At 37.3% G+C, this 72,089-nt stretch overlaps 2 protein-coding genes across 2 annotated transcripts; both read right to left on the bottom strand.

Annotated features, from left to right (window-relative positions):
- Positions 1–568: 568 nt before the first annotated feature.
- On the bottom strand, positions 569–6,228 carry LOC132151547 (protein FAM83A-like). The gene is made up of 4 exons (XM_059559733.1): positions 5,509–6,228; positions 4,650–4,817; positions 4,168–4,292; positions 569–1,562 (listed from the first exon to the last, which is right to left on the bottom strand). Exons 1-4 carry the CDS (start codon positions 6,010–6,012, stop codon positions 629–631), a joined length of 1,731 nt encoding a protein of 576 aa, XP_059415716.1. The 5' UTR covers positions 6,013–6,228; the 3' UTR covers positions 569–628.
- A 10,430-nt stretch (positions 6,229–16,658) lies between these two features.
- LOC132151230 (ubiquinol-cytochrome-c reductase complex assembly factor 1-like) lies at positions 16,659–37,274 on the bottom strand. The gene is made up of 9 exons (XM_059559342.1): positions 37,200–37,274; positions 36,589–36,705; positions 35,940–36,047; positions 35,028–35,100; positions 34,646–34,703; positions 33,256–33,364; positions 22,900–22,977; positions 22,645–22,758; positions 16,659–16,829 (listed from the first exon to the last, which is right to left on the bottom strand). The coding sequence occupies exons 1-9, from the start codon at positions 37,272–37,274 to the stop codon at positions 16,695–16,697; spliced, it is 867 nt and encodes a 288-aa protein (XP_059415325.1). The 3' UTR covers positions 16,659–16,694.
- Positions 37,275–72,089: the final 34,815 nt, after the last annotated feature.

Raw genomic sequence — 72,089 nt, 5'->3', positions numbered from 1 at the left:
CCTCCTCGATCATGCTATCCAAGGGTAATACTCAGTGGCAGACAGAGTGGCTACATTAAACTCAAAACCTTCAGCTTTGCCAGCTAAAGTGGCAGATAGAAAACAAAAACATCAAAAGTACAAAAATGCCCCATGAAGTTATGGGTTGTGCATACACTAGGTTTTACACACTACTAAAAGTACTATGTACTGGTAAAAAGCACTAATGCTGCCTTCAAATCATGTAAACATTATCATCATATTCACAACATGAGCCACAAAAATGTTGTAATCAGCAGTGGGGAAACATGGGATTTTCTATAAGCACAGACTTTTAGGGCAATGTAAATAAAAATAAATAAATATATTTATTAGAATTTTTCCCCCTTTATTTTTGTACTTTGTCTTGGTTATGGAAAATGTTGTTAGGAAAAATGAGAAGCTATGGTGATTTTGAAAATATGTTATGTACTGTTTTTTTTTATTTTATTTATTTATTATGATTTCCTAAACTTCCTGAAGGCAGCATTAGAACTAAGAATTTAGTTTTCATTAAAAATATAAATGCACAAAAGTAAAAACACTCCTCAGTCACAATAACAGCTGTGTACAAGAGTCGACCAGAAAGAATAATCAGTCTGGCCCAGCATTACTGAGGTATGTAGTTCTTTACCTCAAAGCGACTGTATACCTGTTTGGATTGATTTAACTTGTTGTACTGGTTGACAAGGTCCAATTTGCTGTGTCCCAGCGTCATGCGTTTCTCATCCCGCCGATGTATCCCTTTCTCCGGACCCATCCTGTCCAAAAGCATGGGTCCTGGTGAGGCAAGACCTTGCTTACTCTCTGGTTCATTCTGAGAAAGATCTGGCCCACCAAACGGAGAGGAATGAGTAGGCATCTTCTGGAACGAGTAGGAGTCCTTTTCCTTTGAGCTGAATAAATCAGTGAACTTACTGATGAAAGGCGTGGGAAGTCGATATTTGGAGGTGATCTTGTTGTCCGTTGGACTTAGTTGAGTGGGTGATGGACTGTAGAGACCTAAACCCTGGATTTTGGATGTCTGTCCGGGAATGTCTGAGCGTCCTATTTTGGACCATTCCACACCAGCGGTTTGACCGAAGGAAGTGCGCTCAACTGCCTGACTTTGGTGGGTGCCATTCGGAGAACCTCTTACAATGTGGGGTCCTGAAGGCTTTTGAAGCACCGGACTCGTGACTACCTTCCTGTCAGGAGGCTTTTGAAAGATTTCAGTGTTCTTCTTGTCAGGTGTGACTTTATTAGATTTCATGCCTGGAGGAGCTGCTTTGATGCTGGAAACGCTGCCACTGGATTGGCTACTGGAGTGCTCCGAATACACTCGCTCCCTGCTGCCGTAGTCTGCAAGAAAATCCAAGCCCAAGTTTGGTACTGGCATGTGGTAAGAGTAACCAGGCAGCCCGTCTTCATCTGGATTGTGGAAACGGTCTATTATTTGGGAGTCTGCATACATGCAGCGGAATTCACGATCAAAGCAGTCTGTAACACGGCCGGAGAAGTGCATAAGCATGTTGCTGTGAACCATGCCTGAGAGCCATGTAAAACTAGAGGAAAGAAGATCGAGAGAAACAAAAGGTTAAATCAGAACCTCAAATATTTATTGGAAAATGTAATTATTGACTACCTTTTAAAAATGGCCCATCAATATCTTGGAAAAACTGCATAATTTACAGAAAATTATACATATAAGAGTCTATAAAAAAATGCACCATCAATACAAATGGATTCATTCATGAAACATGAGCAGAACAAGTTTCTGTGAAAACATTCAGAAAACCATTCTTGCATAAATTGTTGCACAGAAAATTGTTCTTTGCGTGTTTCATAAATGAGGTTAAAGATTCTGTCCAGACAGTTTTTATGGATGGTTCAGGTGACTTATGCTAACAAGTGATTAACTATGTTCAAGCTAACCATCTGTTTATGGCATTACTCAAATGTCATGCATAAAACAGAAGTAAAAGAGCATGTGATAAGCTTTACAATACATCACAGTATTTTCTGGTTTGTAGGTTAACCCTATAAAGTCTACTGTAACATTTGATAGATGAATTTCTAAGGCCTGTAAATGAACAATATGATCAAAACTTTTGCTGATCATGTTGCTCAAAACTTCTCTCGTCTGATTGATAGTTCATACTTTTAAGCAAGTAAAACTACCTAAATTGCTACCTTTTCCCTCTGAGATTTAATGATTTTTATAAACAAAACATGAATACATGTTATACGGTTTGGTTTACTTGAGAATCCATACACAATTTTTGGAAAAATCTGGCGAAATCGTGAGTATCGATTATGATGCATCAGGCCCACTGAAGAAAGTTTTTGTTCATCTCTCTCAATCATTGTATTGCTTTCCATGAAATGTTCTGAAACTACAGAACATTAAATATCACATTACCAAGACATATTATTGAAAGAGATAGAGTGACAACTAATATTTATATGTATTTTATGAATATCTGCTATACTGTTATAAAGGTCTCATTGATTTGCATTACAAGCTATCAAAATTTCATCTTACTTTTTGGTCATATAAATATCACTAACTGCATAAAATTGCATATTTTTGCTGAGTTTGGGCCTGCAAATAAAATTAAGTTTTTTTCCCTCTTAAAATATGAGCTCAATATCCTTTTTAAAGCCTGATGTATCAAATATGATACTTAACAAGAAACACATATGCAAACTTTTTCCCCAGACTTTTACAATTTTATCTAAAAGTTCAACAAACTGTTCGATAAAAAAAAAAAAAAAAAGATCTAAAAAGTTCAAATTGTTAGTAATAAGTTTCCAATTAATTCCCTTTGTACTGTATGGACTTCTAGTTAAACAAAACTCCCTGTTGTCTCATATATATGGGCAAAGCCTTCAACACATCTCTATGGCCTCACCCACTATCCACACACCTGTGTGCTAACACACATGAATTTATCCACGGGCTGCTATCAGTCGCACTAACCCTGAAATAACAAGACAACTCCTTCACTAACTAATTCCTAATCATCATAACGGAGAAGCAGATTAGCCAAGCCTTCAGTCATGCAAGATTGAGATCGCTTGTTGTGTCTAAACAGGCATAACTGTTAGAAATCAACATATTGTCTGTATAATTCATCAGTTTAACTACCCCCACCCCCAAACCAAATTAGCCGTTGAGGCTTGAAAGCTGACAGACACAATGGCACTGAGGTCTAATGCCAATGCTCGGGGCCTGAGAAATGCAGAATCATCATGTTTTCATTGCTAAGCTGCTCAAGTCTACAGATGTCTGCTGGAGCGCATGAGGTGCGCATGTCCTGTCATCTTCCTGCTACAACACTGTCACGCGCTAAAATGATTTACATAATACAGAGTGATATGACATGAGATAAGCCTGGACTGATGGGTATTTCAACGCAAATAACTGAAATGCAACTGAACTCCTGTGAAAAATCTGAGTTGCTTCTAGTGTAGTTGGCTTTGAAAAATCTTACTGTGATATACTACAAAAACATACTATTTAGCAGTGTCTTGATATTACTAACTAAAACTATTAAAAACAGAGTTTATTGAAATAAAGCTGAATTACATATAATTATTAGAAACATTTAAAGTAAGTAGAAATTGGAAATGTTGACTTAGAAAAAAGCACTCAATGTATATATATAAAAAAGATAAATCTGTAAAAATAGGGTCCAATGCACAATTTAGTATTGTGTTTCCTGCTTAACAGAAAAGTGAGTGAAATCATTGTATAATCAGCGTAGAATATACTGGAAATAAATAAACCATTAAAACTGAACTAAATCTGAAACTGAAATTAAAACAAAACCTAAATATATTTTTAAACTAATAAAAAAAGCACACTCAAATGAAAAATAAAACATTACTAAATTAAAATGGAAACTGAAAATATTACAAAAAACTATAATAGCATATAAATAAATAAATAAAAAATATATAAATCATTTCAACTCTGTGGCATAACTTGGTCATCATATAAACAAAATGATTCTTAAAGTACTATCATTTAAAGGATCTCATTACCAAGATTTACAGTTGTAAAATAACTTCAGTAATTATGTTTTTGGGGTAAAAAAAAAAAAGATACATAACAGGAATTTTTAAACTGAATTACACAATGCATCAACAACATGATTAACATACCTATATGATCCAGCTATGACTTCCTCGCAGTCAATGATCATGAATTTCTCTTGAACCTGACCTGTGAATTTCTTTCCACTTTTGGTGCAATACGTGTCTCCACATACACTTCTTACCCGCATATTCTGAAACAAAGCAGCATTAAATAAATGTTTAATAATTACTCAATAAAAAAATAAATAGTTCTTGTACACCAATATTAATAGCAGTAACAGGAAAAAAAAGTGTTGTTTTTTTTGTTGACAAAAATGCTTTTGAAATGTATACTCATTCAACTCGACATTTCCTTTTGATCTGAATGACCTAATAGACTTAAGGAAACTTACATAAGACTTATGTTTTGCTGTTGACTGACAGATACATTCATATATAAAACTCTGAACACCCTTCTTATTGAATGCTTGCTTAAAACTTATGTGCAAGGATAAGAACTCATGAGCTGGACCACACCACTTCTAAGAGAGCGTCAGCGTCTGACTTACACTTAAGTGTGAATTCTGGATGTCCAGTTCTGAGCACATGTTCAAAAAATAGCTGAGATTCTTCTCATCCAGTAGAATATAAACTGGAACCCGGCGCTTGTTGGAGGCCTCCATCAGGTCACAGAACAAGTCAACGTCTGTAAAAACATCCATGACTATAGCGATAACCTGTGGAATAAAGATAAAGATGCATTCAAATGAACCAGAATCTGTAAACATGCAACACTAATTACTTTATTGCTTCCAGGTGACCATCTCATGATAATAATCAAGTAATTTAGTTACTCATAATGACTAATGTAACAATTTTTATGCAATTTCAAATTCTTCAATAGTTATCTCACCTCGATTCATATTTAGTGATTGTGAAACATTTGGACATTTAAGTCACACGTATAAAATTTATGAACGTAAAAAAAAAAGTTTTTCTCAGAATAAACTTCATTTTTATACAGCATTTTTGCCAACTTCTTTCTCTTAGTTGGATTTATGGAGCGCATTTGAACGGCATTGTTTTAAAACAAGCTTTATTTTGTGAAAGGTTTTGTTTGGAGAGTCTCCTTGTGCTTGGTGTTTTGTGTATTTCAGAAACATTTAGACAGGTTTGTGTGTGACAAAATTACAGTTTGGGGGTCTGGTTATTTCTTAAGCACAATTTGTGGTAAATAAAAGTTACAGCTGATCAAAAGCACTGAAGCTGTCCAAAAGTAGCATGTTTACGTATGACGTCACACGTCACGCACGAAGCTGCCACACAGAGATGCAAGTTTCAAGCAAAGCACATTTGCAAACCACAAGGAAGCGGCGTTTGTATTTATTTATTCATTTTTGTATACGAGTGTGTTTCTGTTGTTCTTACCTTCTTGGCTTTACTAATAAGAGAACGAATGTGATCTTTGACGTTTTTTGACTTGTCTCTCTGGAAGTGTATCTGCGCTTCGGTGGGTCCAAATCGGTTGGAAGCCTCTGGCCAGCCCAGCTCCAACATTGGTGGCTCCTCGTCGGACATCATGGGGAAATAAGTGCCTGAAGTGAGCTCGGACACCGTGTCCCCTTCCTCCATGTCCACTCCATTAGTCCCGCTATCCGCGCCGCCACCTTTGGCCACATTCTCGGTGATATAGCGTATTTCCTGCGAGGACAGAAAGTTCAATTCTCTTTCGTCTTGCAATACTTTTTTGTACTCCTTCTCGCCGTGCTCCAGGAGCGCGTCGGTGGCGAGCCGAGCGGTTTCATTGTGGCTGAGCTCGAGCGCTGATCCTTGTCTCCAGGGGTTCTTCACCTCCTCCAGTCTGGTCGCGAGCTTTCCGAGCGCTTTACGCGCAGAGTTCGGGGTCGGACGCAAAATCTCTGAACTGATCATTTCCACGGCTGATAAAACGTTTGTCCAAGTTATCTGAGTTTTACAAAAGCTCAAGTAAGCATTCGGTTATTAATGCAGGTGTATTCCAAAGCTGACCTTGTTTTATGTCATGGTAGTTGGAGTGCGCTATTCCCAGAGGCCTCTCCGAGTATTGTTTTGAGCTGCTGGGAAACTCAACGCTGCGCTCCACCTGCGCGCTCACCTGCCTCGTTCATACAGCGGCTCCACCTCCTCTGACGTCATGTGGAAAGAACCCTATGGCAGGCCGAGTTAACATACATTTGATAGAAAAACGCAAAACAAAAATGTAAATAATTATTCATGTTTATCTATTTATGAAATATATAATATATGAACACTAATATTAATTTAATTATTATAAACATAATAATAGTTAGAAATAAAATAAATGATAAAACATGAACACAGCACAAAAAAGGAAATAAATAGATATTATAAGGTTTATTTATTAAATATTCAAACCAATTCAAAAACATGAACAATAATTATTATTATGAATATTTTATAAATAAAATAAAAGATCATTCTAAGGAAAACAGTACAAAACTAAAATAGAACAAAATAATATTATTCATGTTTATTTGACATAATTAGTCAAATAATTTACATTACAAATAACTATTATGTGTATTATCATAAATAACAATAAAAGCTAAAACAAAGGAAAACACCACCAGAAAAAATTATTAATGTTTTTTATTTGTCAAATCACAGATGAAACAAAATGATAATAGCACAAAACCTAATAGAATTAAATGAATACATTTTAGTTATGTTACACACTAATAAACATTAATAAAACAAATATTTTTATTATTATATAAAATAATGATCAATCGAAAATAAAATGCATGCATATGAAGATAAATATACAAATATTAGAAGCCTGTCTCAGTGTTAGGATTAAACAAGATAAAAAGGATACTTGTTAATAAATGTTACAATGGCTTGCCACACAAAACCAAGCAGAGGAACCAATGCTTTAAACAATTGTCAACAGATAAACACTCTAGTGTGCTCAATTTGGCACCCATCAAAATGTGGGGTGGATAAAAATATTAAGGCACAAATATAGATTAAAATTACAGTAGATTTTATTTTGTAGATAGTTAATCAATAACTTGGCCAAAGTCAAGAAGAAGTATCTTGTAAAAACACAAGTTTTACAAGATTTTGATTTGAATCTAATATTTCAGTAATAAAACTTTCGACTGCTTGATGAGTAACTGATGTTTGGGTCACTTTGTTTAGTTCTTTAATCTGGACAAGAGTAACTGGTGTTTAGGACAAAAACAACATCATGTGATCTCCCGATGTGGCGGTTCTGCTTTTGTGAAGCATGTCTGCCTTATTTTGAGGATGTCACTTGTATGATTCATTTACATGAGTGATGTGTGGAGATGATCACGGAGCAAAAAATGGCAGAGTAAGCAGATATACTCGAAGGGCAGGTTTTTGCAGGATCCTAGCTGTGCCAGTTTTATAGCAAACACTCAACAAACGTCATACAGAAACAGAACTGTGTTGTATTATACTTCTCAACTCTCTTATCACTGACACCACTGTTGATGTTTTTTTTTGGTCTCTATTGTCCAGCAGTGAGATATTTTCGGGTCTTCCTGTGTTTCTAAGGTAGCAGCTGCCCTGAGGCTCAGCTGGCTGTGTGATTCAGAACTTTTCCATGACATACAGTAAAAGGGAAACAGATGCAAGCCAACAACCAAACAGTTTTTTTTTCAAAGTACTGAATGGATATTTTAAAAGTCTCAGATGAAGCTGCTAAAGTTGCAGAAAACATCCACACAAACTTTATAGGCTATTAAATGCATCTCAGATGCTTGATGTAGACAGTGAATTTAGCTGTGGACTAAATGCATATGACACATACAGCACATTGTGGACACACTGCATGGCACAATCTTATGTTTGTGATGAGTCACATGGAGCTCTGAATAATGGTTTTACTACACTGCACTATCTGTCCATGCTTTCATGATGAAGGGCAAAATTATAATTTTTGTTCATGATTAAAACAGAGAGAAGTGTTCAGGCAGGGAAATATTGCCTTTTTGTCAGTTAAACAATTGGATCCAAAAGCCTGAGACCACTAGTGAGCTTTTCAAATCCAATACAAAATGTTTAATTAAATTATATCATCAAAATAACAATTTGAGTGAAATTTTTTAATTTGGTAATTTTTTTAATACATTTCATAATGTATTTAAATAGCTAACTGTTATTTTAAATTGAAATACTGTTTTAAAATATTTCTGTTTTTACTGTATTTTTGATCAAAGAAATGCAGCATTGGTGAGCATAAGAGACTCCTTTCAGAAACATTAAAATCTTACCAACCCCACATATATATATATATATATATATATATATATATATATATATATATATATATATATATATATATATATATATATATATAGTTTTTTCACCATGTAATTGTAAATGGTTAAAATCCACTGATTGCAATTGCAGAAACCCTTCTTAGTTTGGCCTGCAGGTGCAGGAACCAGATCCTGTTCGGTTTGTGGTCTTTCTCTGGAACAAATCTGTAAAACTCAACTGCCAACAAGATAGGTACTCAGAAAGTCAACAGCATACCATCATATGACAGCAAATCACACTGGTTAAATAGTGCCACTATTATTGGCATTCATGGTAGTGCTAATCAGTATTAATTTATTTATAGCTGTATCTGGGTAAACCCAGTTTAACAGCCATCATCTACTACACTACTTATCACTTCATCAAGAAATGAAAGCATTATATGTTAATGTGAGCAGCAATAACCACATCACCTCTTGAGAACTGACAAAGCCGGTTTGTCCAGATACTCATGTGTATTTCACATGATAAAGACTCCCAACTGTGTCAACAGGAAAACTGATACATCTCCAGATAGTTTTCATTACATTCCACAGAAGTCTGCAGTCAACAATACTGGCTTAAACATGCAATTTGATCATCAAGCATTACTATTACTGCCCATTTTTAGGATTAGGTTTGTTTTAAACCCCAGCAACCACATAGCAACACCCTAACAACCATCCTGAACATTGTTACTGTAGCTACATTGTGATGGACTTTTTTTGTGACTTTGAACCCCCTGTCCAGTTACTGTAAGTGGGTAGAATTCACCATCTTAAATATACTGTTGTAATTACAGTGGATAGCTGTATAAAAAAATCCAAAATCGCATACTGTCTGCATTTTTAATTTGGACATACTGTTAAAATTATATAGTATAAAAATTGATTATATTAATGAAATTCAGACAGAGTACATTTGCCATGTTGTTACAATTTTTTTTTTTGTTATAAAAATAGTTTCACCTTACTTGGTTAATCTTCTATATATATTTACACTATTAACATAATTTTAAAACAAGTATTGGTTATATAACACATTCAATCAATTCGTTCTGTTAAAGGTCTGCTAAATTTGATTGAATCCATTATGAAAGGTAAGGTTAGTGATTACACTTATCATGCTGAGGTTTTAATGTCATAAGGCAGTAAAGTGCCTTTAGCAAGAGCAATTCCTAAGCATTACTTGTTTTAGCAGGCCTCACAGGTCTGAGACGAGACGCACCTGCCCAAGTTCAAGATTATTTGCATATAACACTGTTCTAAAGTTTGGGGTGGATAAGATATTTTTGTTTTGTTTTTGAAAAAAGTCTCCTATGCTCACCAAGTTTCCATTTATTTGATCAAAATACAGCAATACAATTTAAAATAGCCATTTTCTATTTTAATATATTTTAAAATGTAATTTATTTCTGTGATATAACAGCTTTATTTTCAGCTGAAGTCTTCAGAAATCATCCTAATACACATTGAATCAAAACAATTAAAAACAGTTGTGGAGATTAATATTTTTGATTGTTTTTTCTATGCATTTTCTTCAGGATTCCTTGATGATACATAATTTATTTGAAATCTTCTGATCAACTTAATCTTTACTTAAAAAAAAAAAAAAAAACAATCTTAATATTTAGTCAACATTCTAAGCAGAGCTAAACTAAAAATTCCTTATGACATATAATTCTGCTGCTAGATTGTAACTCGTGTTAACAATTAATAAGTTGCTCATGTCTACCACTTCCCATAAGCAGCACTGAGGCAAGCAGTTTTTCCCCCGTGAGACCTTTGTTTCAGAGAAGTAACCATTCATTACTTCAAGGGCTGTGAGTAATCCACAATAAAGCAGATTCAAAGGTCCTTCATGTGTGATGCTGGAAAAGGTCACACAGGAAGAGAGTCTTCCTGCGACTGTTCACTGTGAGCGCTTTATCTCCGCAGATAACCTTTAAAGAAACCCCAGCCCAAAACAGAAGTCTTGCTCAACCGCAGAAATAACCTTCATTATCAGGCGAACAAAAGAAAATAAATATACAAGCAGACTGTTGCAAGAGGGACACAACTGTAAGATACAACAGTTTATCTTTTACTTCCACCCTTTGAAAATCACCACACATGCAGTGACCACAAAAGCATTTGGAAACTACTTAAAAAGCTACATTTAAAAAAGTGTAAATGTCATTGCATTAGACACAAAATATTAAATCAAGTCAAATCAAAAAACATTTTGTTGGTATTTTTGGGTTCTAAAATAATATTGTTCAAAAATGAAAAGCTATTATATTGATGAATATAAAACCTGTAAGATTATATTATGTCTTTAAATATATTTTTACTTAATATTTTGCTACAAAAAGATGTAAGTGATCTGTGATGTATCGAATCAGAATTGTTATTTTAATCAGAGAATCAGTTATTAACATTCAGCATGCTCAGCTATTAAGCTGAAGGCACAATAAAAGGTGGCAATAATGCAGCAATGAAACGTTTGTAACCCTAATCCGCTACTTGCTACAGTAAAAGCTATATGCTATTATGAAAGTAGCTGATGTTATCTAATACAATAATTTTTGTCATTTTTTAACAACGCTTACAAATACTTTGAAGCCATAGTACTGCATTCTGACATTATAACTGCATTATGATTTCCGATTCTCTTTAAATACATCATTATACAAGAAAACTTTAATACAATCACACATGAGCAACAAACACTAACAAATACCTAAATATTGTAAAATGATGGTCTGAATCGCCAGATTTCTGCTGTAACGCGACTCTGAAAAACATTCCTCAAATCAAATCTTTGCTAATAATCTTGTAAGACAGCACTGTTCACTTTGAAGATGGATGTTGGAGAGGGAGGCGTTAATTACAAAACTGCATTTGAAACAAAACAACATTTTGTTTGAATTCAAATCATCAGCAGCCAATTAGATTGCATCTGTAATAGGTCACTTATCCAAGACTGATTTTAGATGGGTGTAACCGCTTATTTTTGCTTGAGAAGCTTCAGAGTTCAAAGCTTCTCTTCCCACAGTGAGATGGCATTTTAGGGAATACACCTACAGCAGATCATTCATGTAAAAACAGGAATGCTTGCAAGCAGCGTCTTGCTGTTCTCACTTTTAGCCTTTCGGACCTGGATTTTCAGCTCTGTAAAATACATGTGAAAAACAAGAACATGCCTAGCGACTGCTGAGGGGATGAACAGGAAATGTGAATGACCCCATTGTTCATGTTGGCCCTGCAGAATACTGTGAAAGCAAAGTGTGACTTTTTGTTCTGGCTCATCAACAAATCAGTACAAATTTGAAATACGAAGCACAATAGTTCTCTTATGCTCACCAGTGCTAAATTTATTTGATTGAAAATGCAGTAAAAAAGCTGAATTTCAGCATCATTACTCCAGTGTCACATGATCCTTCAGAAATTATTATTATATGATGATTTGCAGCTCAAGAAATATTATAATCAATGTTGAAAACTATTTTGGGGAAACTGTGATGTTTGTTTTCAGGATTTATTTTTATGAATAGAAAGTTCAAAAGAATTTAACATTTAAAATAGGAATCTTGAGGTTTTAAAAAATGGGTTAGGTAAAATATTTTAGAATATATTTATTGATAAAATTAAATTTTCTCATGGACATTTTAAAAAGATCCATTTAAAAATGGTCTGAATAAAACCTTGACCTGGTGATATTAAAAGCAGAGCGATCCAGTAAAATATACTTTATATACAATGGAGTCTTACAGAAATTATATAAATGTGTGTAAACATCTTAACAAACACCATTAATGATACCAAGAAAACCCAATCTTAAAGGTATACTCCACCCCAAAATGAAAATGTTGTCAGTAATCACTTACCCCCATGTCGTTCCAAACCCATAGAAGATTCATTTGTCTTCAGAACACAATTTAAAATATTTTGGATGAAAACCGGGAGGCTTGTGACTATCCCATTGACTTTGGATAAATTTGACCATTTTCGAGAGTGTATGCTGAACGCTGTTTTCATTCAAATCATAGTGTAGAAAACGTGTGGCACAGCTGACACAGAACAACGTATGCTATATTCTGACAACGTCTTTCATACATTTCTGGACCTTGACAGTGTATTTTACTTGGCAGACAATGAGACAGTCTCAAGCCTCCCTGTTTTCCTCCAAAATATCCTAAATTGTGTTCCGAAGATGAACAAAGCTTTTACGGGTTTGGAGCGACATGGGGGTAAGTGATTAATGACAAAATGTTCTTTTTGGGGTGGAGTATCTCTTTAAGGCCTTCCAGGCAACAAGAAGGGGAATTTTTGTCATGTGCTAAGAAGAAAGATAAATACATATGGGAGTGTCTGAAATAAACTTCCTTAAACAAAACAAATGGCTGTGGGTGAAGTTAATTAGGGAATTCTGCAAGATGGGGAAGTTACAAAATAATTCAGTACACAGCAACTGGATGTTAAATGATTCAGAAAAGTCTTGCCAGGGAATGAGAGCACCGAGAACAATCCTGTTAAACTGCATGTGCATCTACCTGTCTTTGTCTGTCAAGCTCTAGATCACACAACAGCTGTGTGATTATCCAGGTCAGTTTTAAGAAATCAAAGAAGCCACAAGGAAGTCAGCAAGGCTATGGATCTAAGAACAGATTCCAACTAACAAATTAGAACTTATCACCTGTTAGCAATCACTAAAGGATCAGTACACAAAAGACTCTGAGCAACCATCAGGGTGACAGAAGCATCATGTGAGCAGGAAGACAGTATTAGATAGATAGATAGATAGATAGATAGATAGATAGATAGATAGATAGATAGATAGATAGATAGATAGAGGTATGTGGTTTGGTGGGTTTGGCAACAAAGCTTTAGCAAGAAATAGTTAGAAATTTTCACTGGAAATTTGAATTCTGAGAGTCTGAAACTGAATACTGTCAGAACAGGGTAATCGTCTGCGCTTACATTTGCTAGATGTTGCAATGTATGTACAATAAAAGTATGATGGATTTGTGAAGCACATGACACTTGATACATTCACCTGTCAACACTCCTGACCTACTGAAGATCTGCAAACACTGCACGAGGTTAACAAGCGAACAACACCGAACTGCTGAAGAGGGTTTTCTACACGGATCACTAAAGCACAGAAGCCTTTTTTAATCCTGGTAAATTCAAGTGCCCCTGTTGCTTCAAAAGATTAATTACCAATTACATGGCGAACACTTTTTAAAATAATATCCTGACAAGAAATTCTTGAGAGGAAACATGCATCTCATGTTTATTTAAATACTTAGACAAATTTCTCTATAGTGTACAAACATGAAAGACATTGGAGCTGTGAAGTGTCTTAATGACTCCTTTAGTGATGGGAATACGGTTAGGCATTATTGATGTAATTCTTGAGAGTAGCTCTACTAGTATGATATTGCATATATCATGCTAAAGTTTAACCATGTTTACTAGCTTTACATGACAGGAATTCTACTGTTGAACTGCATTACTGTAAATGCAGTGAAAAGCTGGTGTGTCATCATTTCAGTCAACGCTTCTCATTAATAAATCTTCAAAGAATTTTGGTGGTAATAAACAGCATGCCATTGTAATGAACCTGGAACATTCCTTTAAGCCGGGAATGTCTCTGTGCTGCCGTTTCCCTTCACGGGAACAGATTTAATCAAGTTGATGCAAACCTAGATTTATAAACACATTCACATCAGTGTTATAACAGTAACATGAGCACAATGATCTGCATTAGATTTTTGTAGTTGCTGTAAAGCAGAAGAAAGCCCTTCAGGTCGTAGCAGAACCCCTGCTGTTGCAATAACAACCACTGGCCTTCTGCCCCCTGCGGCTGACCCACAACAGAGAGAGAGGATAAGTTCAGAATAGCATTCTACTGCATACTGCAGAAATAGTATGCATACTGTGCACAATCAGAATTGTTCTGTATGAATAAATATATTACTATACACACAATGCAATATGCTCTACATGATCTTTCATTTACAGTGTCATTAAAGTAATCTTCTTCTAGACTTATTATTGATCAGCATACCAAAGACTTTTTTACGCAAAATAAAAAATGTAAAAACAATATTAGTTCTATTATAATGACTAAATTTCACCCCAAAATCTATAGATTTTTTTTTAAAGACTCTAATTTGTATAAAGAAAATGAAGACTAGTTTTGAAATCATTATAATTATTATTGCATTGTGACATTATATTCATTAATTAAATAATTAGGCATATTTTCCTCTTATTATCCTGATGCATAAAATCATTACTATAATGCATGTATATACACAGGTGCATCTCAATAAATTAGATATGTCGTGGAAAAGTTCATTTATTTCAGTAATTCAACTCAAATTGTAAAACTCGTGTATTAAATAAATTCAGTGCACACAGGCTGAAGTAGTTTAAGTCTTTGGTTCTTTTTATTGTGATGATTTTGGCTCACATTTAACAAAACCCACCAATTCACTGCCATCTCAACATATTAGAATACTTTCTTATTAAAAGACCAATTAAAAAAACATTTTTAGTGAATTGTTGGCCTTCTGGAATGTATGTTCATTTACTCTACGTGTACTCAATACTGCTCCAAAATTTCTTGGTAAAGGGGTGCAGTGACTTTGGTTTCCATAAAACACAATGGACCAACACCAGCAGATGACATTGCACCTCAAATCATCACAGACTGTGGAAACTCAACACTGGACTTCAATCAACTTGGGCTTTGAGCTTCTCCACCTTTCCTCCAGACTCTAGGACCTTTGTTTCCAAATGAAATACAAAACTTGCTCTCATCTGAAAAGAGGACTTTGGACCACTGGGAAACAGTCCAGTTCTTCTCCTTAGCCCAGGTGAGACACCTCTGACATTGTCTGTGGTTCAGCAAATTCCTTGACACGTCTGTGTGTGGTGGCTCTTGATGCCTTGACTCCAGCCTCAGTCCATTCCTTGAATTGATTTTGCTTGACAACCCTCATAAGGCTGTGGTTCTCTCGGTTGGTTGTGCATCGTTTTCTTCCACACTTTTTCCTTCCACTCAACTTTCTGTTAACATGCTTGGATACAGCACTCTGTGAACAGCCAGCTTCTTTGGCAATGAATGTTTGTGGCTTACCCTCCTTGTGAAGGGTGTCAATGATTGTCTTCTGGACAACTGTCAGATCAGTAGTCTTTCCCATGATTGTGTAGCCTACTGAACCAAACTGAGAGACCATTTTGAAGGCTCAGGAAACCTTTGCAGGTGTTTTGAGTTGATTAACTGATTGGCATGTCACCATATTCTAATTTGTTGAGATAGTGAATTGGTGGGTTTTTGTTAAATGTGAGCCAAATCATCACAATTAAAAGAACCAAAGACTTTAACTACTTCAGTCTGTGCATTGAATTTATTTACATGAGTTTCACAATTAGAGTTGAATTACTGAAATTAACTTTTCCACGACATTCTAATTTATTGAGATGCACCTGTATATTCAAATTGTATGGTATATTTTTTATTGCCATTAATTTATTCTAATTTAAATGTATTTTAAAAAAATAATGTTGCAGTTTTTAAAATGTGTTTTACCACAGTACAAAATTCTATTTATACTACAGTACAAAGAATTATAATTAAGAATAATAGGAATTAAAAATTAAAATGTTAGTTATGTAAACAAACCACAGAAATCCCATATCAAAAAAGGGTTCTAAATAGACTTAATTTTCATTTTACAAAATATTATTTCTAATTTTTTTTCACTCAGTAAGTATAATTAATTCTGAACACAGTCAGCAAGACAAATAAATTCTTGAGGTGTAAACAAAAAAAGCAAGAAATGGTTGTAATGAAACCGATATACACACAAAGAGTGAGATTCCTGAGAAGTCAGAAGAGGTCATTACTGGAGAAGCGCTTTTATTTGTGGATGACCCTGACAAACAAAAAATACACATTCACACACACTCGAAACACACTGAGAGAAATAATAATAAAAAACAACTATTTGCACTGTAAACGCTGAGGAGTGGTACAGTAAGAGCCAAGAGATATTGCAGCCTTATGGAAAGACATATAAATACAAGAATACTCAAGAATATTTAGAAAAGGAGAGTGTAAAACCATTCTGTTCAGAACTTAATACTCTCAATACACGTGAGAATACATCTATGTGCGTGTGTTTGTATACATCCCAACACTGTTTCGATGTAGGAAGCTAACAAACCAGCAGGGAAAGTGAGTCAGGAAAGTCAGGGAAAGACAGATAAAGGAGGGTGAGATGGCTCTCAGAGACCAGCATCATTGTAGGTCGGGCTGGGAACCTTCAGGATGCTCTGGGCGTGTTCCTCCACCAGGGGGCGCCATTTCACTTCTCCAGTTAATAGCAGGTCCTCCCCATCCAGAGCATCGATGAACTGCATCTGTGTGAAGTAAAGAATATCCTTATCATCTCCAGGCCAGACTGGGGCTGGCTGCTATATAATAAAAGTATATTCTGACCAAAAAGTTGAACTATGTTCTCTGGAAAAAGGCAATTTTTTTCTTCAGAAATGTCAGGTTGGAGCAAGTTTTCAAGTAGTATTTATTATAGTTAACACAAAAAATTAAAAAAAGAAAATTTAAATAGGAAAACATATATTAACTACTAAAATGTCAACAACAACAACAAAATTACAAATAAAAACAAAAATATTAATAAAAACTATAATAGTCTTTCAATTATACTAAAATAACTTGTTGGTAAAACAATGTTTTGAAGGTTTACATATTTCCCGTTTCATGGCCAATTTTGTTTTCCTTAATTGCTTTACGATTTAAATTGCATTGAAAACCCATTAAAAGATTTTAAAATGCATTCTAATACAGTTATGATTTGGAAGAGGACTTGTTGTACTTTATGTAATGTTAAAAATGTCTAAAAAGGATCAAATCTATGGCAATAAATAGCAGCTTTCCATCATGAAAACTTGCCACAAGTGTGCATGTGTATCTATTTACCTGGGAAATAACAATGAAAATGTTGTTTGTTGTTTGTTGCTAAGACTTTTAGATACAAAGTAATGCAGGAAAAACAACAACATTATTTTGTAGTGTTAAATTTTCTCCGTCAATCCTAAAACTATGAATTCATGAAATAAAAGTGTGATCCAAATGCAGAGGCTGAACATCACAGCAAGCCTGATCAAGCCCAGGCTCAATTTACAAAAGTGCTGTAAAAAGACAGACCTCAATGAACTCACCCCCTAGTGTTTAAAACAGGCAAACTAATTCAAACTGGACTACAATGAAGACAGCTGTGCTAATGAATGCAGGACCAGAGCAGTGTCCCGGGAACTAATTACAAACTGATGAACACTCGACAACAGATAGTTTCAGAGTGGACCCACACTTAAACCCAATGCTAAATGCAGAGATATACACTGCTGTTCAAAAGGTCAGAAAGTGACAGTAAAGACATTTAAAATGTTACCAAATATTTCGATTTTAAATAAATGCTCTGACCTTTCATCAAAGAATCCTGAAAAAAAGCAATGTATGGTTTTTACAAAAATATGAAGCAGCAAAACTGTTTTCAACACTGATAATAATCAGAAATGTTTCTTGAGCAGCAAATCAGCATATAAGAATGATTTCTGAAGGATCATGTGACACAGAAGACTGGAGGAATGATGCTGGAAATTCAGCTTTAAATCACAGGAATAAATTACATGCTAAATATATTTAAATAAAAGTTATTTTAAATTGCAACACTATTCCATAATATGACTGTTTTTATTGTATTTTCCATCAAATAAATGCAGCCTTGATGAGCAGAAGAGACTTGGACCAACTCCAAACTTTTGAATGGTACTGTATGACCCCCCTGTATATCTTATGATGCTTTAAAGTCAATTTTGAAGGTCGAAAGGCTCTGGTCACTATATTTTCACTATACAGTCATGGCCAAAAAAATTGACACCCTTGTTAAATATGATCAAAGAAGGCTGTGAAAATTAATCTGCATTGTTAATCCTTTTGTTCTTTTATAAAAAAAAAAAGTAATCACAAAAAGCTAACCTTTCATTGGATAATAGGAATTTAAATTGGGAGGAATAGTTTCAAAATGAATGTTTTTCGCAAATACATGTTGGACACAATTATTGGCACCCCTAGAAACTCCTAGGAGTAAAATATCTCTGAAGTATATTCCCATTCATATTCACAATTTTGAGCATTCCAGCGTGATTATAAACATTTAATTATCTATCCATGGCTACCTGTTTCACAGAAACAGAAATAGAAGGGAAAACAAAGCCCAAATTCCCTTAATCATCAATCACAATGAGAAAAAACAAAGAATATATTTCTGATGTGCAGCAAAAGATAATTGAGCTTCACAAATTGGTGAAGTGGCTTTAAGAAAAGAGCTAGAGCAGTGAACATTCCCATCTCCACCATCAGGGCAATAATTAAGAATTTCCAATCAACATGTTATGAAACTGCCTGGAAGAGGACGTGTGTCTACATCGTCTTAATGCATGATGAGAATGAGAGTTTGAGTAGCTACAGTGTCTCCAAGGATCACAGCTGGAGAATTGCAGAAAATAGTTGAGTCTCAGGTTCAGAAAACCAAAAAAAATAAAAAATTGTCAAACAGCACATACATCACCACATGCTGTTTGGGAGGGTTTCAAGAAAAATTATCTTAGCTCATCCAAAAACAAACTAAAGCATATTGAGTTATCAGACATGACTGGAACTTCAAATGGGACTGGCTTCTATGATCAGATGAAACTAAAAATTTGCTTTTAGAAGCAAACACTCAAGATGGGTTTGGTGAACACAGAGATTAAAAGTACCCCATGTGTACAATGACATATACAGCTGTATTTTTAATGTCGTGGGCCTATATTTCTGCTGGAGGTCCTGGACATCTTGTTTAGATGCATGGCATGATGGATTCTATCCAATACCAACAGATAAAAAATCAGTAAGTCACTGACTCTTGTTATAAATCTTATAATGGGCCATGTTTGGATCATCCAACCGTACAATAATCCAAACACAAACCTCAAAAACAACACAGAAATGGGTCACTGAGCTCAAAACCAAGCTTCTGCTATAGCCATTCCAGTCCTCTGACCTGAACCCTACAGAAAATGAGTGTGGTGAACTGAAGAGGAGAAGCTGGGAATCTAAAGGGTCTGGAGTGATTCTGGATGAAGGAATGGTCTCTGATCTCTTGTCAGGTGTTCTCGAACCTCATCAAGCATTATAGCAGAAAACTCAGAGCTGTTAAACTGGCAAATGGAGGTTTCAAAAAGTATTGAATAAAAGGGCGCCGTTAATTGTGGCCAACGTGTATTAGAGAAAAACTTTTATTTCATAATTATATTCCCCCCCCATTTTAAATTCTTATTATCCAATGAAAGGTTAGATAAAAAAAAAAAGATCAGAAGGATTAACAATACAGATACATTTTCACAGCCTGCTTTGATCACATTTACCAAGGGTGCCGATATTTTTGGCCATGACTGTATATGCATATAAAACGACAGGAAGATTTTTCAAACCATCTCCCTTTGTATTTCACAGAATAAAATAAGTCACAGTGGTTTGGAAAGACATGAGGTTGAGCAAATTTGCTTATTTGGGTTAAATATTGTGTCGTCCGTTTCATTTCCTAACTCAAACTCATATCTTTGCTCGGAAAAAAGTTGTCACACTTGAGTGGAGCATTCTTAATGCTGCATGAGTTTAAAAACAGAAAGTCAAACAAACACACACAAACACACACATGCACACGCACACAATGATGTCAGAGCTAGCGAGTGTTTGTTGAGAGCAATTAGCGTTGAATAACGATGCAGTCAAGCACAGTTGAACATGCGAGCACACACACACACACATACACACACACACACGCCGCACCGTGTGACTTCATCAGGAGAGGCCACTGTAGCCATGGCGACGTGCCCCTCTCTGCTTCATGTGCTGCACCTGTGACTGAGTGTTTTCTTTTCCTTTCACCTTTTCACTCGCTCCAGCTCTCCTACTGCCTCTCGCTCCATCCCGAGTTAAGCAGGCCCCTGACGCTCGGGGGCCAATGGATGACGCTTATTTGTTGTTTTTCTTTCTTTTCTGCAGAATGCCTGCAGGCATGACACTGCTGTGCATAACACACACCTCGCACAAACTCTCTCTTTTGTAACAGATTCCTGCCCTGCACCTGTAATGAGCTCATGGCCTCAGCAGTGATGGAGAACCATCACTGTGTGCTTTGTTGAATGATGAAGACCACTTGATGGGGTAGAATAATCACGCATAGATAGATAATCACATCTTATTTTTGGATAATGGCCAGTAGACATTACAATATACTGTTTATTACAGGCCAATTTGTCAAATAAATTAATAAATAAAATTACTAAGAATTAAGCACTTACTTCATTACCACTATGACAGTAGTAGGTTCTTGTAATCATGCGCTATATTACTATGAGAAAAAAACACTATATATATATATATATATATATATATATATATATATATATATTATACATATATAACTATATTATACATATATTATATAATTTAAAAAGAACAATCATTTAAAATTTTATGATAATAGTTTTTTAATTTTCACAAAACTAAATAATTCCCAAAACATAATAAAAATAAAAAGCAAGAAACATAAAAATATTGGAAATAAAAAAATAAACTCATTGTCAAAAGAACAAAATCAAATAAAAATAAACAAAAATATTAAAAAGTAAATATATTTTTTTTTTAAAGTCTATAAACATAATATATAAAAATAAATAAATAAATAACAAACGGACATTAAATTAGTCATTAACAGATCATTTTAGACCCTGCAACCAGACACTAAAAAGTACAATCATATCATACCTTGAGCAAAAAGTAAACACACACACAAACACATACATAAATAAATAAACAAACATTATCCTTGATTTATAAAGGCTGTAAAAAAAAAAAAAAGTTACTCCCTGTTAGTTCATGATACCTAATACATTAACTACACTGAATCTTGTAAAATGTTACCCGTGAAACATTTGAATCTAAAAAAATGTTTTTATCTAAAAATTCCCCCTAAAACAACCAGAAGAGTTCAATCTGCTCTATTCAAGTTCTTGGTGGAAAAGCCTATTGTTAGCAAAATCACTGACACACATTGGCGTGACAACACTTGCAGATCAACAGTTCCTGTTTGTGTTTATGTCCGTGTCATGCCACTCTGGCCAGAGGGAAAGATGTGCGCTGGAGGAATCTCTCAAAGATTCACGCCAATGATTATGCTTATGAATCATTACATGACGTGGTAGAATCAGAAAACTGTATAAACTTTGCAAACACCTGAATTACAAAGCATTTATAAATAGTAGTTGTTAGGATGTGTGTTTCTCAATGTGAGAGTCAGAGGAAGGGCTGCATGATACACTGTTTATTCATTAATATTTTCAAAAATATATTTTTTTTATGTTTTTGAACGGCTCACTTAGACATTTACTAGATTAAACATATAGTAGAACCATTACAATTGTGAAATATTAGATTTGATGAATAGAATGTTAAATAAACAACATTTATTTGAAACTGAAATTCATTACTAAAATCTTGCTATGCATCCTTGCTGAATAAAAGTAGCCTATTAATTTAATAAAAAAAACTTTTAAACAGCAATGTAACATGTTTGTATAGTAACTTGAACATTAAAACTGAATTATACCCAAATGAATAAATTGACTCTTAACTAATAAATTCAGAATCAAATCCAGATATATGTATCTGAATCAGGAAATCTAACAAGCTCTCTGACATAATTTTAAACTGATTAACTGTGCACCAAAACACAGACCAAACGAATTGCTGCAAATACCACTTTTTACAATTAAATCCCAGCAGTGATAATCATAATCTGGATTATGTTTTTAATTTATTGTGCAGCTCTAGCATTCATATGATTGCGTCTGAAGAGGGGCTCGTGTAGGGGTGTAAGGGAAAGGAAAGCTCTGCACCAACACACAGTAAATGCTGAACCCAATGAATGTGACATTATGGGATGGAGATGGGTGTGTTTGTTAAACACAGTGCCAGTGGATCTGAGTGGGTGATGTGCAGCACTCCATTGTGTTTATGTGTGTAAGGAGGTCGAGCTGTACAGTATATACACACACTTCTGTTTGCACAGGAGTAGAGAACTGGCTTCTGACCATCCACACACACACTGACCTGTTTGCGGACGTATTCGACCATCAGCTCGAGCTGTCTGGGGTCTTCACACTGTCTGTTGAACATGATTCTCCAGAGCGCTGCCGCAAGAACGCAATCGTCTGACAGTATTCCCTAAAACATTCAGAAGAGACAAATGAGATGGGTTTACAGAAACACCAAACTCACTTTAACTCTTGAAAGTTCTTGATTGACAATTATGATATGCAAAACTAGTACTGATCATAGTCAACAATTTTGGGCTTAACGGCTTACGTCATCATAACCAAAAAGTGCAGCGTAGAATGTCTCCGTCATCACCTTCATGCTCTCCTTTCTTTGAATGGCATCAATCTATGAAAGAGTTTACGAGAAACAATGAAATGCAATACAATATTCAGACCACTTCACCATAACTAGTGACATACTGAAACACTGGTCAGGCCAATTAATCATAATTCACAATTTTCTGCCTTCATATTATTGGTATTGGACAATAACTTATTATTATTATTTTTTAATCTGTCAAAAATAAAATAAAATAAAACTTAAAATAATAATGAAACTAAAAAAAAAAATTATATATATATATATATATATATATATATATATATATATATATATATATATATATATTTAAGAAATATATAATAATCAAAATAAAAGTTATTAGTTCTTAATTAAGCTCCTAACAGATCTTTTTTTAACACTGAAACCAGCTACTGAAAAGTACAGTCATATCATATCTTAAGAAAAAAATTTATATTCTTCTCTGTGACTTTTGTTTACTGTACAGCATCAAGGTCAAGTGAAACAATGAAGTAAAATACAATATTAACACAAGTTTGGACAATTAATAACCAACTGAAATACTGGCCAGGACAATTAATCATAATTTACAACTTCCCGTTTTTAATATTATGAGTAGTGGCCTTTAATTCTGTTGGAATAGTTAAATAATTTCTATAGTCAAGAGGAATAAAATAAAGTATAAATAAATTACAAAAAAAAAAAATGATATTAACAGATCACTTTAGACCCTAAAATCAGCCATTGAAAAATACAATCATATCATACCTTGAGTGAAAGAAAAAGTGAGTTTTGAGATTGTGACTTTTGTTTGTCATCATTTAGAATTAAAACACAACAAAACATAATACTCGCACCACTTTACCATAACTATTAACAGATTAAATAAAATATATATAAAATAATTTAAAAAATGAGGAGTGAGAGGAGATTCTCAGCTTCTCACAGTGTGACTTTTAATTCGTAAAGCATCATTTAGAAGCTATTAGGTGATGGATCTATTTGAGCCTCTGTCTAATACTGAGATCAAAGTTATGCATTCAGTCAGCGCTGGAATAGTCCTTGGCATTAAATATCTAACATGTGGATGATAATGCAACAATCTTAACTCAAAAGCAGGACTGGATCTGACACGAGAGGCCTGTGCAGGTGCTTCACTACATATGAATCTAAACACACAAACATATTCAAAACAAGTGTGTTTATTCTTAAGTCTTGTATATGGGGTTTTGTGCATGCTTGGAGTGCGTCGGGTCACAGTGTGTGTGCTCGTGTGAGCACGGGGTAGAAACGCACCTGTGCATAATTACACAGACCTGCAAATAATCAATCTCATCTGGCTATGCTTTAACTCTTCTACCCACCCCTTCTTCTCTGCACGCTCGCTCTCCTTTGAGTTCCCTGCCCACAGCCAGAATCATTCGACACACGTATGTGAACTTTCATTCAGAGCAATTCTCTTTCGTTTTCAGAGAACGCTACAAATCGACTGATTCAGCTGAACAAATCTCGATTGCTTCAAATGACTCCTTCTGAACAGATCCTTTTGAGTGAATGATTCAAATATTCACTGAAATACTCATAAGGACACTCACCAGTCTTCTACTACTGGTTACCAAATGGATCAGTGAACAATTCAGTTCAAGTGTCATTATTCAGCTTATCCAGCTAATTCAGTACAATAACTGTGGATGTGGCAAAATGTATGATTTATGAAATGACTTTGAAGACAATAATAGTGTTATTGTTCAGCTCAATTTAGTTGAATGTTGATTCAATTCAGTTCAATAACATAAATGTAAATCAATTATAAAACAAATACGATTCAGCTATAGACAGCTCTACAGAAGGCAATGATGTAGTTATTCAGCTCAAGTAAATATGTTTGTAACCACTACAGTAATGCAAGAAGAAGTATGTACAAACTAGCATTGGTGTTTATTTCCACTCCTTTCATTTCCTTCCCGTCTTTAATTTTTCCCTCCCTGTGTCAACCCTGATCTCCCCTCGCGTTCATCCATCTTCATCCCTTCATCCTCCTTTCCCGTGTTGTGACGCAGGTTCCTAAAACCAGGCTGGGATATTTAATCCCTCGTACTAATCAGGCCGAGGGACCAAAAACTGCTTGAGAGGCAGAATCTAGCTTCTATACCGCAAAATTAGTGTCATATCTCACTTCACTGTTATTACTACAGCTTAGAAAACTCCAGAATCACACACACGATCGTGTGTGTAAAGGTAAAGTTCAAGGGGATCTGGTCTAACATGGCACAAATGACAAGTATTTTAGCACAATTAGGCAAAGTAACCTAACCGTAGTGAGGATTGAGTGAGAGGGAGTCCTTTCATTTTCGGGACCTGCCAGACGTGCTGATTACACACAATTTTTTACAGCTTAAAAAATATCGCATTCAGGGCCGGGCCCAAAGGGAAATACCTCCTCATTTCTGACCTGTGAAAACAGACTTCCACATCAGGTCAAAGTGTGAGCACATGTGCCTGTCTTCACAGAGCTGCTGTTCCCAGTGAATACAAGCGGTTTATATTAAGGGTTATTCCATTATGTAGTAAATTTGAGGGATATTTCAACCAAAATGACAATTCTGCCATCATTTATTCACCCAAACCTGTTTGACTTTCTGTGGAACATAAAAGATATTTTGAATAAAGTTGGGTTCCAAACAACATTGGACTCATTTTATTTCATTGCATGTATAAAACAAACTCAGAGACATTTTTCTAAATATTTTCACAGAAGAAAGCTTGAAACAACATTAGGGTAAGTAAATAAATATGAGAATTTTCACTTTTAGCAAACTGTCCATTTAAGTTACTACATAATGAAGTGATAATGGAATACCCCTAAACATTTAATATTACAAAAACTTTCCTTGATTTTTTATTTTTATTTTTATATATATACATTTTGTTGGCTAATTTTCTCTGCAGGAGAACCTACAAGAGAAAGAAAGAAAAAAGAAAGACAGTGATGAAAAATTAGGTAACTTTTATACAGTGCTAATCGATGGCCGCTGCCAAGACAGAGGTCAAATATCTTTGGTCCCAAAAGAACTGGCAGCCAGAATGTGCGCCACGCCACGACCTCACTCACATCTCTTTCAAAATCATGTTGAACCAACATACATGCTCCGAAAAACTGAGAGCAACTTTATACACATTAAGAAAGTGACAAATCAAAAGTCAAACGGCTTTTCCATTTCACACACACTTAATTTTATATAATATATAAATGAGATCTGATCAGGAGAGTTGGCCATAATTGATGACTGAGCATGTTTGTTTAAGCAACTATAGAAATATATACATAAATGGACCAATAGAAGGAAATGATGTCATTTGAAAAAGTCAGTACATTGTATAAATATATGTGTATATAAAAGAAAATAAAACCCATGGACTACAATAGTCCATAAGGAATTCAATATTTAAATATTGAAATAAAATAAAATATATAACCAGCGCTCATTTCCACCCTCAATATCACGACCAAGGTGAGACCCTTGAGCAAGGCACCGTATCTAAGTGCAACTTATAACATCCAAGTGAAAGATATAACACCAACATTTCACGAGTTCACGCTTACATATAATTAGCTGAGGTATGGTATGCGTATTTGGCGTGCTGTCCGGGAAAGGGCTCAGAGCTCGGGAATGGCCCGAACCTAGAGTACCCCCCCTTCCCCGTCTATTTATAAAGTGAACTCGAAGTGCGGAGATGGGGTGGAGGAGGGATGCTGATGAACCGTCAATGGATAGAGGTAAGTCAGCGATATTTATACTGTGGGATTGATTACTAGATTGTGGTCCACCTGTGTTGATTAGGCTAAGTATCTGACGCGCTCCTCCCGAATCTTGTTACAAGAACATCATGTCATAAAAAAAAAACAAAAAAAAAACAGATTCACTGAGTTGGAGAAAGGATCACCCCCCTCCTAAAAATAGCTTGTAAATGCAATCAGATGTCGCTAATCACCTTCACACAGTCATTTGGCTTTCAGCTATGGTCATTTTGATTTGTTCAGCATGAAAAGAGCTTTCTTGGAGTAATTCAGTCCTTGGTAGTGCAACTGAAGTGGGTGGCAAGTTGGGGTGCAACGATTAACCTCGATCAAAATCGAATCAAAATCAAAAATTGATTCAAATATGTGATGATCCAAATCGGCTGAGATGTTAAACAAATCTCGATTCAATTAGTGGTAGAAGTTTGTATGAATGTTGGTCTGAGGGGAACTTTTTAGAAAAGTTAGATTGTATTTTTTTCTGTAAAATACATTAAAGTTCATAAGTGCAGCGCTGCATTGTTTACAGCAGAAACCAAAGAAACGCTTTAAGTGCCACCTGGTGGCAGAGAGTGAATCTGCAACTCATTCAGCTTTGCTGTTTTTTTCATGCAGATATTTTTTATGTATAGTTTCGTAAAACGGAAGTCAAACCATTTTGTTTTTGCTTCAAATTTCAAAATAATTAGAGATGTTCCGATACCCTTTTTCTCTTCCCGATACCGTTTCCGATACCTGGGCTCAGGGTATCGGCTGATACCGAGTACTGATCCGATACCTGGGTGTGTATTTATTACAGTATTTTTATTATCTGACATGAATTTGACAGTAATATTATTTATCTTAAGCGAAAAAGAACTTCAAATGCAGCCAAAAATCTAACACCGCAAACTAAAAAAGGTATTTTAGTTTTACAATATAACTGTATAAAAAAATGCAACAAATAAGAATATAAAAAATTATATATTAATCAGACAATCTCTTCAAAACAAAACAAGTAAAAAACAAGCAACCGTCTAGGCATAATTATTATTATTAATAGAGACGTATTATTATTACTACATAGAGACATAGCTAAATCTACTGTAGGCTACAATATTAGCTTACTATATTGTCAATTTACTCACGTTAAACCAAACATTTATTTTGATGGGTTGTCATGAAGATCTTTTGAGTGTCTGTGTTTATGATATGACAGGTTTTCTCAAATGAAATGGTAAATTCTCATAAAGTGACGGTTTATGCGTTCGTGTCCTCATATAGTATAGCGAGCTCTCGCACATCTGCGCCTGTCACCCACAGAGATGTAGAATTTGCAGGAGTAATATTTAAATAGTATTTTGCAGTTTAATATTCACAGACACTAATATATATTAGGCTACAGTCTGGAGCCCTGCGCTTAGACTAACACGGAAGCGACTGAACGCAGCTGCGGGTACCGAATATACTCGGGAGTTGGTAACTTACTACCGGTACTACAGAGACACTGGTATCATCACATTTTTACATTCTCAGCACCGACTTGGTAGTGAAGTGCCAGTGGCATCCCTAGTAGCCCCTTTACTGTCTGGTTGGTCCAGTCTGAAATATTGCTAAACAGCAGACATACTGCTAACCACTGATCTATAATATCCCAGACAGCAATATAGTGTTGGCCCAGATCCGGCCCACATCTGGCCCGCGTGAAATCCATTCGGGCCAGATCTGGGCTGACACTGCTTGCTGTATGGGATAGAAATGGCTTCACTGTCTGTTGGCAATTAAGAACGCGATGAGCAATCCAGTCATATATAGATCAGTGCTGCTAACGCGTTTTCATTTCTTCTTTCGCTGCCCTAAACAGGGGTTACTTGTGGCAACACCGCAGAACTTCCTGTGTTTGCAATGCATTCTGAGCAGCGAAAAAGAACCGTACAGCGGTTAGACAAAACTAGCGGTCATAATTAGGTCTTGTTTAAGAAAATGGTATTTGATCGGTATATGGGTTCATGTACTCGACGATGCCAATGCCAGAATTTGTTGTGGTATCGGTGATATTTCCGATACTAGTATCGGAATCGGAACAACTCTAAAAAATAATACCGATAATTTATATTAAAAACTGCTCATGTTGCATGTATGCAGCATCTTTGTTTGGATAATGATTAAAATGCAGTGGTTGCCTATCATTTTAAATGGAAAGTGGGATGATTCTTTTCTATACCCACTGTGTGTGTGTCTATATATATATATATATATATATATATATATTAGTGTTGGGCGATATGGTCATTTTTCAAATCGTCATCGTCAGCCTGTGAGATCGACGATACACAATATTATCGTGCATGGGTGGAGCAATAGAGAGACTCTTTGTTCTTGTCATAGCATAACTATTTGGTGCTTTAAACTGAGCAGGTGCGCCAGAGAGAGAGCCTAAGGAATCACCAATAATCAAAAAAATATACTTTCAAACATACTGATAAACTATTGTTAAATATAAAAATACTGTATTTAAAACAGCTAAGTTCATATCGTACGTCCTGTGACAAATCTGCCGCATCTGCGCATGGAAGTTATCGGTGAAAATCAATAGTAGATTTCATTTAAAGTCCAACAGTTTAACACTAATATTGGACATAAATGAACACATTAAATACAAAGTATTCAAAACAGGTAATGATAATAAGTTGGTAATAAGGTGGATGATAAGTTCACTCTGCCGCCTTGCTATTATTTTGTCTTTATTTGTAACGCCAAGAAATAGTTAATCTTTCATGAATGAGAAGATCGCGTTGCCGTGTACCAGCCATCAAATGTGTGGAACACCAACTCCTCGTTTATTATCCCTTTCATTTCATGGATTTAACGAGTTATCAGAGTCAAAGTGTTACAACTTCTTCACTGACTACAGGCTCTAATCCTCTTTTGTGTGCACACGCACGCACGTGTGTGTGTGTGTGTGTGTGTGTGTGAAATGCAGTGCTGAAGTGAAATAGCTGCGCAGTTTGATAGCCGAATTATAATAGGCCGCCTAATTAAAATAATAATAGTTATTATTATTATAATTTAATACAATAATGGGAGAATGAGCCTAATATCATCTTGACTATCGACAGAGACATATGCTATCGTCGATATCTCTGACTATCGTCAATACACGATACTATCGTCTATTGGCACAACCCTAGTATATATATATATATATTTTTTTTTTTTAATTTATATATATATATGCAACCACGTTATTATCTTGGTCACACAAATTTGTTAGAAATAATAATAATAATAATAATAATAATATATTCTAGGGTGGTTCACTCTTTTTCCTGTCAGTATTGCTATTAACATTCTCTAATAACCAAGTTGGTGAGTAAATTAAATCTAAAAGATGCTGATGAACAATACATTCCACATGCTTCTTTTCATTTGACCTATAAATAATTTATGTCATGAACCAGAACACCACATTTATGGACCGAGGTTTAACAAAAATAAAAATAAAAAATAAAAAAAGGGACACAAAATGAGTTTGACATTCCTAGCTAGGGGAGCCCAAATTTCATCTGGCCTTTAATTGTAGGCCTATTATTAATATATTCACTGCAATACCAATGTTAAATTGATAATAAGTTCTAAATAATAAGTTAAAAATCTTACTGGCTGAGCAGAGCATCTGAAAAACTAGAGGATTATATTAAAAGTCCTCGTGAGAAAATTGAGATTTTTGATTTATGGGTTCTGAGAGAAGAAGAGATTGACATTATAGAAAAAGTCATTGCACAGTGTGGCACAAGAGAGGTGCTGAGTTCATTAAATACACACATTTAAAGCATTTTTAAGTGCACTTATTTTGCTCACCGTCTTTCTCTCACACAAGTCTCATTAAGGCTTCTTACTCAGTAAGATGGGAAGAAAGGTCATATCACAATAAAAAGTCTTTTCACACTATACTTAACCAAGGTTAATGTCAACTGTCAAACCTAGTCCAATCATTTCTACTTTATGGTTCTTTCATTGTGCTTTTACATCATTCTTGATACTTAAACTTAAGTCCCCACTTAAAATTCAATGTAATTGTAGGGAGGATCCAACTAGCACACCAATAAAAACATCTTTACTTTTGTGTTCCACAGAAGAATTATAGTCATGCATGTTTGGAATGACATAAATGATGAGAATTTTCATAATTCATGAACTATTGCTATAAAACGTGTGTCTCAAACCCCTAATGGTATTAGGTCTCCCTAATCTGACACATCCATTTCAAGTCTTGGAGTCGCTACTAAAGAGCTGAAGAGTTGAATCAGGTGTGTTTGATTAGGGAGACGTACAAAATATGCAGTGCTTCTGGCACACCAGGACCAGGGTTGGGAAACACTGCTTTAAGACAAACAGACTGTACAGGCTGACATTTTCACAGATGGACGAGAACTTATACATCTAGACGCATATACATCTAGACGCATGTAGTCAATTGTAATTTTTTTCAATATGATTTCAGAATTTTCATTTTTTTAATATGTCCAAAGAAGTTAAAATTAGATGGAGCGCACCAGATTAGAGAAGAATGCAAGTGTTTTAATACATTTAATAGTAGTTACACTATTTTTACATTTAAAAAGAATCTTAAAAAAAAAAAAAAAACATTGCGCTCATGTCAGGACACTACAAAAAAAAATATATATATAAAAATCCATAACACACACACAAACACACACACAACAAAGATGTCCGTATTAACATGTTTAGGTTTAGAAACAGTGCTTAATAGTATAAATAATTGTATTAATTTATTTATTTTTAAATAAACGGTGTATAAGTTAAGTAGCTCACTGTCAGGATACAAATTAAAAGCATCAGCTCTAAAAATATATGTAAAAAGTCTATATAAAGTAGTTGACTAGTCACTATCCAGGATTAATTACTAACCTCTAAAAATGGACTAACCTCTTAAGGAATAAAATAAAATAAAATAAAATAAAATAAAATAAAATGTTACGAATATTGTTGTCTCTGTGACAATAATTTTTTTTTCTGTTTGTAAACTGCTTTGGATAAATGTTTAAATGTAACGCAAACAGTCAAATGCCCATTTGAACATGCATTAACAAACAGTATTTTTTTTTTTTTTACAAGGATTTTATTTTGCTAACTAGGAAATTTTGGTTTTGGTTTAGATCTCTCTCAGAGAACAAAGCTTTCTCTATTCTAAGCTATTAAACATAAATAAAATACTTGACACCTCAAAACTGCTTATACTCTACCTGACAGTCAAAAGAAATCTGTCGACGGCTGGCTCGCGTCCAGCCATCGCATGCTCTGGTATATCCATAAGGTCGCGGTGACTGATTAGCTGCCACTGGTTTGATCTGGTTCATGTTAACTAGTTCACAGCGTTATGCAATACATGACCCAGGCCACTGCTATATGTTACGCATTATATATATTTGACATGCACAGATCTTGACCGAGTTGTGCTAGTTTTTTAAAGCAATACGAATTCAGTTGTACTATTAAGATTAAGACGGAAGGTAGAAGAGATGGGGGGATGTAAAAAAACGAGAAATGTGGGGAAAGAGGGAGATTTCTGTTTTCACAGCTGGGCTGAAGTCTTGTTCCCACCCTTTCTGACAGAAGTTCCCCTAAGGCGCCTTGCATTGGCTTCCACTCAAACACACACACACACACACACACACACACACACACATATATGTGCACTCTCTGCACAGCAGAAGCATTTCATCTTTACTGACCTCGCAGAGATTTAAACACCTTTTGCTACTCTGCTGGACAGTGATCGGCTCCAAATGCCTCCACAGTCTAGAGCATAGTAATTACATCCTAAAACCTGTGTGTTGTATAAAAAGCAGAAAGTACTTAGCACTAGATTCATGAGGCTCTGATCTCAAACAGTATTTGAACATTGTTTGAAAAATATCTGAATGTCAGACATATCAAAACTTGCCATCTAGAAACAAATGACGCAGGATCTTTTCTCTTCACAAATATTTTTTTCCGTTAATTTTTTGAGATTTTTTTTTTTTAAGTGATTTTTAGTGGATGTATGAAGTCAGTTCCCCTCATGTTCATAAAGGTGAACTTCACACAAACCTCAAACTCCTCATCAAAAAAACAAAATTATGGAAAATTATTTCTTTGCATTCTTTTCCTTCGTTGTTTGTTTTTTTTTTTGTTTTTTTCAACAGACCCTGCAGTAAAGGTCTTAATGGGCCCACTCAGATCTGAAAACATGAGGTTTGACCGGAGACTGAGAACCTGACCGAGCTCATGTCTAAATCTTTGTTGAGTGCTTCGGACACTTATTAGTGGCCTTGGATCTAAAATACACTAACATGCTTGAGATCTAAATTTACATTTTGTTTAATGGTCAAGCAAGCATTGTTATCGGTCAGCAATGATCTCAAGATGGCGAAATAGCAAACAGACAGATGACATATTATCAATATTGTGGAAGGCAAAACACAAAAAGCATAAAATACTAATGGCAAGGTTTCTCAAAAGAGGCAGTTGAATCTACTTACTCCCATAATCTTGCTCCTCTGCTCCACGTCCTCCCACATGGAGTGGACGATGTAACGGCACATGTACTTCCCAGCTCTGCCTTCCTGCCGCATCCGGACCAGACACATCCTTTCAGAGCAAAGGAGGGCAGAACTCTGACTCAAGACTGTCTTAGGAGTGCCTGTGTTACGCTATACTTTGTCAGGATCTGTGTAACCAGCAAACTTATGAGATCAGCTAGACAACACTCTCAGCATCTGTGGCCTGCTGCTGATTACCACAGAAATTCCTTTTTACAAACTGAGGAACAAAACATTTTCTATGGCACAGATACTGCACATTGTTTTGCACCCATTTTTACATTTTCCCAAACTACTCCTTAATGAATACTGTAGGCGATAAGGTGTGAGTGTGTGTATGTATGAATTAACTACTGGTGAGTTTGACCGAGTCCAGACTGAGTTTACCGAGTCCATGTTTCTCTGCACAAACACAATAAATCATCATGCAGACGCATGGCTGCACACAAGTGTACAGAGAGTTGGCACCAAACCATCACCATTAATCATTGGTCTCATTCTGATGATATCACATATTCACTTGTTTTTCATAAGGTCAGCCAATCCTGATCATCTGTGCATAAGCATAGCTGACTTTGGTGAGGATGATGACGGATTTAAAAAATGAATTAAATACTTCAATGACATTTGTAGCAAAATCCATACTGGATTCTAAATTTGATAGAAGTATTAATTACATAATTAAATCATGGCATTTGTAGTAATTTCGACAATTTAAATTTTCTAAATAACTTTTACAGATTTTAAATGTAGAATGACACAAAATGAAAAAAATATACACACACACACACACACACACACATATATATATATATAATATATATATATATATATATTATATATATATATAAGATCTACACTTCTAGACAACTAATCAAATAAGCCAAATCTATAGAGAAACAATTTTTTTTTTAAATCCATCTGGATATGGAACATTTTTAAACAAAAGAAAAATGAAATAAAATTAGGAAAATATCGCAGAATAACAAAAAAAAGTCCAAATTTAATTAAGAAAATGGCAAATTTTTCCCCAAATATTATAGAGGAAAAAATTAAAGTAAAAAAAAAAAACATGTTTTAAACCCAAAATGAGTGATTAAAACCACAAATGCACAAAGTGATGCAATCTCTGTTGAAAAACAATCCAAGAGCTGATTTGATAATTTCAAAGAGCATCACTGCACTCTTCAGAATGAAAAGGTCTATTCAAACACCTTTTGCAATCCAATTAGTAGATGAATATTAATCAACTTAATGCTTTACATGAATAACCAATCCGGGATTTGGAATTTGCATGACCCAATGTCGCAACACTGTGTCCAAAACTCACCAAACGTGGAGCTGTGCCACCAAGAACCAGGAGTTAAGCGTATCGGGGAGAGAGCAGTCTGGGAGAAAGAGAGGGAGTACAGGACAGCATAAAGGAGAATGTGAAAACACATATAGCCAAACCAATGCAAACTTGGGCTCCGATTCCAAAACCGCTATTGCCTTTACACCTGTTTTTTCCTCAGCTAAAGAAAACAACATAATACAGCTGTAAAGTGCCACATAAATCTTTCAGGTGCTGCTGAAAAGGTCCCTTTACGCTCATTTCAATGTTTCGGATAAAGTAAAGGGTGTTTAGGATTCTTAAAAAAATTTAAATGAGCATGGCCATAAGTTCTGAGAGTAAGAAAATACATAAAATATTCAGGACCAAAAATACTTACTTTCAAAAAATGTGTCATAGTTGATTCTTTCTACACAGCATGTGTACATGTGCAAGGCAGCTATCTTAATTTTCTGCAAGAAAAGAGAGACATTTGTGGCACACATGATCAAAAAGCCACTCAATCAGGTGTGATCAAAAGCAGAATCTGATGAAATTGACACCACAGTGTTCACATTTTACATCCCGTTTACTGAGCCAAACATGTGCCCCAAAATGAAGCAGACATGCTGAAGTTTTAGACAGCCGTGATGCTTATGACTCTGACATGGAAGTCATCTCAGATTTCACAAAGTGTGACCTCTGCTTTTGAAAACACAAAACAGATAGTGGTATGAGATGAAGTCATCATTCAAGCACCAAAACGTGACAGTGTTTACTTCGTCGAGCTGTTGAATGGGGTGTGGAGGCGGGAAATACAAATTAAGACGGTACCAGTAAACTGCAGATGCAAAAAATCAGGTTGATGACACACAAAAAAAAAAATAATAATAATAATAGTATTTTAATATTATATTTATAGCATAAAAATAAGTATATTTTTGCATACCTTAATAACAATAAATAAAAAAATGTAAAAAAAAAAAATGTAAATAAATAAATAAAAACAGATCTTTAAGGGTTATTAAAAAAACATTTCCATTGTGACATTTGCATAATTAAACAAAATTCCAACCAAATTCTCATGGTGGTGAAACTCACTATATTCATATTATATTGCAGTAATCCAAACAATTTTTACATTGTGGTAATGAGATCAATATGATTTAATTATGAACTTAATTATCACAATAATGAAGGAAAAATCATAATTTTTATGAGAAACTGTGATCAGATTGGGGACATCAAATATAAAAAGGTCACTATTTAAAAGATAATAATTTATCAACGCTAGATGAGATTGTTTCTTTACCCATTTGTTGTATTTGAGGGGTCCGGTGAAGCCTATGGCCTCAATCAGTTTGGTGAAGGCTCCCACCTCTTCATCTGTGGTCTGTAGTGTCTCTTTAATAGTATGCAGCTTGTAACAGAATATGGAAACATATCTGACATTAGAGTTATGGAAAATGCTGATATAAACACACACATATATAAATATATATATAAATAATAGCATTTTACAGTAATTTCCCTGCAAATCTCAACTCAACCTGGATACACTGGAGTCACTGCAGTGAAAATGTTCCCTCAAGCCATCACTATGGATGCAATAAAACCTTCCCCTACTGACTAGTTGAAGTTTAGTAGACTGTGAGCAGCACTTGCCCTTTGGGTTCATAATCATATACAGTATAGGGAGGAAATGAGAAGATATATTTCTCAAGAACTTTAGACTTGACCTTCAGAATATCTGAATCAGAAATGAAATTATTTTTGAGGAAAAATATTAGTTTTACATTTATTTGAAACTAAAAGTAGGCAACACTTTTATTACATTTTATTATTCCACCTAGATAAAAATAATTGAAATTCTATGGCCTAAAAAAGTTTTCAGAGAATAAAAATAAGACGTTATTCCTCATAGACGAATGGAAAGGGATCGGAAAAAGCATCCCACACACCTCTCTTGTGCAGTGAAGGGCTCTGCGCTGTGAGTGATTGGAGACGCCAGCATCCGCGTCCACTGTTATCCGGCAAGCCACCAAAGCCCTGGACTGACACACATCTTGTTCAATGGCCTGGGAAGCAAAAATACCAAATCTGACAACGGATTTCCAATCTAGCTTGAAAGATATAGACGGTTCCAACTCTTGATTATCCCTTAATTGTTCCTAACATGACTAATAAACCAACTGACCAAGAAGAATAAAAGTATGCAAATGTTAAAAATGTCAATAGTTACAAACTAACACATGAATCAATTTCGAAATAATTATTGCACAATGCACTGACAATAGCACTAATAATTAATAGATGCACTTAAGTGCACTTGCACAAGCATCATAAATAAACCATAAATATATATAAATACGTATTTATGTCTGTCACTTTACATTTTCTGCATTTATGCATAATGTCACCTGGTGTAGTAGAAGTACAGGTTAGGTCAGACTCTTGTCCAAAATGTAAATAATAGAATAACTCCTAATAAAATTATACTGCAAGTCTTTAAAGGACCCACATATTAAGTGATGTTACTGTCTTTTTAGATACTCAAGTATCAATAAATTACCTTTCCGAGGACAGCTCTCGATGCTGAAGCGTTCAATAAGTGTCTAACGGCGGACTGCAGCGCTCGCCGATACATGATATCCGACTATTATTATAACTATAAAAGAGGAATCTGTTGGCACTTTGTTATACGTTTTGTAACTCTCTATGGTAACCCTCTGGTTTTGTCACTCCCCCTTTACAGCAATATTAAAAAATCGGTCTCGCGCTTGAAGAGGTCCGTGTGGAAATCAGAGCTGTTGAATATAGTTCCTTTGATTAGAAAACGCTGTCAAAGTTTGGGTATTTGTCGGCATTAATGCCTGCCTCACAAAGTAAGCGTGAAAGCGTTATTTTCTAGTTTTACTCCTAAGAGGTCAATATATTAATTTACTTTTCTGTTTACCTGGGAAAATAGCCACAACCGGTTATAAATATTTGACTTATGATTTAGAGTATTATTATTATTATTAATTCTTTATTTCAGACCCATGGGTCCATATAAATAACTTACAACATCCATAGACAAAAACAACATACATAATTTAAAAAACATACAAGCTTTCTCTCCAATGCTTCCAGAAACAGGAAAAATACCTTGTTTCACTCAACACAATATTATTTAAGTCTCTTATGATACTATTTTTTGAATCATTCATCCGACATATGAAACTGTACATATACTTCTTTAAGACAGCATTCAACATAGCCTTAACTTCTTGCCAAAAGTCATAGCCATTATTTTGCTGCAAGTCTGTCTGTCTGTCTGTCTGTCTGTCTGTCTGTCTTTGTCTGTCTTTGTCTGTCTTTGTCTGTCTGTCTGTGTCTGTATCTGTATCTGTATCTGTATCTGTATCTGTCTGTCTCTGTCTCTCTCTGTCTGTCTGTCTGTCTGTCTGTCTGTGTCTGTGTCTGTGTCTGTCTGTGTCTGTGTCTGTGTCTGTGTCTGTGTCTGTGTCTGTGTCTGTCTGTCTGTCTGTCTGTCTGTCTGTCTGTGTCTGTGTCTGTGTCTGTGTCTGTCTCTGTCTCTGTCTCTGTCTCTGTCTGTCTGTCTGTGTCTGTGTCTGTGTCTGTGTCTGTCTATCTATAAATCTATATAGTGAGAATTGCATCAGATGGTAAACACCAAATCATACCATGGTACTTCGTAGTGTATTGTTCTTGTGACTGAGCTACAGTCTGAACTGCTTTACAAAGAGAAGTTTGGCAGCATTTGGCAGCAACAGGTGAACAGCTTGATGATGTCAGACAGTGGCATGCTGCTGAACAGTGAAATCACATCAGTCGAGATGACGAATGGCTGGCTCTAGTCTGTTCTAAAGATTAATGTTGAATAAGTATCTGGATTCACAGCTCCCAAGCCACAAAATAAGCAAGACTGAGCATTGCTGCTTCCACAAATTATTCAAAGTCATCCGGGCATCAAGGCAACTTCCTGCCTGGCTACGTCCAAAAATCACAAAAATATGTAATGCCCCTTCTGCATGAATGATTAAGAAAAATTATGCACAGAACCCTATACCCCCCACCCACCTACCCTGTATGGCGCACATGTAAAAGTACCAAAAACACTTGGGCGCTTTGAAGAAGGGATGTTTTTATACCACAGAGCAGATGAGGTAATATTTGAGTTGTCTTCGTGTCACTTTCAGAGTGACTGCTTATGCTAGGTGAGAGGTTCTTCCTCATACAGTAGCTATGCATGGAGTTTTCATTTAAATGTCACAAGTCCCTCTGTCTCTACACTCCACACTCAGTAATGAGAATGTCACCATTATTACCAGTGATATATCTGTCTAGCTTTCACTGCTGCACTTTTATGCCTTCGGGAAACAGGAGAAGGTGAGAGGGGCCATACAACATGGTAGTATTATAGTTGGCCCCTTAAGGAACTCCTGAATGTTGTTCATCCCTATGTCACCCACTTCTGAAAAAACAAGCAAGCAGTTTCATGAAGTCATACGGGACAGGGATGTGTGTGAGTATAGTTTGTTTAATACCTATGACCAATATACAGTTCATTATGAAAGAATTGCTTCACTCAAGGTCATATCAGCAAGCTTTTGAAGCCTGTTTATGCCTCAGAGTAAAATAAATAAATAAATAAATAAAAAGTAATGGTACTTTATTTCTTGTAACTGCAATTTTATGTATCAAATGTGAACTTGTATCACAATCACACATTTGCAACTTAATTTCTTACATTTAAAACTTTTCTTCTCGTAATTCCAACTATATTTCAGAGTTATGACATACTATCTTTCAATGCTACTTGTAAGATATCTCACAATGTAACAATTTCAAAAGTTGTGACTTTGTATCTCATCACTGCAACTTAATCCTATGTTTGCATCTTATTTCTCATTGTCTATTTCTCACCTTTTTAACTTAATTATTGCATTGTGACTTTTTTTCACATGATTATATCTCACTTTTGTGACTTCTTATCTCAATTTCTCCAAATGTGACACAACTGTAACTTAATCTTATGCTTGCATCTTTATTTCGCATAGTTGTGAATATTTCTCATTATTTTGACTATTGCATTTGAGACTTTATATTATAATTTTGACTATTTTTAATTTATGAGTATTTATTGCATATGCAACTTTATATCTCACAATTTTGACTTTATATCTCTATATAACTGCAACTTAATCATGTTTGTGACTTTATTTCTCATAATAGCATCTTTCTCACATTTGCAACTTAATTTCTTATATTTGCAACTTTGTTTCTCATAATTGTGACTATTTCTAATGTTAAGGACTTTCTTGCACATGTGACTTTTTATCATGCAATTGCAATTTAATCTTACATATTCAGCTTTATCTCCCCCATCTTTTTTTCTCTCGTGACTTTGTATCTCAAAATTGTATCTAACAGTTGTGACAATCACATATTTTGGCTTAATTTCTCACATTTGTGACTTTATTGATTTTTGACTTTTTTCATTCATCTCATAGCTACCTGTTGTATTATTTACTCTAGGGCAAAAAAATGAAAATAAAAATAAAATTGGCTTCCATGATGCATTTCAAAACAGAAGATTTTCTTGACAAATTTTATTGTAAATCTAAATCTGATTCATTTATTCGTTTACAATAACATGAGGAATGAGGGATAAGTCACACAGAAAGTTTAACAAATTTATCAATGAATTGCTCACCTGGATTCACATTTCTCTCACAGATACACTGCTATACCTTAACCTCTCTCAACCCATTGATTCCTTGAGAGGGTTCATTTTAAACTCAGCATGACTCGATGAGAACATTTTTTCTTTCAGAAAACAAAATGGGCCTTTTTCTTTAAGTGAAGTGAGGGGTCCTCTCTCCAGCATGTTTGGATTAATAAGGAGTGATTGATGAAGACAGGAGAGGAAACATTCGATTCCTGCTCCGCTCCCGTTCCTGTGAGAAAAACCTTGGGAAAGAGAGCTATAAATAAGGAGTGTTGGTCCATGTGCAACAACCATCTTGCCTAGGCACACCGGGTGTGTGTGTGTGTGTGTGAGAGAGAGAGAGAGAGAGAGAGAGAGAGAGAGAGAGAGAGCGAGAGTCGTAGTGTGTCAAGTGTGTGTGCACGTTGTTGTTATGTCAATTTGGCATGAAAGACAGACTAGCGACAAGGTTTGGAAACAAGGCAAGGAAAATATTGACCAATCATGCACAGCAAAAAGTCAATACATAAGCTTCAAATGTGCTCTTTTTTGCATGATTAGTCCATTACTCAAACATTCACAATAATGCAATGAGTTCAGTGAGTTGAAGTATGTTAAACAGGCTAATATATTCTGCATAAGTTTTTACCTATACATGTATATATTTCTTTCTCCAGTATTTAACTCCTGAATCACCTAGAAATTCATCATTTGGGCTATAAGGTTTGCAGAAATATGTAAATATATGATATCTACAGTTACAAGCTAGAAAAGCATAAAAAGCATGCTGCTACAGCTTGGTCCGTTTTAAGGGAACATCACAGTTTCACAAATGTTGAATTGTCCTAAGTGCACATCGATTTTTTTTACTCGACTGAAATACTTGTCTATGAATGAGATTTTTATTGTTGTTATCTTGAAACCCTGAAGCCAAAATCAACAACAAAGAATCGTGTTTTGTCATCTGAGATAATTGAATTTGCAGATGAAACTGTGACCTTCTCCATAAAGTTTAGTTGCACATATCATAAAAAGGCAGAACTCAGCACATGCGAAGTTGAAGGGTCAGCACATATCATTATATTTCACTCATGTGACACGGACGTAGGTGAGACAACAAACCCGGGCCTAATTAGCTGCCATGTGTGTAGAGTTTAGCCTTAGAAAAATAAACCCCCACCATAAAGTGGGTCTAGAGTTGGGGGTACGGCGTAGTGGGGTTGGGTGCCCACAAGGAAAGATTTCCTGAGTTCAGATATTGGCGATTTCATTCTAGAAGTGCTTTCGAATGGAGTTTTTTTTTGTCACTGCTGATGTAAACAACCACTGAACATCTTGTTCTTGACAGCTGTGTTAACAAATTAGCATAACAAACTACAGCTGGATAAACTTGTTCTGAAGCTGTTGTAACATTGATTTAAATGTGCTGTGGTATATGTGATACTCGCAAATTATAAAATTGATTGCACATGTCGGCACAGCTTAATGATGTTGTTAGCATGAACAAAAAAGGCCTTTTATTTTTATCCACTGCTTAAAGTTGCATTGGTAAAAAAAGGTCCATTTGATCAGGATATATTTGATCGTTTACATTTATGCATTATGCAGGTGCTTTAAACATTGCGTTCAACTATGCACTTTTTCAATGAGACTCGAAGAAATTACCCTAGTGCCGTGCTTTAATATAATATATTATTTTGCTGTCTAAAATAAACCTTATTTACCCTACATTACTTATTTTTATATACATTCCTGTCCATAATTCTGCACAATTCATTGGTGCGCATAATTGTTAACTAAATTGTTGTTGTTGTTGTTTTTTTTTTTTTTTAAATAAAATCAAATGTAGTTTGCTTTCGCCTCTGGAAAGACTTTCCTTTTCGGATAATGTTATCCTTCTCATCTCTAAGAGCCAGATTCACAATCCTCAATTCCCAACTGATAAAGTCAGATCTGCTTAAATTATTCTTGTTGAAAATTCTTTTTCCTGAGAAACACACTACTATTCAGAAGTTTGTGGTCGTTAAAATATTTAATGTTTTTGAAAGAATGTGGAGTTTATGCTCACCAAGGCTGCATTTGTTTGATGAAAAAAAAAAGTAAAAACAGAAATATTAAGAAAAATAATTCAAATTTAAATTGACTGTTTTGTATTTACATTTTTTTTTAATGCAGTTTATTCCTGAGATGGTAAAGCTTAAAGGAACACTACACCTTTTTTGAAAATAGGCAAATTTTCCAACTCCCCTAGAGTTCAACAGTTGTGTCTTACCGTTTTTGAATCCATTCAGCCGATCTCCAGGTCTGGCGGTAGCACTTTTAGCTTAGCTTAGCATAGACAATTAAATATGATTAGGCCGTTAGCATCTCACTCAAAAATGACCCAAGATCAGATTCTAATCAGATTCAATGATCTATGCTAAGCTAAGCTAAAAGTGCTACCGCCAGACCCGGACATCGTAAATGGATTCGAAAACAGTAAAACTCTACTGTTTGACTCTAGGGGAGTTGGAAAATTAGAATTGTTTTTTTTTTTTTAGTTCCTTTAATTTTCAGCAACATTACTTCAGTCTTCAGTGTCCCATGATCCTTCAGAAATCATTCTAATATGTTTTGATTATTATCAGTGTTCTGCTATTTAGTTTTTTATTTTATTTTTTAAACTGTGATACTTCTTTCTCTTGACACTTTGACAAACAAAAGACTTTGATATTTCCTTGAAGTGGAAATATTCTGTAACATTATAAATGACTTTATTGTCACCTTTGATCACTTTAACGTATCCTTGCTGAATAAAAGTATGAATTTAAAACCTATGAAATGGGTTTCTATTTGATTTTGACAAATTTTTGTATTTATACACTTGAATGTATTACTATGACCTTTAAAAAGGGGCAAGGATGGATTGATGGATTGCAAGCCCATAAACATGTACAGTACACTAAAGCAACATTGAACATATACATTTTATCAGCGAGAGATTTCGGTATCTCTACCAGTTGAGCAAGATTAGTTGTGAGCAATAGCAAAGCTTTGTTTTTAGTCATGTAGGGTTGAGGCGAGCAACATCATGGCTATCTCAAATGTTTCACACTAAAAGGGAAACTTGGAAAGGTCTGGAAACACCAAGAATGTACATTCCCTATTGAACCGTTGGCGTGAGGAGAAAAAAAGGTTAGCGCGGACCCTAATACTTCTTTAATTGGTTGACTACGAATTAGATTTGCATTAGTTTATAACTCTCAAAACAATCGCCCCAGGGCATCATAAACAGCAAAACACTGGCAAACAATTCCAACATGCTCTTGCAAGTCAAATCTCGGAACTCGGCATGCTGTGTAAGGTTGGCCAAAGTTATGGTGAGGATGTTTGGCAGGGCCAGTATTGACACTAGAGCTACTCACAACATGCCTTGTTGAATCTTGGAGTGCTGTGGGTTTCAGTGTACTGCAAAGGTCATTTAGGTCCACCCAGTTTCCAAGTGAGTATATAAGGGTACCGCTCAGCTATGTGGCACCGAGGCTGTATTATTATTTTTAGAGGTGGTATAAATGCGACGTTTCACCTCTTATCCACCCACACTAGATCGAGACTACGCCTGTGTTTATATCACAGTTATATGTGGCCCAAATTATGACTCAGGTCTGCTTGTTTGATGTCACAATTTTGATTCTGATCTAAGCAGCTTTCATAAGTGGAAATAAATCAGGTATGTATCAAATATTTTGCAATGCAACTTTGGTGTACACAATTTCCTATAAGCATTGTAAATCGATTGCAGAGATCATTGGTGCCAATTTTGACTCACAATGCTTTAGGAAAACACAGTCTGGATTGGTACTCAGGAAATTGGTCTCGTCAATGTATTCATGGTTCAGACAAAAATATGAAGCAGCACAACTGTTTCAACATTGGTAATAATAAGAAATATTCCTTGAGAAGCAAATCAGCATATTAGAATGATTTCTGAAGGATCATATGACACTGGAGACTGGAGTAATGAAGCTGAAAATTCAGCTTTGCATCAAAGGAATAAATTAAATTTTCAAATATATTCAAATAGAAAAGTTATTTTAAATTATAATAATATGTCCAAAATAATTTTTACTGTATTTTTTATAAAATAATGCAGCCTTGGTGAGCATAAAAGTCTTTAAAAAGCATACATATATAAATCTCACTGACACTAAACTGTTGAGCGGTAGTGTATTTACAATAAAACAAAATACAGAATGTATGTAAATAAACAAATTTTCACTAAAAATGCCCATTTCCCAAACTTGCCTTTGAATCTAGTGCATTACAGAATAACAAAATGTGTGAAGACACTAAGCCCTCACACATGTTGCTGTTCAGTTGTACACTGAATGAGAAAGAAACAAAGCAATGGATTAATTTGTTCAGAGTTTCCTGGCGTGCGGCCTGTCATTCTTAGGTGGAAAGACATGTCATAGACACCCTTCATAATAAAATCCACATCTGAGAGACACTAACCTGCCATCAGTGTTCACATGTTCCTGAAAACCAGGCTGTTCAGTCAAGAATAAATCTTAATGTTTTCCAGTTGCACCATCCTCTGCGTTTTGAGGCTAATTTGTGACACAATGATTAGGGTATTTCAGCACATAGTATACTTTTCTCTCACTCTTCCACTTAAATTCTCCCTGAAAGTGCAACGGCCTGCCAACACCCGCTCCAACATGAGCAATTACTCCAACATCTCGCCACGAAATTGTACATCACACAAATACTCTACAGAGAATCAATTAACAGAGTTCACTGCTGAAAGCTGAGATGCTGAAAACCTCAGCAATGTGAATTCGACAGCACTGGCGGGAACGTGTTTGTATACGTCGCTTAGTTTGGACTAAACGGTGGCACGGCCACATGTGTTTTGCTTGGCAGCTGCTGCGGGCCCTGTACACAACACGTAGCACTGACCTCATATCTTTCATGTACTTGGTAACACAATAACAACTCGACGAACACTGTGCGGGGTTTAAGGGCCTCGGAGAGACCGCCAGATCTGACGCGTTGCCTAAAGCTTTGCAACACTCACTCAGCACTAATTGCAAAGCATAACAGGCCTATTTGTTAAAGCTCGTGTAATGTACGAGGTGTAAGTTAAGTGCGGTTGAGAGGTGAGTGGCTAATGAAATGCTCAACAATTTATCAGCGTCTATAAATCATTTGACTTAATTATCCTAATAAAGTCTTGATTTGATTATCTTATAGAATGGACATATGATTTATTATCGACGTCATCATATCTATCATAGAAACCATGCTAAAATACATGAATAGAGTTAATATAATGGTAACTTGGTATTACTCACCTCTTCATGAAAAAATAAACTGAAGAAAATGACAAAAACATGAAAGCACCTCAAACCATTTGAAGAACATCTCGTATTAAACTACTATGGTTTTACAATATTAATAATAACTGTAGCCTGGCATTTTTGGCATAAACTGTGGTTTAGAGAGATTTTTCAACTCCTTCTTGAAAAGTTGACCTTGGCAATCATAGTTTCCGCCAAAATACCACAGTTGCAGTTATAGTTACTACAATTAAACTGTGGTATTCAGTACTCAGTTAGTCACCACTGTCATAAAAAAAGATAATGAAACAATGACAGAAGATTCTGAAACTATGTTTATATGTTAATTTATTTAAGTTTGCTTGCTTGGTCACTGTGGTATTTTAACAAGACAGTGGTTACCATGGTGAGTTTATAGTAAGGGATATTTCACTATACTGCAAAAAAAAAAAAAAAAGCACAAGAGATTTTTTTTTTTATATTATAATTCCTACACTGTACAAAGTTATTGTAATTTATACAGAAATTATGTAAAAATGCTTTGGTTAATTGTACGTTTCCTTAATATATACAGTGAAAATTTTTTGTCATAATTTTACAGTAAAATGCAGTTAAATGTATGGTTTTTGGAAGTTAAAAACTATGAATTACCATATAATTTTTTGTGAAAAATAGAGAAAAATGACATGTATTATATTTTTAATAATGATAATAATTTAGTTTGTTCTTATGTTAACAGTAATGTTTTTTGTGTTATATTTTCTTTTATATAGTTAATTTTTTTTGCATTATTTTGCATTAATTTAATTTATGAGTATTAATTTATGAGTATTGGCGTATTTTTAAGGTGTTCTGTTGTGTCACCTGTATTATTATGGTGGTTATGATTTTGGGTTAATAAGCAGATTTTGCTACTTTAAGCAGATTGGTATATTAACATTATAATGAAATTTTGAGTAATTCTGGAAACATTGTAAGTAACATTGAAGTATTTTTTAAGTATAATTTCTTGCAACCATACTAAAACAAATTTGTTGAAGAAACAATTTTCACTCAGAAATAGTAATTTTCACAATTAATTACAGCATGTAATGGAATTAAATGTGAAATTTTAAAGACTAAATTAGTATTTTCTTGTAAAATGTGCTCCAATAATATTTGTTTTATTTACACCATCGATTTTTTTTTTACATTGCACAAGCTGCCAGTTTTACTGTAAATTTAACAGCACTTTTTTTTTATTGTATCATTGTCTGAGACCATGTTATCTCCATATTGTTGCCAGGTTGTGAATAAACAATTAAACAATCCCAATGGCCACTCTTGATGCTTTAAACACAGTATACATTGGCACACATCTGTTTATAGTTTGTAGACATGCTCTGGGTTTGGCTTTGGGCATCTGAGTTGCACTCTGCTCCCTGTAGCTCTGTAGGAGGCCGACGCTACTCAGTGGCTCCTTGTTTAGTTGCTATTTTATTACTACTGCCTGATTTTCACTGAGTGTCCCATCTGACTCCTTACAGTGGCAGCAAACAGCTCCCAAATGCAACACTAATGTTACGCCAACATGGGACAATGCTGTTCCAGAGGAAGACATCAAGCAGACCAGTTTAGGGGCTATAACAGGAGGGCCTGAGCTACTCAATACCCACTTTAAGTACCAGATCCCTATTTCATACCCTGAATGGTAATTTAAACCCTAAAACAAGAGTGCAGCCCCTCTAAATAGGCTACTTACAATATGGCGAGTTATTTAATAGCTCAGTAAAAACTTGCTGTTCCTTCTTTTCTCACGTGGTTGCATAACAAATACTTATATTTTTGTTCTACCAACTTCTAAAACTCTTACCCAAGGCCTATAAACCGCAAGGAGACTTCTTTCTCATCTAATAGCACTTCTGATAATAAAAGGCCACACTTAAGTAAACGACACATTGGTATAGTAAAGTTCAACTAGCGAGTGATGTCAGGCAGAACACAACTGGCAGAGAGATATCGTACTATCCTGCCATCCAGCAGCAGAAATCGAGTGTAAACGCTGAGCCACTGCTGGCTAGAACAGAGAGAGTCTGTTCAAAGGCAGCAGCAATAAATTGTGGTTTTTGACATTTTGTTTTCTTTGCTTCGTTTGTTAAAAAATTATGACGGGGAACCGTCTCCAGAAAACTAAAAAGAGTCTTTCTGAAGACGTTTGCTTACCAGGGAGAATCTTTGCCAACTATTGAATGCAGCCCAAACCATCCAGCTCCTAGATTTTCTAAAGTAAATGTGAGCGTTTTTTGCCCATGGGTTCGGTGTATTACGGTTGCTAGGTTGTGATTTTGGCTTTTTACCAAATGACCAAAGTAAAATTTGACATCCCTTGCAGCGATACTGATCCAAAACCTAAGCGAAAATAATAGTAATGCTTGCCATCTAATAATATTAAACCACTAATAACATTTAAATCCTTTATAAACTTATGATATAATATTGTTAAAATTCCAAAAACGTTACATAATCTCTCTCCGCTTGACAGGCTAAGGCCTGCTCATAACTAACTATAATAGATGGTAATGCCATATGAGGGAACAGGTCTCTAGTATTTTATTTTCATTCGTTTTTTCACGATTCGGTTGATTCCAAGGCCACCACTGTTATAAAGTTTCTGGTCAGATGCGTTCAGAAGTGCATGACCCTCCCCGGAGTCTAAAGCGGTTGGTGTTTGCAGCATGGTGCCCTCCAAAGTGAAAAGGAAGAAGCAAAGTAATCAAAATAACTAAACCCTTTTCATGAGTTTATTGGCCCGAGGTAAGCGCTCTCAGCCTATGCTGAGTCATTAAATGTAGAGCTGATAAGTTAAAATGAGTAGAGGGACGATGACATCATGACATGGCTAAATGGTGTTTTATAGTGTTTCGTTTTTCACTTTGGCAAGAAGTGTTGGGTTCGGACGGAGGCTGCCTGAAGGTTTATGTGTGAAGGCCGATTGTGGGGTGAGTCGTTCATGTTGAGTTGTATGTGCTTCCTCACAAATAGATATCTGATTACTTGTCATACACATAAACAAACATAAGCATCATATGTCAGTCATTCACTTTAGAACAGAGCCGTCACAACTCATCAACTTAAATGGGAAGTGTGTCATTTTAGCATCACTAATGAAATTGCAGAAGAAATGATATTCATCTTGTCTTCCATTGTTTGTACAGTCTCACCTGAAACTCACTGGTTGAACCAATTGTTTGTTTTTATACTTTTTTAAAAGCACCAGCTTTTTTTTTCCACTTGGAAAGATTATTGGAGTATGTTTTATAAGAAAATATTACTGTTTTTCAGTCTTACAAAGTTGCACATTTAATCCAACGTGTTACTCATGGTTTCTTTGACATTTCTGAGTAAAATTAATTTCTACACCTTTTTTTCCCAGTGTAAATAGGAAAGTTTACATGTAAATTCACACTTAAAAAAAATGGTGTATGCTTTACTTAGAAAGAATTATAAGTCAATTTAAATTAAAATGCATAACAATTACAAAGAAATGACAAGTTACATTGTATCAGACATGACATTTTAAAATAAAAAGACTGAAATACATTAGTATTTGCTTAGAAAACATACTCCAATAATCTTTTATAAAGAAAAAAGAAGAAAAAAAATAATTTTACAGTGCAGATTGCATTTCTATGGTGTTCCTATGGTTTCTATGGTTCACATTTTTTACTGCATGCGAGGAACAAATTGTTAATCTAAGAAAATAAATAGCACCACTTTCCTCAATAAACTGCATAATTTGAGTTCATAGCACAAATTTAGCAAAATGAGTTTTGTGTCGAAATTAATGATTCAAACAAACCCAACCTTGTCATAAGAATGAGCACTAATGATTATATTGTGTATTGCATAAGTGTGCTACATTGCCTTTTAATCGTTCAGGAGGTTACGTAGGCTAATTAGCCTGCCTTGTTTCTTTGTTTTAATTCGTTCTTTATTTTCCTTTTCCAAATGCTGAGCACATCGTGATTTAACAGAAATTAACATCAGCTGCCATCTTGACATGTTATTTATCTCATGAAAAAGCGATGTCTGGAGTTAATTATGTGATCTTTTGCAAGAACCCTGCTTCGTTTACCTTTCATTGTCTGCTGGGTTGTAAATTGTGTTTGACAGCAGAATTAGATTAAAATTCAAAGGCTTCCTCTCAGACCAGCTCAAAATCACATTGGTCCTGTATCGAGAGTGATGGCTTTCTCCATTCTGTTTAAGAGACATTCCATTACTTCCTTTTTGCTATTAGCATTTTCAGTGGTTGAGTAAGATCCAAAGTTTCAGCAGCGAATGCCCAGAGTCGCGCAGCGGAGATGTGCAGGTGTGCAAATGCCGGGTGATTTTCGAAGTAATGCATTTTGGTTTTAGCTTGCATATTAGCAATTTTTAAGAAAGATGATAATTGGAACATAGGTTGTCTACATAATTTAACCATCATTTAAGTAATTTCAAACTTTACTGGCAGTCCCAATACAATGATTCTGCTTAAATAAATGACTCCAAAGGACAAGTGAAAACCAACGCAGAATTTATTTTACTGTTTCAACTCCACATTCCTCTGTATTGTGCATTATGTCAGTTGCAAGATCTGCAGTGAATTACAGAAAGACAGAGAACTTGCAGTGTGTGTTAGCTTATCTTCATCATCACCTTCATCCTCACAAACAATATTATCAAAATTCTACCCTGACAAACAAATGTTTGAAATGTTCTTGCTTTTCATTTCAGCCATCGTTATATCTGCTCAAGCTCTAGCTGAAACAGTCACTTGATTTTAAAGCGAGCAAGGAAGGAAGGAAACTCAGATTTTATGGTTTGTGTTTGGGTGGGGGGCAGGTGTAGCCACCCTTTCAACCTAAACGCCACGACGGGACGTTGTAAGTAAGTGATTTGAATGCTGTGTTTGTTTATAGAATTTGATCTAAGTTCATAATTAGCTTAAACGTGATTATAGGTAAGAGCTAAAGAGAGTACAGCTGGAAACGTACTCGGTTACTAACGTAACCTCGGTTCCCTGAGATGAGGGAACGAGTACTGCGTAAGCTAGCTTACGCTATGGGAAAAGGTCCCCTTTTCTCGAGAATATGAAGCCAAAAATTATCCTTAATTTTTAAATAATGTAAAACGCAGTGCTGCAGCACAGCAGACCTAAGCGAAGCGGCTCGCGCGCTTATTAGCTGTGCTGTGGCAACTGCAGCAACCTATGGTGAGGCGGCGGAGAGGAACGAACCAATGGGGGCGCTTCGCGCCCATTGGACGTCAGAGCGCGCCAAAATAGGCGTGGCTGGAACTACATAAGCCACCGCTTCGCCATAGGGATAAGGTTTTAAATCGACTGAAGCGATCACCCGGTCCGAGCACATAGCACGGCAGGTTACGCAGTACTCGTTCCCTCATCTCAGGGAACCGAGGTTACGTTAGTAACCGAGTACGTTCCCTTTCGAGAGTACTCTCGTACTGCGTAAGCTAGCTTACACTATGGGAACACAATGTAAAACGCCGTGCGTGCTGGGGAACTTCGACCTGTCACAGCCCGAGGCAAGAGCCCGGGGCTTTATAGCAGGAGAAATCCCAGTCCCAACAGCCAACCTTAGTGAGCTTTATATAGGGAACGAAAAAAAGGGGGACGTGATAAGGCTTAGCACGTCTGTATAGAAAGTACCCTGGCCTGCAGGGCAGGGACTTGCAGATTATAGAATCTAATAAATGTGGACGGAGAGGCCCAGCCTGCCGCCGCACAGATATCATCCAGTGGTATCCCGCAGGACCACGCCCATGACGAGGCCATACCTCGGGTGGAATGGGCTCTGATGCCGAACGGGCAGTGAAGGCCTTTAGATTTGTAAGCCAGCGAGATAGTGTCTACTATCCATCGCGATAGGCTCTGCTTCGTGGTGGCGAGACCTCGGGTGCGCCCACCAAAGCATATGAAGAGCTGGTCCGACCTCCTGAATGAGGCGGAGCGCGCAATATAGGTTTTGAGAGCCCTGACGGGGCAGATGAAGCTCGCGTTGCTTTCGTCGCTTTGCGAGGAAAGGGCTGACAGCGAGATGACCTGTGCTCTGAACGGTGTTGAGAGCACCTTGGGGACATAGCCGTGTCTTGGTCTGAGAATGACTCTGGAGTCATTAGGCCCAAACTCGAGACAGTCAGCGCTTACAGATAGCGCATGTAAATCCCCACTCGCTTGACTGAGGCCAGAGCCAGTAGAAAAGCGGTTTTGAACGAAAGAAGCTTCATATCGACAGACTGAAGCGGTTCAAAAGGGGGGCCCTTTAAGGCCTCTAGGACCGTAGACAGGTCCCAGGAAGGGATTGAAGGGGGTCGGGGAGGGTTCATCCGACGAGCTCCCTTAAGGAAACGAATGACCAGTTCGTTTTTTCCCAGTGATAGGCCGGCCACCGGAGCATGAGAAGCTGCAATGGCTGCCACATACACTTTGAGCGTAGACGGGGATCTGCCCTCATCTAAACGCTCCTGTAGGAAGGAGAGTATCTCCGTCACGTCACATAAGTGAGGGTCTAGGTTCCGTGTCCCGCACCAGGTGGAGAACACTGACCATTTCTGCGCGTAAAGGCGCCTGGTTGAGGGCGCTCTGGCTTCCGTAATGGTCTTTAACACTCCCTCAGGGAGGTTCCCGGGTACCCGTTGAGGGGCCATACATGAAGGGCCCAAAGTTCGGGGTGGGGATGCCAGAGCGCGCCCTTCAGCTGCGTGAGGAGATCTTTCCGTAGCGGTATTGGCCATGGGGCTGTACTGGACAGCTGCATCAGCTCGGAGAACCAAGGTTGGGTCGTCCAGAGTGGGGCTACTAGCAGCATAGCACATCTGCTCTTCCTGACCCGATCGATGACCTGCGGTAGCATCGCGACCGGTGGGAAGGCATAAAGCGGGCGTCTGGGCCAATCGAGGGCCAACGCGTCCCTGCTCTTTGAAAAATATATTGGGCAATGAGCGTTGTGTAACAGTCGTTCCGGGCTCGACCAGAGGCCGGAGGCAGACCTGCCCTCGTACAGGGCGCCCCAACCGAGGTTGGATGCATCTGTCGAGACTACTTTCCATTTCGAGACAGCGCCCGTGCTTACGCCTAACTGATACCAGTTGGCTATTTTCCAAGGGGCCAGAGCTGTGATGCAGCCGTGGGTCACCTTGATGCGCGCGCGGCCGGAGATCCAGGCGCGCGCTGGAACACGGTCTCTCAGCCAGCGTTGTAGTGGGCGCATGCGCAGCAGGCCCAGTTTGAGAACCGCAGAGGCTGATGCCATCAGACCTAGCATTTCTTGAAATCGTTTGAGCGGGTAAAGAGACCCGGCTTTGAACGACACGGCTAGATGCTGAATAGTGAGAGCGCGCTGTGATGTCAGACGCGCTGTACACGTCACAGAGTCTATTTCTATCCCCAAAAAGGAAATCCTCTGGCTGGGAGACAGAGCGCACTTGACAGTGTTGATCGTGAGACCCAGGCATTCTAAATGGCTGAGGATCCAGGATCTGTGTGTCGTCAGTAGTTCCTCGGAATGGGCTAAAACTAGCCAGTCGTCGAGGTAGTTCAATACTCGCACTCCCCGCATTCTCAGGGGTTCGAGAGCGGCATCCATGCACCGTGTAAACGTACGGGGCGCTACGGAGAGGCCGAATGGAAGAACCATGTACTGATAAGTCTGCCCCTCGAAGGCAAATCTCAAGAATGGCCTGTGATGAGGTGCTATTTGAATGTGAAAGTAAGCGTCTTTCAGATCCACTGAGAAAAACCAATCCCTCGGGCGAATTTGCGCGAGTATTTGTTTGGTAGTTAACATTTTGAACGATCGCGCCATAAGCGCTTTGTTCAAACGTCTGAGATCTAGGATGGGTCTGAGACCGCCATCCTTTTTTGGTACGAGGAAGTAGCGGCTGTAAAAGCCTGACTCGTGCTGCGCAGGGGGGACAGTTTCTATCGCCCCTTTTGCAAGAAGGTTTATCAGTTCGGCGCGAAGGACATGTGTCATTTCGCTTTTCACTTTCGTTTCGACCACGGCGCGAAAGCGCAGCGGTCTGCGAGCGAACTGGAGCGAGTAACCTCGTTTTATTATATTCAAAACCCAATTTGATATGCCGGGGATGGCCTGCCATGCAGCGGCTCGTGCGGCTATGGGTTGAATGTGCTTCGGGCACTGGCCACCTGTTATGAGGGGACCAGTAGCTCGAGTATGCTGTGCTTGGGACACTGTGGTGACAGCGCTTATTTGTAGGGTTGCGCACTGAGAAGTGGGCATGCGCGCTACATTTAGAGCACCTCCGGCGCGAGCGGGAAGGTGGGCATGAAAGGGGACCCAAATGTGTTTTTGTGACACTTGGGGGAGTGTGTATACATGTAGGGGTGCGTACTGTGTAGTGGGCACACTGCCTACATAGAAAAAGCTCTTTTTGTGCTTTATTGAGGTCGCCGTGAAAACAGCGTTTGTGTGCAGGCGTGCGTGCATTGTAACAGGCTCGTTTACTGCAGTATAGACATCTCCAACTGCCTTTAGTGAGGGGATTGGAGGAAGTATGTGAGGTTTCTTGTGTGGTGGTCCGGCCGCAGAGGGACTTAACCACGGTCTTTTCAGCACGAAGGTCAGGAGGGCTTCGGAGGCTCGGGGTTCAGCACAATCCTGGGCCGAGGTCCCCGTCTCTCTGGCGGTTTGCGGCTCGTAGAGCGAGAGCGGTGCTGGGTTTTGGTCGCTGGGCGAGACTGTAAGTCTGGCTGCGATGGCTTCGAGGTCTGAGGGGGCGGCGCATTTCTACGGCGTCCCGCAGCAGAGCTAGAGCGTTTCGGCAGGAAGTGTCTCATTGCTTGTGACGTCTTCTGAGCCTCAGTGAAGCGTTCAGCGAAACCCTTAACCGACTGGCCAAAGAGGCCGGAAGGCGAGATAGGAGAGTCAAGAAAGGCGGATTTGTCGGCGTCTTTCATCTCCGTGAGCGTGAGCCAGAGGTGTCGCTCTAAAACAGCGAGGCTTGCCATGCTTCGGCCGATCGCTTGTGCTGTGGTCTTTGTCGCACGCAGGGCTAGATCAGTAGCGCTGCGGAGATCTTTAAAGTCATAGGTATCTGGGGCAGACTCGTCCAGGTTACGGAGAAGTCTGGCCTGAAAAACCTGCAGCACAGCCATGGTGTGTAGAGCCGAAGCAGCTTGACCAGTGGAGGTGTATGCTCGGCCAGCGAGAGCTGAGGTGGTGCGGCACGGTTTGGATGGATGCACAGGCTTCGACCACCATCCTGCGGCTGAGGGCGGGCAGAGGTGTGCAGCAATTGCCTCCTCGAGAGGGGGGAGGCTCTCGTAACCATGGTCTCGGGCGCCGTCGACAGAGGAGAGCGCTGACGAGACAGAAGTTTTCAAGCGTGCGGAGAATGGGGCTTTCCACGACTTTGTGAGTTCATCGTGAACTTCCGGGAAGAAGGGGGCGTTTCTTTGCGGAGGGGCCGAAGGGCGCCCCTGCAAGAACCATTCGTCCAGCCTGCTTTTAGCGGGCTCGTCTGGAGGAGACCAGTCGAGCTGAAGGTCGCTGACAGCCCTTGTAAGCACGCGAGTAAGCTCCGCGTCGATATCAGCGCGTTGTCCGGTGCAGCTGGGGGCTGTAGAGGGGGGGGGGGGTCCGCAATGGAGCCCGACCATTCCTCACTACTGGACGCGGCGAGAGAAAGGCTGTCATGTCTGTCCTCTTCCGCCTCAGGCGCTCCGAAGGAGAAGGGGGCACTGGTGAGCAGAGACTGGCGCTGCTCGTCCACGAAGAGGACAGGCGAAGGAGAGAGAGCGGGCGAGGCACGCGGGGAGTGTTCCGGCGTGAGCTCGCGTGTAGCAGTGTGCTCAGGCATTCTCTGATCGCGGCGTTTCTTACGCGGCACTTGAGAGAGAAGAGGCGGAGCGGGTGGAGCATCGTGGCTGGTTTGAGCTAATCGAGCCCGCAGAGTCGATATAGCCATGTTGTCGCACTCAGGGCAGCCGCCCTTGGAGAGTGCGTTCTCAGCATGCTCGCGGCCCAGGCAGGAGACACAGAGGATGTGGCGGTCCTCGCTGGGCAGAGGGCCTCGGCAGGAAGCGCAGGCCCGAGGCATTTGAAACAACGCCTCGAATTTTGGAGAAAAAAGTGTGATGCAGCGGCAAACACACTAGCTTTATAAAGGATATAGTCACGCCGGATGGCGCAGCAGGAAGCGAGTGCTGAAGGCGGCGTCGAGATGAAGCACGAGCCGACGTCCTCAGATCTGCGTTGCAGTGCTATCCCGCTGAGAGGCTTTTCGACGGCGTGTAGAGGCTTCTCCGGAGAAGACAGCGAAGTGCAGGTGAGATCGCTGAAGGAGATGAAATCTGATCCCTATGGCGAAGCGGTGGCTTATATAGTTCCAGCCCCGCCTATTTTGGCGCGCTCTGACGTCCAATGGGCGCGAAGCGCCCCCATTGGTTCGTTCCTCTCCGCCGCCTCACCATAGGTTGCTGCAGTTGCCACAGCACAGCCAATAAGCGCGCGAGCCGCTTCGCCTAGGTCTGCTGTGCTGCAGCACTGCGTTTTACATTATTTAAAAATTAAGGATAATTTTTGGCTTCATATTCTCGAGAAAAGGGGACCTTTTCCCATAGCGTAAGCTAGCTTACGCAGTACGAGAGTACTCTCGAAAGGGAACTGCTTTTTGGAAGGAGAAGGAAAAATGAAAAACTCAAGTTTTTTTCCTCTCTCTCTTTACAGACAGAGAAGCCAATGTTTCTAATTCCACAACTGATGGAACCTGGTTGGGAGGGAATGTTTTTTTTTTTTTTTGGAACTGGGTTAGTTAGAGAAAGAGTTCCTGTAAAAAAAAAAAAAAGAAAATCCTGTCATTCCTCGTGTCTTCTGTGGAACACAAATAAGACATTTTTAAAAATGTTGTGCTATTCTTTTCAACAGGATAAAGACATCAAACTCCAAAAAGGACATAAAACACCATAAAAGTAGTCCATAAGACTCAAGATGAGTTAAATTTCAGATTTCACTCACTGCATCATGTTCTCGTGAGAAACAAAGGAGTTCTGCTTGGTAATGTCAAACCTGATGCACTTTAATGATGCAATAATTGGGTGAAATAATACTTTTAATTAGACAAGGAATACAAATAATATTGATTTAGCATTACATTACTTGCTTACAAGGGGATGCTCTGCAGTGAATGGGTGCCGTCCGAATGAGAGTCCAAACAGCTGATAAAAACATCACAATAATCTATAAGTCATCCACACCACTCCAGTCTATCAGTTAACATCCTGGCATTTTAACTTTAAACTTTTGTTCCAGAGTCCCACGAATACCAGTCCTCTTTTCACAATATTTCTTTCTCCATTCATCTCATCTGAATCAGGTGAAAAATATGCACAGATCAAGCACTGTTTGCAAGCAAACACAGTCTAAAACTATTCTAAACAAATATGTCATGGATTCGAGAGAAGGGAACAGGAGATGGACTTTTTCACTGGAGGAACTGTTTTTATGGACTGGTATTTTATCTAAAAGCAACGGTTTAAAGTTAAAACATATGGATGATGGATTTGTTTCTTACAAACATGCAGCTTTCCACTCCACAAGATATGAATTGATGGACTGCAGGGGTGTGGATTACTTTTATAATTTGTGATGTTTTTATCAGCTATTTGGACTCTCATTCTGATGGCACCCAATCACTACAGAAGAGCCATTGCTGATCAAGTGATGCAATGATCAAGTTTTCCAAATCTACTCTAATGAAGAAACAAACTCATCTACATCTTGCCTAAGGGTTTCATTACAGCATAAAGTTTATTGCACCAAAACTTTTCAGTTATGAATAAAATGTATTTCTGGTCTACACTTCTCTCAATTCCCTGCGCTATTTTGATTTAATTTTTTTATAAGCCTGACCCTAGTTCTTCCTCAGACAGAAGTTAAGCATGTTTCCCAGCAGGCTTATAAAAACCTGTACGCCTTGATAGCTGGTAGTCAAAAGTGTAGCTTGATTAGACTGATGATGTGTTTGAAAAAGAGCTTGTTGAGTTGAGCAAAAATGGACACTGTTGGCTTGTAAAGGGAGAGGGTGAGACAGAAAGGCTTGCAGGGGTTATGGTTAGTTCATGGCACTGATCTCTGGTCAGATTTGTGTGTTTCAGGTGTTCTCAGTCTGCACCACAGCTCTGTTCTTCCTTTACTACTTAGTGGTCAGCAGGTTTGTGAAAGGGCTCCTTTCTTTCAGCCTGCTACTCCATCAACCCCCTGCTTACTGCCTCTCTCTCTCAGCCCCGTTACACTGCAAGGATTCATATAGTCACTGAAACCAAGCCAACCAAACAAAGATATCAATTATGCTACTTTGAATATCCAGGTTTTACTTCAACATGCACATACGCACACATTTCTCTCATATCCTTCCATACTTCTCTCCTTTACACCTCTTATGCATACAGAACAAGGGCTGTCAAGCTTCAAAGGAGAGTGAAAAGCACCATTAAAAAAACTGTATTCCAAGAGAGAAAATCACTTAATAAACTGTGCATGTTAGCTAAAAACAAATCAAAACAATTGGTGGTTGATGAAGACTTTACATCATTAGCTCTATGCAAGAAAAAACTTAATGTGTTGTTATGGTTGTAAGATGCTGTAACCAACAATTACATTTCACCCAGTTATGTGCTTCTACATAAAACACATTATGTTCCTTCATATGTTGTTAGTCAAACACAGTTGTCTGAAGAAACAATTTCATGTTTATGAATATTTGTTAAACGTTTGTTTCCAGAATGCATTGCAGCACAAATAAATGGTGTGTTATAGGATTATTGCTTTGCTATTTTCTGTTACAATTTATGCTGATTTTGTCATGACATTATATACACTAACGTTCAAAAGTTTGGGTCCGACCAAGACCACATTTATTTGATAAAAAATACAGTAAATACTGTAATATTGTGGAATATTATTAACATTTCAAATATAATGTAGAATATAGAATATATTTTTAAATTGTAGTTTATTCCTGTGATCAAAACTGAATTTTCAGCATCATTACTCCAGTCTACAGTGTCACATGATCCTTCAGAAATCATTGTAATATACTGATTTGTTGCTCAAAAAACATTTCTTATTATTATCTTATTATCTTACTTACCTTAAACTTTTGAAGGGTGTATTTGTCAAAGATGGCAGAGTCCTCTCATATAGAACTGTAAATAAATAAAAAAAATTGCAGATTAAAATTTAATGTGACGGTGTTGCTAACTGAAAATGCACTAAATTGAAAATTCATAGTTGCTTTGACAATAATTTACTATCTGACCAAGACATTTTACATTTGGTGAATATCAGTTCAATATCAGGAAAAAAAGCTTGAGGGAACTCAAATTATTTACTGCATTATTTTGCCTTGATTTGAACTTTTCTCAGTTTCTTTTTTACGGTGCATGTGAAAATGTCAAACCTGGCATAGCACATCTTGAGGTGCCATGTTTAAATGCGTACAAGTGTAAATATGATTAGAGAGCAATGCCAGAGGGCAAGTTTACAGTAAATACCGACTTAAATTTCAGTCTGTTCCTCACACACAGCTATCACATGGCTTCAGAGGACTGCTTTAGAAATTTAGCACCTTTTTCAGATGATCCTCAACACTTGTCTCACCTCTCTTTTTCTTTCTCACTACAGTGTTGTTGTACGAGGCTCCATCTGTTTTCTATTGGTGAAGCTGAGAAGTCCAGGATGGAGTAATTGGCTGTTGGCCAGTGGATCTCTTTGTGGGAGACTGCGGACTGAGAGATCTGGACTCAAGGAGAGAAAAAAATGGTGTTGTACCAGGACCGCTTCCATTGTATCTGTGACCTTCGATATGATACGCAAGGACTGACAAGGCAGGATACTCAGCCAACAATACAAACAATATATCAGACTACATAACATAGTTCATATACACAAGCAAATTAGAGCTTTTGAAAAGTGCAGAGCCGATGGTTAGATACTGTTCTGTGGTTGTGACGCTGTTTTGTCTTCTCTGCCGTTTTATTTGTTTTTATACTAAAGGATGACTGACCAACATGAGACCTTAAAGCCAAAATTAAATTGATCAGAAGGCACATGTTCTAAACTCTGAATTTGCATAAGGAGGGCAAAACTATCTCGTAGCATCAATTAAAATAATTTTCAGAATTAGAATGTTTGCGTCATGTTTTCCGGAATTTGTTTTGAATCACTTTTCCCATTTTTACTCGTTTGTGTTACTCATAATGTAACTTTATGTACTTTTTGACGAAATCATTGTGGGTTCTAAATTTTTCCCATAAAGTAAGTGATTACACAAGACAAGGATTTGCAGGAATTTACTTTACAAGCAGATGTCTAGCAACAAATTAGGCTTGTTAAACAGGAAACCTGTATTCTGTACTATTGCTTCATCTATTTTTCTCCATAAAACTCGATGCAGATTGTAAATATACCTCAGGTATGTCTGTGGAATGATCATTCCAAACCCTCCAAAGGCACAGATATATATTATTATTATTATTACTAAGATCTACTTTAACCCTGTCACATTAAGTTTGAAATTTACACCGTTTAATTTCTCCCATAGTTTTATATAAAAATTTCTTATGATCTCCATAGCTAAATCCAAGCTTATCCAAGCTAATCCATAGCTTATTCAAGATAAAAACAACAATATTGTGAAATATTATTACAATTACTGATTTTATTTGACTAGCATTGACATACTGTTATAGATCTTTAGATTTCTATTTTTCCATTTTCATTTTAGTAAAAGTTTTACTAATTTCATGTTTTTTTCCCATTTTTATTTAGTTTTAGTTTTATATATTTTTGTACAGTACATCATAAAGTAATTGAAAATGAGAAATTCAGCTTAATCAAAAAAAAAATATATATATTTTATTTCAGTTAATGTTATGGTTTTAGCTTTAGGTAGCTTTATTAACCCTGATTACAATTTCAAATACTGTTTCCTATTTTAATATATTTTAAGATGTTATTTTGATCTATTTAACGCATCTTTGTGAACTAAAAGTATTAATAATTTATTTTAAAAAGATATATATATTTACCCCAAATTATTGAACTTGTGATTATAAATTTTAATTTTAAAACATGTTGTTTTGCATCAATGCTGTTATAGTACATTCAAAACGGTGCAGCCTATTTGCTGGTCTAAGCTGGTTTAAGCTGGTTTCCTAACTGAAAAGTACCCAAAACCATATAAAACCAACCAAAAGCCAACCTGAACAACTAAGGGCAACTAAGACCTGCTTAGGCTGATTTGAACAGGTTTTTTTAGTAGCGTTGTTACAAGGTTAAAGGTCAGTGCTAAAATGTCTCAAATATCATTATCTGTGCCAAAACAAACAAACAAAAAAATATGTATAAAAGTTTCTCTACTGTGATGAGTGAGGTCAATATAAATGTAAACATAATGAAATACTCTTTAAAACCTGAGGTAAAAAAATTATGCCATTTCCTTAAATATGATGTCAGAAAGATCAGACTACTCTAAAGCCATTTGTAATCGCATGGCCCAGTTTAAAGCGTGCACACCATCCTCTGAATCTTTCTTCTTGTGTCTCTTCCCGGAATACACGACTGTTGTTTATTTGCTTGGATCAGAGCATCTCGGGAATGGTTACCATGCTGTGTGTTTGCGTGGATGCGTAAAAAAGTGTTTATGAGTTGTGCATGTGGTGACGGATGACCAGAGCAAGATTCAAGATGTGTTTTCAGGTATCAGGTTTGAATCATTTCTCCTGTGTGATCAATGCAAACATATGGCAGCTAATAAGAGGAAGTCTCTGATGTTTCCTGAGGACACTCACGCTTGCCTTTGATAGTGCGTGAGACAGTTCAGGATCCCTAAATGACCTTATCTTAAAACAAAACCAGTCGCTGTTGAGGTGCAGCAGTTAGCAAATAACTTTTGTCTAACTGAATATATTTTCAGCATATATTTCTGAATATATTTCAGCATCATTACTCCAAAAGTGTCACATGATCCTTCAGAAATCATTAGAATATGTGCCGATTTGCTGATTAGAAATGTTTTTCTTATTATCAATTCTGAAAACAGTTGTGCTTCTCAAAAGTACAGCTGTTATTTGAAATACTGTTTTTTTTAGAAATGTCTTTACTGTCCCTTTTGATCAATTTAATGCATCCTTGCTGAATAAATGTATTAATTTCTTTCAAACTGATTGCGCCAATCCTAAACTTTTAAACAGTAGAGTATACTTAAGAATCAACATAAATGAGAAAGAGCAATGAAAAAGCAACTATTTAAACAATAAAACTCTCCTCTTGTTTGTGCTGATAACACTTTTTTTGGGGCTGCAGATCTGAATCCAGCCTGCCTCAGATTTTATATAATCCTTCTTATTTTTTCAGCTATTTATTATATTTACTTTTGAATATAATCAAAAAGAGGAGAGATATATGATGTAATTCCACTCCACTCCTGCTGAACACTGAAGTCCCTATGTTAGACTCTCAACAGCTTGAGACTGTTATTCACTCTACAACACACGTGAACCGAGTATTTTAAACTGCAAATTTTGCGTGTTGTGTTGTGTATACACTCAGTGCACCTGTAGGTCTCCAGCTAATTCACGTTATAATTCTGGTATAGTTCTATAGGTGTTGGGGAGTCCCAAAACCAAATTATGAGCCTTTCAAAAAGCATCATAGGGATACTTTAAGACCTTTTGGGTCTTTTAAGAGCTGCAGAAACCCTGCCTTTTTCACTTTTATTGTGATTTTGAGTTCTTTTTTGCAGCCTCCAGTCCCCACTTATTGTAACTGCATTGAAAGAGTGACCAGCGGTTTCTTCAGAATTCTCTCTTTTTTCCACAGATGAAAGTAAGTTATACAGTTTTGGAACAAGTTTTGGAACAACATGAGGGTGAGTAAATAATGACCAAATTTTTTTATGAACTACCCCTTTAGCAAAAGCAATTAAGATCTCATTTGAGATTTTTCTTTCCAACATGAGGGAACAGCATTAAAGATCTAAATATGAAGCATATTTCTCCACTTAGGCTCCTCAATCTCTCTGTCTCTACTCAGAGCAAAGCCATGCTGAAGGAAATTGCTTTGGAGAGTGCCGATATTTTCATTTTTCATTTCAGGGCTGGTGTGTTTGCCTAGCACCTGCAGAGAGAGCGAGAGTGCACTGTTTTCTTTTTTTCTTTTTTTTTTTTACCTTTTTTTATCAATATTTAAAAAAATATATTAATAAATGAGCATATCAATTTTTATTAAATTAAAGATTTTTATGAATTTAAAATGGGTTTAGTTAAAAAAATATTTTTTTAAAACATTATAGCAAGAATGTAATATATATATATATAAATATATATATATATATATATATATATATATATATATATATATATTGTGGCAAGCCAATGTGGGAAGGAGAAACCCCAAACCAGAGGAGCAGGCCCCGGCTAGGAAAAGTCATCAATCATGAGTACTTCCACCTGCTCACCCTCCAGACATGGAACCACCCACAGCTGCAGTCAATGATGACCTAATGGAGGTCATCATAAAGGTAGGATCTCTGCTTCAGTTTGGGAGAGCGGCCTGAGGAGAAGGTGCTAAAGCCTCTGGATGGTCTAGACAAGCGAAAGAGTAACCGAAGACAACTGGCTGAAGAGCAAAGCGGGTGGCCCTGTGTGGAACGGACATAGTGAACACCAACAACGAAGATACCCCAGACTGGGAAGAACTTAAGTTTCCATTTAGATGCCTTTTTGGACCGTCAATATTTCTTGGCTGAATAAAAGCCTCTGTTTGGTTAACTCTCCATCTGCCTCTCTTGTGGTTTTGTTTAGTGGCAACTAAAACCTAATTTCACCCTAGGAGCCCACATATGGTGGAGAATGCGGGCATAGAGGTCAGCGCTTAAGTGGCCACAAAAGGATACCCTAAGGACAGAATGGAAGCTGCCATTAATGCCTTGATGATTAGCCATGCCAAACAGAGGGAGGAAATAGGTGCCCTCCGCGAGGCAGTTACCACGATGTGTCAAGTCCTATCCAAAACCTGGGCCACCATAGACCCAGGGAGGGTCCTTACCAAGCAGACTCCAGATGATGATGTTGAAGCTTATTTGGAGGTGTTCGAGAGAACTGCCGTGGAAGAATCCATGCCCTCTGCAGACTCGGGTAATAAAGCATGTCACTATGGGATGACCTGTTGGGCAAGCCAAGGGACAACAGCCCCCCGTATTCCTGTAAGGGTGGCCAACCAAGACACAGAAGCCCTTCTGGACTCAGGAAGTGTGGTTACCCTAGTTCGGCCTGAATATGCACTGGGGCCAAAAGGCCCCTCCATAGTGGTGTCCTGCATTCATGGAGATCGGAAGAGCTACCCAACTGTACAGGTTGAGATGATAACACCCAGAGGAGCATGTACTCTCAAAGCTGGGGTGGTTGACAGTCTGCCATTACCAGTTCTGTTAGGTAGGAACTGCCCAGTGTATGAGCGTTATTGGCCTCTAGAACCCAGAAAAACCCGACCAAGGCCTAAAAGCTGTGTTAAGCGAAGCACTGAAAAACCCCAGTCCTTCCGGGTGTTTGCAGCACCTTCAGATCAGCAGTCAGGGAGGGAGTCAGTGACCCCAGAAAGTGGTGTAGTAAATATCCCTCTGGAAGATGAAGCAGAAACTCCCTCAAATGGTGAAGACTTCTCTGAATTCCCCCAAGTGGAGGCATTTGAAAGGGATAGGCCTGGGAAGTTTGGCACCACTCAGCTGCAAGACCCTAACCTGGAACATGCTTGGAAAAGCATCAAGGCTGTGGATGACCAGTTACTAGAGGGGGTGAGTGAACTAACTTATCCACATTTTGCTGTTAAAAATAACTTACTGTACCGAGTCATTAAGATTGATGGGGAGGTTGTTGAGCAGCTCTTGGTACCTAAACATATGTCTCTAGAGTTTTGTATTTAGCTCACTCCATATCTTGGGAGCCCACCTGGGAACAGAGAAGACATACGAACGCATCCTGAGGAGGTTTTACTGGCCAGGGGTGAAGAGAGCAGTTGAAGAGTACTGCAGACAGTGTGCAACGTGCCAGAAAACCAGCCCCAAGGTAAACTATCGCAACCCATTGGTTCCTTTACCCATTATTGAGACTCCTTTCCACAGAATAGCAATGGACATCATGGGGCCACTGCCCAAATCCAGCCGGGGCCATCGATACATTTTGGTAATCCTGGATTATGCTACTCGATATCCAGAGGCCATACCCCTACGAGCAGCAACTGCAGTGGCCAGAGAGACATTCATGCTTTTCAGCCGAGTGGGCATTGTGGAAGAGATTCTAACAGACCAGGGTACCTGCTTCATGTCCAAAGTCATGAAAGAGATGTGTAAACTCCTGAAGGTGAGCCAGAGTCGTACCTCTGTGTATCATCCTCAGACAGACGGGTTGGTAGAGAGGTTTAATCAGACCTTAAAGCAAATGTTGAGAAAAGTGATTGAGGTGGATGGGTAAAAACTGGGATCAGTTATTGCCTTATGTGCTGTTCTCCATAAGGGAAGTGCCCCAGAGATCCACTGGATTTTCCCCATTTGAACTCCTCTATGGGCGAAGGCCAAGAGGGATGATGGATATTGCCAAAGAGGTCTGGGAGAATCAACCGTCGCCACCTCGCTCCGTATGGAACATGTGGAACAGATGCACCAACGGATGACTCCGGTATGGCCAATTGTTCGAGAGCACATGAAATGGGCACAAGAGGCCCAGGCACGAGTCCACAACAGAGGGGCTCAGCTGAGAGAGTTTCAACCAGGAGAAAAGGTAATGGTGTTGGTCCCTACACAGGAATGCAAGTTTCTCGCCAATTGGCATGGGCCGTATGAAGTTGTTGAACGGGTGGGCCAGGTGAACTATAAGATTAGGCAGCTTGGTCAGCGCCGGGTCCACCAGATTTATCACATAAATTTACTCAAGAAATGGTATGAGCCAGAGCAATGTTTGCGGTCCACACTGTCATCCCAAGTTTGCTCCCAGGAGCCTGTGGAAGCGGAAATGGGAGCACACCTGAGCCCAACCCAGAAACAAGACCTTCGGGAGATGGTAAGCCAATATTCAGATGTATTCTCCCTACTACCGGGACAGACCACAGTGCTCTACCATGACATAGTCACAGAACCTGGGAGGAAAGTGAGACTGAAGCCCTATCGCATCCCAGAAGCTCAGAGGGAAGCTATTCGTGAGGAGGTAAGGAAGATGCTGGCCCTGAACATCATTGAAGAATCCAGCAGTGAGTGGTCGAGCCCAATTGTTTTAGTCCCCAAGCCTGACGGCAGTGTAAGATTTTGTAATGATTTTAGAAAATTGAATGAAATCTCACAATTTGATGCTTCTCCAATGCCCAGAGTGGATGAGCTCATTGAGCGCCTGGGGCCAGCCCGCTTTGTATCCACCCTGGACCTGACTAAGGGGTACTGGCAGGTCCCCTTAACTGACCAGGCCAAGGAAAAAACAGCATTTTCCACTCCTGATGGGTTATTTCAATACCGGGTTCTACCGTTTGGGGTCCATGGGGAACCGCCAACCTTCCAAAGAATGATGGATAAGATCCTTCGACCCCATCAGGAGTATGCTGCCGCCTACCTGGATGACATTGTGGTTCACAGTGCTGAAAAAAGAAGCTATGTTTTTAAAATATAAATATTTTGTAATAACAATATACACTACTGGTTAGTAATTTGGGGTCAGTATTTTTTTTTTCTTTTTTTTTTTTATTAAATAAAATCAATACTTTTATTCAGCAAGGATGTGTTAAATTGATAAAAAGTGATAGTAAAGAAAATGTATTATTAGAATATAAATTATTAGATTTATTTTTTGTTGAATAAATGCAGTTCTTTTTAACCTTTTATTCATCAAATATATTAGACATCAGAACCGTTTCCAACACTCATAATAAATCAGAATATTAGAATGATTTCTAAATGATCATGTGATAGACCGGATGTTACAGGTGACACTGAAGACTGGAATAATGATGCTGAAAATTCAGCTTTGCATCACAGGAATAAATTATTTTTTTAAAGTATATTCAAATAGAAAACTATTATTTTAAGTTGTAATAATATTTCACAATATTACTGTTTTTTCTGTATTTTTGATCAAATAAATGTAGGCTTGATGAGCAGAAGAAACTTCTTTCAAAAACATTAAAAATAGTAATGTTTCCAAACTTTTGGTCTGTACTGTATATATATTTTATATATAAATCAGCCAGGCTGGCTGATGAGCTACACTTTGTAGATGAGGTCACAAAGCACATTTGAAAGTCTGATTTTTGGGTTTTGAGATCCTCATGCTTTAATAGTGGCTCTTTGAGAGGTCGAGACCCCTGTCCTGCAAATATTATTTTTCTGAAGACCTGAATAATAACCTCTGCCTGATGCTAAATCCAAATTGTGCACCCACATCATGATCTACTAATCTGGTGAACAGAAGCACCTCTATGTTTTTGCTGAACATTTGTCCGAACTCGCTCTCTATTCTGTAAATAATAAATAGATGGATAGATAAAAGTTTCATTTTTGAGGTGAACTGCTGCTTTAAACCCTTTACTGGCTGCATTATAAAGCAGGATTTTATAATGTAAAACTCATCAGTATTTTAACTTGATATGCTACAGGGGGTGCACACATTTTACATGGGAAATGACATCACTGCACATGAGCGTCAGGTGGTTCGATGCCTAATGCTGCAGCATTGTTTTAAATGGCATAACTGTGTGTTTACACACCAGGCTTAGGTTTCATACTTTGGCCAAATGCAATAAAAGTTATAACATTTACATTTACATTTACATTTAATCATTTAGCAGACACTTTTATCCAAAGCGACTTACAAATGAGAACAATAGAAGCAGTCAGGTCAACAAGAGAACAACTACAGTATACAAGTGCCATGACAAGTCTCAATTAGTCTAGTAGTATAGAACGCATAGCCAGGTTTTTTATTTAAAAGGAAAAGGAAAAATGCTAGTGTTTGTTGGTTAATTGCAGGCAAAAAAGATGAGTCTTTAGATGTTTCTTGAAAATGAGTAAAGATTCAGCTGTACGAATTGAGATTGGGAGGTCATTCCACCAGCTGGGCACAGTCCAGGAAAAGGTCAGTGAGTGTGATTTTGAACTTTATAACAAAACATACCTGTATTCTCTAGAAATTCCAATACAAGCAGCACTCAGATTCTTTTGACAACTGATCCTAAACCATGTTATTCCCAGCGGAACCTGTTTTCTTGTTCTTCCTTTCTATTCTTGGGGCCCAGAAGGCTTCCAACGAAATGTATGATTGAACAATAATAAATAACGTTAATTGCATGAAGCATGACTTGTGTGATTTGCCACTCCATCAAACAAATAAACCAGCACTGAAAGATCATGGGTGCACAAAGTAGATCTGGGCCTGAAATATTCTCGTCTGCTCTAACAGTGTGCCATACATCAGTGCTACGGGATGAAGTACTCATCTTTCAACAGGCTATAAGGTCTAATGTAAATTCCGCCTCCTCAGCTCCTATTCTAGTCGGGAGGAGTCCTATTTTAGTGTGAGGAGAGAACACGTCTGGCATACTACAATAAACACAATAAAACAAGATGTAAAGGACAAAAGAAATATTCCCACAGGGTGGCCTGCCGATGTTTTGAGAGACTCCAGTTTTGGTGACAACAGGATTTGTAAAATGTAGTACTGCAGGTGTTGGCCACATTGGAAAGAATAGAAAAAAAGTCAACGTCAAAGCAAAGTAAAAGACAGGCAGATTACAGCGTGTCATAGTTTAAATCAGTTGATATAAATATATATATGCAAATTAGGAATGCACATGTGTAAGCTGTATATTAATACCCAGGTTTAACTGATAACCCAGGGTAAATTAAAGGGTTGGTTCACTGAAAAATGAAAATTATGTCATTAATAACTCACCCTCATGTCGTTCCAAACCCGTAAGACCTCCGTTCATCTTCGGGACACAGTTTAAGATATCATCATAGAAAAACATCATCAAAGTAGTCCATGTGACATCAACTGACGCTTTGATGTCACATGGATTACTTTGATGATGTTTTTCTTACCTTTCTGGACATGGACAGTAGACCGTACACACAGCTTCAATGGAGGGACTGAGAGCTCTCAGACTAAATCTAAAATATCTTAAACTGTGTCCCAAAGATGAACGGAGGTCTTACGGGTTTGGAACGACATGAGGGTGTTATTAATGACATAATTTTTATTTTTTGGTGAATTAACCCATTAAGAACAGTGTGAAACATGAAGGTAAGATAACAAAGGTTTCCCCTTGGGTTTAGAATAACCCAGAGTTAACTATTTCAAGTGTGAAAAAGCTCTTCTAAGACAGAAACGAGCTTCCATATTTGTACCTGGCATGATTATATGTGTTTAGTTGCATTTAAAAAAAAATTCCTGACTATAACAGACCTTCGAACCTCCAGTTCCCATTAGTCTCCCACTCTTGTTCCACTAGCAGATGTGCAATGTGGATTTATTACTAAAGCTCAATGTATCACTGCTAATTCGTCTAGCTGTGACAGATCTCTACATGGTGTTCTGATGTCATTTAGTGATAGAAAATAGGAGGAGGCAGATAAAATTATCTGCCTCCACTGGAATGCCTTGATGAATGGAAGCAGCTGCCAAATCCAGTGAAGGAAGTCATGAAAGTATGCATGCCATTGATCCATCAGGCTCACCCGTGTTTTCTCAACAGCAGATCTCAAAGCTGGGGGGTGGAATAATACCGCACGGCAGCCAAAACCAGGAGGTCCAGGCAAGCTGGGAAGGTTATGCATGAAAGACAAAGGTGGTCTTTGGCCTGACCAAATGACATTGTATTGGCTGTATTATCAAAGTCTGTCCAGCTCGAGTTGCTGATGCTACAGCTGGCCTCTGTTTTTTTAAAGTTGTTTTAAAGTTTCTGTTTTCATTAAAAATTAATTGCATCTGATGGAATCGTTGTTGTCTATGTTATTTTTAGCGATGCAATATTGAAAGTCTGGTCAGATTTGATAAACCAATACTTATTTTCAAGTTATGAAGAATGTTGAACTTGTTTTTAAAAATCAAACAAAACTAATTTTTATGCACAAACAAACACAGCTCCAACACTATTTTGGCTTTTAACAGGGAAAGCACTCTTTAAAGGGTTAAATCTTTGCCATAATCTGTCATTATCCTTTTAAGATAGTGATAAATGATGGCAAAAGTAATTGAAATCTTAAAAATAGGCAAAAATACTGTACTAAACTTTATGTGTTCATTCAGGTCAGAAGTTAAGGTTGTGAACTTCCTGAGAAAATAGCTTAACAAATATTTTATGGTATTTACATGAAAAGTGGTGTATATTTGACATAAATACATAATATATAACTCTTGAGTTTTATAACATTGTCCAAAAAAAAAAAAAAAAAAACTTCCTACAACTTTTTTTTTTCTTGATCACTGCTTGCTTGCATCTTTAATTTGTTTTCCAAAAACATGGTATCCCACTATATAACAGAATTGTACAGACATCTGTCAAGGAAATATTAGATTGCATTGGAAAAATGTTAAACATCGGTCAAGGTTTCCTTAGCCAAAGCCAATAACAAGCCAACAAAAATGTTAAGCTTGAAAGACAGAGATGGAGGGAAAGAGAGAGATTAAGGTTTGGGAATCACACACTTCGCTCAAAGCCACAGGAACTCTATAAAAGTGAGAGAGTGAAAAGACTCTGGAGTAGTGAGGGTCCATTTGCCAATAGACATGTTTTTGTCAGCTTTCCCAAAGTATCACTGTTAAACCGTCAGAGGAAAATAGACGGGCAATTAAAGCTGTATTCAATTAGCTCCATGGGTTAAAACTACTCTGAAATCCAAGCAAGCAGGTGGTTCTGTTTATATGTGGAAACAAAACACGTCTCTTTAAGATTATGTGATACTGTACAATCTGATCTAGTTTGACACTTTGCCACAATCCAGGGCCACATACAGTAACAAGCGAAATTTAATTCTACAAACAAGTCATGTTTCTGCTTAGACAGATGTTTTAATGTTAAAAAATCTATAATAGTGCATGCTTTAAGAATATGCTGTAAGGTACAAGAGGAGTTTATGGTTCCCAAAAATTTTTATCTGCTGAAATTGTACTCACCCTCAGGCCATCCAATATCTAGATGAGTCTGTTTTTTCATCAGAACTACAGCTATGGAGTAATTTAGCATTACATCACTTGCTCACAAGTGGATCCTTTGCAGTGAATGGGTGCCGTCAGAATGAGAGTCCAAACAGCTGATAAAAACATCACAATAATCCACAAGTCATCCACACCACTCCAGTTCATCAATTAACATCTTGTGAAGCGATTGTAAGGAACAAATCCACAATTAGGATGTTTTTAACTTTAAAACCATCCCTTCTGGCCAAAATTCCAGTCCATAATCCATAATAACACATCCTCCAGTGAGGAAGAAGTGTTTTGGGCTGTTTTCACTAGGAAACGATGCTTTTACCAGTGCACATTTCTCTCTTGATTCTGAGTTGACTTTTACACTGGAGAAAGCAATATTAACGGATAAAGGACTGGTATTTTAGCTTGAAGCAATGGATTTAAAGGTGCTGTGTGTAAGTTTTTGACTCTACTAAAACATAAAAATAGCAAATGTTTACAGATATTTAAGAAACATGCTAAGTTAACATACTTGTTTATCTGAAAAACAATGCTACAGTCAGTTATTCTCCTTTGAAAATGAGCGTTCCATGTCGGAATGTCTGTGTTTGTTTTGGTCTGAGTAACCCGCCCTCTGCCAGTTTTTCCAATAGTATTTCGGTACCCCGGGTTGCCAAAACACAGTGCATTTAATTTCAGTCATGGAAGCTGCCAAACGAAAGTGTCAGAGTCAGAGGTGGGACATTCTACCCATTCTAAAAAGCCTCAGAATCCATCAAAGTAAGAAATAAATTATAGTATTTTACACCTCACAATGAATAACAGTCTACTTGATTATGGTTACAACTGGGCTACCTCAATGTATGCGGCCTCCGGAGGAATGAGACGCAGATTCAGAGTTTTAAAAATCTATATTAGGTGGTTTAGAATTTGCAAACACTAAAAATATTGCAAACGTTTACATTACCTGATCAATTACCAGTGTAAGGCTCGATGCTTTCCATCATCAGGTGCACTCCTCCCTGTTGGTGTCGTCAATCTGACAACCTGCGTGTGCGTCAAGTCTCAGGAGGAGGAGCCTGTCAATCCTTCATACAGCACGTCTTGGATTTGTTTGTTATAAACACAACTTTTCTCTTCACAAGACATTCACTTTTTAGAGACCTGTACATTTGTAATTGTAAAAATGTTTCACAC

This window comes from Carassius carassius, chromosome 10 (assembly GCF_963082965.1).
Source record: "Carassius carassius chromosome 10, fCarCar2.1, whole genome shotgun sequence".
Lineage (NCBI taxonomy): Eukaryota > Metazoa > Chordata > Actinopteri > Cypriniformes > Cyprinidae > Carassius > Carassius carassius.
The sequence above is the reverse complement of the archived record's forward strand: the minus strand, read 5'-3'. Positions and strand labels throughout refer to the sequence as shown.

Bases quoted from the DNA above. Each gene is read 5' to 3' on its own strand.
- LOC132151230 (XM_059559342.1), bottom strand. From the start codon at position 37,274: ATGTATCGGCGAGCGCTGCAGTCCGCCGTTAGACACTTATTGAACGCT. The intron at 36,706-37,199 runs GTAATTTATTGA...TTTGCTTCCCAG, and splicing joins CGAGAGCTGTCCTCGGAAAG to GCCATTGAACAAGATGTGTG. The intron at 33,365-34,645 runs GTGAGTTTTGGA...TTGCTCTGAAAG, and splicing joins GTGGCACAGCTCCACGTTTG to GATGTGTCTGGTCCGGATGC.
- LOC132151547 (XM_059559733.1), bottom strand. From the start codon at position 6,012: ATGATCAGTTCAGAGATTTTGCGTCCGACCCCGAACTCTGCGCGTAAA. The intron at 4,818-5,508 runs GTAAGAACAACA...TTTATTCCACAG, and splicing joins TTATTAGTAAAGCCAAGAAG to GTTATCGCTATAGTCATGGA. The intron at 4,293-4,649 runs GTAAGTCAGACG...GCTTTGTTTCAG, and splicing joins TCCAGAATTCACACTTAAGT to AATATGCGGGTAAGAAGTGT.